Below are 60,948 nucleotides of genomic sequence, written 5' to 3'. Positions count from 1 at the left end.
TCCCATCATCCCTGACAACTGGTCTTGTTAGCTAGGGATGGTGGGAGCTGTAGTCCCAAAACATCTGGAGGGCCAAGTTTGGGGATGCCTGGCTTAACGCGAGGCCCTTTCTCATAGCTCTCTGGGTGTGGGAATATCCCTAATATCTTGGGTGTCTCCGTTACATATCCCGCATTCTCTTACAGAGTTGAGAGACCTGTATCTGTGCCCCATGGAGGACCATGACTCTATGAATCCTCACTGGCAGTGCTTTTTTGCAGAGGACACAGAGGTACGCATACCCCTAAACATTTTGTGAATCCGAGTCTGGCCTCATTAAGGGGCAGTATTCCAATATGACTAGGAAACTGAGAGTACCCCTAAACATTTTTCAAGGAAAAAAGCACTGCTTACTGGTATGAAGAACCGGGGCACGTCGAAGTCATGCTCTCCTTCCAGGTGAAATGATTAAGAAGCAGAGGCCCATCTAGTCCAGCATCCTGTTCTCCCAGAGGCCAAACAGATTCCTATGGGGAAACATAGAAGGACAAGAGAAACATAGAAGGACAAGAGCTCTCTCCTCTTCTGTGGTCGCCGAAAACTCATATTCAGACGCATTACCTCCTCTGACTGGGGAGACAGAACAGAGCCGTCATGGCTAGTAGCTCTTGACAGCCTTATCTTCCAATGAATATGTCCAATCATATTTAAAAGGGATCTAAATTGGTGGGGGTTTAGTTACCACTGGCTGTTATGGCGTCGGAGGGTTGGTTGTGGGGCCAGGGTTGAGCTCTGTGGCAGACCCACCCGCTTACTACCAATTAATAGTGCAGTGGACTCACCCCACTAACTTCAGGCTACCAGACGTCCCTGTATCCCAGGAACAGTCCCCAGATTTACAAATCTGTGGGAGCCATTAAGTCATGGCAAAGGCTTGTTCACAAATCAGTCCCCTGACGAAATCCTATCATTCCTATTGAAATTGAAAAGTGTCCCCGGATTCATTGAAAATTTTTTGGCAATCATACGCTTACTGCCCCCCATTAAATATAGCACACACTCTTCACTGTATGCCAATTGCACAAATTTCTACAATTAACCACAGTTTGTCCTGTGGGGGTCTAGTGTGAGGGAAAACGTAGTAGATTAGAGTCTCGGGCAGGACTTGCTTAAACACGCATGAAGTTTTATTAAACTGAAAAAAGTTTGTGAAATAAAGCGGGTCAGGAAATCCATTCTTTCAAGTAAAAGTTAACTTTTATAAAGATGCCACAGGCTTAAACATAATGCTCTAGGCACGGCTCTTCTTAAACTTTGGTTGCTAAAAATCAGTTGGTACACTTCAGTTAGATGTTTAGGTTCTAGAAGAGGTGGTAAAATGCTGGGTTCAGTTTCTGCTACTTAGTTATGACAGGTGGTTCAGTTTGTTGTTGTTGTTTAGTCGTTTAGTCGTGCCCAACTCTTCGTGACCCCATGGACCAGAGCACGCCAGGCACCTCTGTCCTCCACTACTTCCCGCAGTTTGGTCAAACTCATGCTGGTAACCTCGAAAACACTATCCAACCATCTCGTCCTCTGTCGCCCCCTTCTCCTTGTGCCCTCCATCTTTCCCAGCATCAGTGTCTTCTCCAGGGAGTCTTCTCTTCTCATGAGGTGGCCAAAGTACTGGAGCCTCAGCTTCACAATCTGTCCTTCCAGTGAGCACTCAGGGCTGATTTCCTTAAGAATGGATGCGTTTGATCTTCTTGCAGTCCATGGGACTCTCAAGAGTCTTCTCCAGCACCATAATTCAAAAGCATCAATTCTTCGGCGATCAGCCTTCTTTATGGTCCAGCTCTCACTTCCATACATCACTACTGGGAAAACCATGGCTTTAACTATACGGACCTTTGTTGGCAAGGTGACGTCTCTACTTCTCAAGATGCTGTCTAGGCCTGTCATTGCCCTTCTCCCAAGAAGCAGGCGTCTTTTAATTTCGTGGCTGCTGTCACCATCTGCAGTGATCATGGAGCCCAAGAAAGTAAAATCTCTCACTGCCTCCATTTCTTCCCCTTCTATTTGCCAGGAGGTGATGGGACCAGTGGCCATGATCTTCGTTTTTTTTATGTTGAGCTTCAGACCATATTTTGTGCTCTCCTCTTTCACCCTCATTAAAAGGTTCTTTAATTCCTCCTCACTTTCTGCCATCAAGGTTGTGTCATCTGCATATCTGAGGTTGTTGATATTTCTTCCGGCAATCTTAATTCCAGTTTGGGATTCATCCAGCCCAGCCTTTCGCATGATGTATTCTGCATATAAATTAAATAAGCAGGGAGACAAAATATAGCCTTGTCGTACTCCTTTCCCAATTTTGAACCAATCAGTTAAATACATTTAATACAGTTAAATACATTTAATACAGCACAGTGGTTCAGTTAAATACATTTAATACAGCACAGCTTCCTTTGCAGAGTGAGTGAGGGGCACTTTTCTTCAGTTACATACTCTCTTAATCATCTCATTCCTGAGGTATTCCAAATGGAATAATAGACCCAGGGGACTGGTTTAGGAGTCTTCTTTACCTAGAAGAGCTCGAGACCCATGGAGTCTGTATTCCCACAGCTTCTCCCTCTCCTGGCTCAGTCTCAGCCCTTCCAGAACATTCCTGTCTGTTTACATTTCCCAGACCCTCAACACTTTCTCCCTATATGTAAAGCTGTGAGGCTCTGTCCTCTTGCTAACATCCTCAGTGTGGATGTTCAACTCAAATATGAACCAGTTCTCCATCAAATCCTATCCTGAACCCTATCCCTCAACCTGAACCCACTCTAACATCTCCAATCAAATCCTGTCCATGTTCTCAAAACAGCCTTATCTAACTCTCTCCCTCAGAAATGGATCTTTTCTTTTCCCTCCCAAAGTGCTGCTCCTCCCCCCTCGGTGTCTAGTTGACTCTGTAGCCAATCAGCGAAAGGATCCAGCCCTCTGGTGGAATTTCTTGGGAACTGCACCACCAGACTCTAGTCCAGTGTTTCCCAACCACTGTTCCGCAGCACACTAGTGTGCCGCGAGGTGTTGCCTGGTGTGCCGCGGGAAAAATTAAAAAATTGAAAGATTATTTTTTTTAAGTCAAATTTTCGATTGGGGCACCGTCACTAGATGACCCCTGGGGTTCCCTCCCTCCCTCCCGCTCTGCGCCTCCCTCCTCCTCCTCCTCCTCCTCCAGGGAGGCCCTTCCTGGCTCTCGGCCAAGGCTTGGCGGCTGCCACTCACTCACTCACTCGCCCACGCGTCCCTCCATCCCTGCACCTGGCCTCTCCCCCTCTGTCCCCGGCGCGGGGGCTGCCGGGATCCGTAGTCCCCTCGCCCTTGGGCTTCGCGCCCGCGCGGGGTGCGCGAACTACGTTTCCCAGCGTGGCCTGGCGGGCCGGGCGTTTTGTTTGAAGCGCTCTTCTCCCGGCCATGGAATGAGCGCAGCGGCGGCGGCCGGGCGGGCAGGGGCTCTTCCGCGCAGACCCCGCGCAGCCTGCCTGCGCCCCCTGGAGATCAGGCGGCAGGATGGAGCCCGGGGTTTTTTTTTTTTTGCAATGCTGCATCCGCGCCGGAGGGGACGCATCGGACCGCGGGGAGACCCCTTGGCGGGCGTGCAAGGCAATGCATGCGTGCAGGCGTTGCATGGAGTGCAGTGCAATGCAATGGCAACGCGGCGCCCTGCATGCATGCATGCAACTTCCACCGGCGCTCCGGACTTGGCAGGTGAGGGGGGTCCCCAGTGGGCGGCAGAGAGAGCCGGGAGGGCGAAGGGGAGCCGGGGGGGAGCAGCGCTGCTCCCCGAGCCGAGCCCGGGGGGAAACTTCGGCGTCGTTGCGCCAGGTGTTGGAAGCGGAGGCTGGCGGGGGGCCCTCACCTGCAAAACCTGGTCGCCTCTCATATATTTCGTGCATTGCATTCATCGCCCGCTTTCTCCTCCAAGGAGCTCCCGGGGGCACGCGTGGTTCTCCCCGTGTTATCCTCGCAACAACAGCCCTGCGAGGTGGGTCAGGTGAGTGGCCCAAGGGAGCACCCAGGGATTGTCCTGGCCAGGTGGGGTGATTTGAACCCTGCTCTCTGCCCGGTCTTCGTCCTCATTTAGCCCCCACATGTGCATGACTGTGCATGACTGAGGTTTTCCCCTCTCGTCTTGGCTATGGTGTGAGTCTGTGCTGTTAATTAATGGGGTTCTGCCTTTGGAGAAGATGAGCCAGCCCTCAAGGAGGTGATTATGTAATTTGCTAGCAATTCATGTCCCTCCCAGCGTGACGCTGCGTGCTGACGTCACGGGGCTGTAATGGTGGTGTGCCTCGAGATTTTTTTCATGAAACAAGTGTGCCTTTGCCTAAAAAAGGTTGGGAAACACTGCTCTAGTCTGGCTCTGCTGGCCATCACACGCACTGTCCCTGTTGTGGTTGAGAAGGCCATGTGCAGGCCACAGTAGACTAGATGAAGAAGAAGAAGAGTTTGGATTTGATATCCCGCCTTTCACTCCCCTTCAGGAGTCTCAAAGCGGCTAACATTCTCCTTTCCCTTCCTCCCCCACAACAAACACTCTGTGAGGAGAGTGGAGCTGAGAGACTTCAGATAAGTGTGACTGGCACAAGGTCACCCAGCAGCTGCATGTGAAGGAGCGGAGACTCCAGATTACGAGACTACTGCTCTTAACCACTACACCACACTGGCCTCTTCCATATTGCTTTATCTAGCCCTCAACAAGGGATTCCACATGTCTTCAGGGTCCTGAAGAGCGCTGGAGGTGCCCACCTCAAAATAACTGAGATGGCGGGTTGGAGAAGCAAGACCCTTTGGGGGGCATTAATGCTGTGAGCCCCGCCATCGGAGCTCAGGTGGCTTAGATGTGTAAATAAACCATTTATTATCAAGATACCACAGTCTCAGCTGTCCCTCATTCTGAGGAAACCGAGCCCTCGGTAGGCGCATGGAACCCCTGGGAATACCGCACCACTTGGAGATTGGGTGTGTGTGCAATAAATGGGCACACCTTAAATTTGTGGTGTGAACAAACACAGCCCTAACTTCTCACTTGCAGAGGGTGAGTGAAAAAGATGGTGTGGACTGTTGCTCCAGCTTGAACAAAAGGTTGCTATTGAAAGGATTCATTTCTGCTGTTTCAGTTGATACCAGAGGAGAAGGAAGAGGAGCCTGCAAATCTCCCTGATGCAGGCCAGGCTCCAGTTTTACTTGAGCAGAGGCAGTTGCAGAAGGAAAACAAGGAGAACGAGGAGGGCAGGATTGTAGGCAAGTTCCGTCTTCCCCTACCCCTTTGTCCTCCCCGCCCACTTGACTAAAGCCCCTCCCTTTTGTATCTTACCTCCTTGCATATCCCCCCCCCCCGCAGTTCACCTGTGTCAGAAAGCTGTTCCTCATGCTGCAGGTGACATGGCCACCTACTGGTCACCATATGAACTGCAGAGAGTGATAATACCTTACATTCTTATTTATCTAGGGAGGCAAGAAAATCAGGAATTGTGCCCATGCATTCACAATAAGTGCTTTTGTTTCATAAGAAAATAAAACCCTGTCCCAGGTTATACAAGCACTTGTATCCTAATTGTTCTGCCAGAGCATGCAAACCAAGAAACACATCAAATTTCAGCAGTATACTGTTGTTTAATTCCAGTAAAGGGATGTGGGTGGCGCTGTGGGTTAAACCACAGAGCCTAGGACTTGCTGATCCAAAGGTTGTTTGGTCCCTGCTCCTGCCAACCTACCAGTTCGAAAGCACGTCAAAGTGCAAGTAAATAAATAGGTACTGCTGCGGCGGGAAGGTAAACGGCATTTTGTGTGCTGCTCTGGTTCACCAGAAGCAGCTTAACTCATGCTGGCCACATAACCCAGAAGCTGTACGTCGGCTCCCTCGGCCAATAAAGCCAAATGAGCGCCACAACCCCAGAGTTGGTTAGGACTGGACCTAATGGTCAGGGGTCCCTTTACCTTTACCTAATTCCAGTAAGCTACCGGTAATTCTTAAGCCATTAAATCCCCTTCAATCTCTTAAGCTCCTGCTTTAGAGGAAAGGAAAGATCTGCTGGGCAAGGTGTCTTTCAGCAGCATATTCTAACAGACATAGGGGGAAATAAATAAGTTGCACTATGGGAAATAGCCAAGTTCAATGAATGAAACCACACATTTAGTAGAGAGCCAACGGAAGTTTTCCTTCTCCTCTGGGGTCCCATCAAGACTTTCATAGAATCATAGAATCATAGAGTTGGAAGAGACCACAAGGGCCATCGAGTCCAACCCCCTGCCAAGCAGGAAACACCATCAGAGCACTCCTGACATATGGTTGTCAAGCCTCTGCTTAAAGACCTCCAAAGAAGGAGACTCCACCACACTCCTTGGCAGCAAATTCCACTGTCGAACAGCTCTTACTGTCAGGAAGTTCTTCCTAATGTTTAGGTGGAATCTTCTTTCTTGTAGTTTGGATCCATTGCTCTGTGTCCGCTTCTCTGGAGCAGCAGAAAACAACTTTTCTCCCTCCTCTATTTTCTCCCCTTTATTTCATCAGATGATATGCAGGTAACTGAGAAGGAAGGAGAACGTTGTGCGATGTTGTCAGCAGAGCCTGAGCACAAAGAGATGAACGAGAATGTTATGCAGAGAACTCAGGTGGAAGAGAGACCCTATCAATGCAGCCGATGTGGAAAAAGCTTCAAACACAAGTGGAACCTTTCTGAACACCAAAGATTTCACACAGGAGAGGCCCCCTATTTATGTATGTGGTGTGGGAAAAGCTTTAAGTACAAGACGTCCCTTGTTCTGCATGAAAGAAGTCACACGGGAGAGAAGCCCTATAAATGTGAGGAATGTGGAAAAAGCTTCAGTCGTAGATCAAACCTTACCTCGCACCAAGTAACCCACACCGAAGAGAAGCCTTATAAATGCTCAGAATGCGGGCATAGCTTCAGTCACAAGTCCAACTTGAACGTACACCAGAGAATCCACAAAGGGGAGAGGCCACACAAATGCTCAGAATGCGGCAAGAGTTACCTTACTCAACCCAAGCTTAGGGTGCATCAAAGAATCCACACGAAAGAGAAGCCTTATCAATGTGAGAAATGTGGAAGAAGCTTCAATCAAAAGAGCACTCTGAACGTACACCAGAGAACCCACACAGGGGAGAGGCCATACAAATGCTCAGAATGTGGCAAGAGTTACATTACCCGATCCAACCTCAGGCAGCATCAAAGAATCCACATGAAAGAGAAGCCTTACAAATGCTCAAAATGTGGGCAGAGCTTCGATCGTAGCATAGATCTCAACGCACACCAGAGAACCCATGAAGTGGAGAAAACATACAAATGCTCAAAATGTGACAAGGACTTTACTTCTCCGTTTGATCTCATTAAACATAACAGGATGCACATTGAAGAAGGACCTCACAAATGCTCAGAATGCGGAGAGAGCTTCAGGTGCAGCACCTCCCTTATGGCACATCAGAGAATTCATGGAGGAGAGGAGCCAGATTTTGGCCTCAGCCATGCTTCTGAAGCAAGTCTTGTTGAACATAATGTAACCCGCCCTGAAAAGAAATGTTTCGTATGTTCCATTTGTTCCAGAACATTTGGGTGCAGCGGAAGCCTTGGGTTACATCAACTGACGCATAAATAGGAGACATCGCAGAGCTTCTCAGGCTGAAGCAAGACCCCTTTTTAAATATCTAATTAATCAGCACAAGACAATTCCCACTAAGTAACCCACAAGTGTGCGGAAAGCTTTTATGATAGTGCACTCATTTCACGTCAGTTTAATTGGCACAAGACAGCAATGGAGAGGCAGAGAGATCTTGCAAATGCTTCTGTTTCTCCATTCTTCTACTTCAGTGTATTACTCCAATCACTGGTACTTACTTTTTAAATGCATGTTTTACTTGGCACTTGCTTCTATAAGTATTTTAATGTGTTTGTTCTATTCATCAATAAATTTTGTATGTTTTTTATTCCTTTTGCTTCTCTTTTTATTAATCTTGCCTCCTGTCAAGGTTGTAGTTTTAAATATGCTGCTGCAGCGTTTATTAAATTGTTAGTTTGGGGTTTTTGGTACGGCTTTTCTCATTGCACATGGCTGCACAACCTCTGGGCCAATCTGTATTCCCCAAGCCATGGCTGCCCAGCGATGGAGGAAGGCTAACCGGGAACCAGGGTGGGGCAAATCGCCGGTGACGCATGCGTAGCATCGCTATGTATGGCGCATGCGAGTGGCGCCACACATGTGCTGTACGCAGCGGTTTGCCGCCACTGGCACTCGAACACCGTATGAATGGTGGCAGGATCCTCCGCTTGCAGCTGTAGCGGTGGCGAAGGGATCCCACCGCCATCCGTATGGCGCTTGAGCGGCGCCTGTGGCAAACCGCTATGCACGGCACATGCGTGGCATTGCACACATGCCCTGTACGTAGAGACGCTGTGCATGCCCTGTACATGCCGTGTATGCCTCTTTACACAGAGGCCACCCTGATGTCCCGGGGGAAACCTTCAAACAGGACCTCAGCCCAAGAGGGTTCTGGTACAGTCAAACCTTGGTTGACAAACGCAATCTGTTCCGGAAGCCCATTCAGCTTCCGAAACGTTCAACAACCGAGGGGCAACTTCTGAGTGGTTGCAAGAGCTTCTAGCACACAAGCAGTAGTCGCACTGGACGTTGGGGTTCTGAAAAATGTTTGAAAACCAGAAACACTTCTGGGTTTTCGGCATTCGGCAGCCGAAACATACGATAACAGAGGCACTCGTTGAACTGTATTTGAAAGCATTACTGCCTCCAACCATGGGGCAGGGCATAGCTATCATGAATAGTAGCCATCAATAGTTTCATCTGTCATAAATGGGTGCGATCCTCTTGGAAAGCCATTGCATGACTGAGCACATGATCCTACCACTTACTCTAAGCTTCCTATTTGGAGAAGATGCCTAAGGGTTGTTGTCCTCCTGCTTCTTCCAGCCACTCTGGGAGAACAATGTGAAAATGCTCATCATCTATTTCCCACCCAAACTACACATTATGTTTTTGGTTTCTTTGCTGCATAAATAACAACCAAGCTGACATTAACAGTTAAGTACCACTATCTACATGTCCAATGAGATGGCAGAATGCTGCATCTTCCTAAGATGGAGGACAATAGCCCAGGCAACAACAAATTCAAAACAAAACAAGACAAAACAAAACAAAAACAAAACAAAACAAAACAAAAACAAAACAAAACAAAACAAGAAAGCAATAAGTCAAAGTGCACAGGGAAAAGAGGATCTCTATCTATCTATCATCTATCTATCATCTATCCATTGCTCTATCTCTCTATCTCTGCTGTCTGAGTTCTCTTTTCAGGTCATGCTTCCTCACTCCAACAGTTTGTTTTTCTGTGAACTCCAATTCCCAGCAGCCTTTGCACTTCCCACATAAACGATCAACACCTGGATCCATTTAGCTGAGCAAAAACCCAAGTTGGACAGTGAAGGGGCTTGAGATGAAGAAGGAAAGTCTGTGAATTCACCACTGCCTGTCTGAAGGGGTGAGCTGGAGCCTACCAAGAACTCAAGATAAGACATGCTGGAATTGGGTAGAAATTTCTGAACTGGGGGTCCCTGTTTTCCCCCTCACCCTTGTGGCATTTGAAATGCAGACTTGATCTCACAAGGGGCTGCTGCTCTGAGTCTCAAATGTAGAACTGCCTTAGTCCTAAAATGACCTGGGTGTGTCAAAGGAGGCTGGCATTCCTCTGGAGGAATGAGAAAGTGACAACAAGGGGGTCCCCAGTTTTGTGGGAGGAGGAATATGGTCAGCAAGGAAGAGAGCAAGAGAGGGAATTCTCCCCGTGGATGGGTAAACTGGGGTGGGGTCGAGAGGGTAGCCTCTTGGCTTTTGCATTAATTAAATATTTCACTAAGGGGCAGTGTCCATGTAGGAGCATGATTGCTTAAGGGAGAGTCCTTGGGGAGCTGCAACTCAGAGTCAATATCAGAAGGGAAAACAGGGACAGGGTGTGTATAAGGGCTTCTGCAGATGGAGGATGCTACATTTAAGGAGCAAAAGTGCTGCATTTCGTAGAACAAAGATCAACAAGGTCTTAGAGGGAAAGAATGCAGTTCAGTGGGAGAGTACCTGCTTTGCCTTGCAGATAGTTGCAGATTCAATCCAGTCCATGCAGACAGTCCTAAACTAAGTGGCAAACATTCCTATTCTCTTATGTAGGATCATGAAGGAAATATTATATTGTGAGCTATTTTCATAAAACAATAACATGTGGAATATCAGAAATCTAGGGTACATATGCAGCACTCAAAGTACCCTACCAAGAACTCAAGATAAGACATGCTGAGATTGGGCAGAAAATTCTGAACTGAGGGTCCCTGTTTCTCCCCCCCCCCCCCTCTTTCTTCTCCTTTGTGGCATTTGAAATGCAGACTTGATCTCACACCTCTGCAAGGGGCTGCTTCTCTGGGGCTCGGTTGCCGAAGGGGGAGTCCTTGAGGGGCTGCAACCCAGAGTCAATAACAGAAGGGGAAAGGGGGACATGATGTGTATTAGGGCTTCTGCAGGTGGAAGTTGCAATATTTCCTGGAGCAAAGATTGAAAGAGTCTTAGGGGGAAGGAACGCAGCTCAATGGTAGCGTGCCTGCCTTGCATTGCAGAAGGTGGCAAGTTCAGTCCCCAGTATCTCCATGTACGGCTTGGGACAGGCTTCCCATATGAAACCCTGGGAGCTGCTGCCCGTCAGTGTAGACAGTACTGAGCTAAGTGGCCAAAGTTACTATTCTCTTGTGTACATGAGGATCATGAAGGAAATGATTCATTTCTGAGCTGTTTTCCTAAACCAGTGAGTGTCCAGTGTGCATACAGGGATACTCCTGTGCTTCTAATTCTCTGTATTTCCTGTTTCTCAAGATGCTTTGTTTCTAACAATCTACTTTCCTAAACAGGCAAAGGGAAAGCGGCAGCCAGTAGACAAAACAGAAGACGCCTGGGCTAAGAGGAAGGTTGCAAGGAGCCCAGTTGGACCACAGACACGATGATGATGTTTGATACTTGTAAGGAGCCAGACCTGTGCATTGTCTATGGGGAACCCATCAGGCCAAAGCCCATCATCCATAAGAGAACGGAGGGTCAGAAGAAAGCCCACCCAGCCCACCCAGTCGAGGAGGAGGAGGAGCATGTACCCCTTTTTCCTGGAGGAAGTTGCAGGGCCTCCTGGGAAATCACGGTACAGACAATTCCTGGTGCTGCTAAGGAGCAGGATGTGTGCATTGTAGGTGAGGAAAACATCTGGCAGTACCCCAACACCTGCAAGAGAAAGGTATGTTTGCAGGAAACCCACTCAGTAGAGGGTCCAGTTGATAGCAAAGGAGACTCCAGTGTCCCAAGTAAAACTCTAGCCTGGACCGTTGTTGATGCCACAGCCAGGATGATGATGCTTGATACTTCTAGGGAGCCAGACCTGTGCATTGTCTATGGGGAACCCATCAGGCCAAAGCCCATCGTCCACAAGAGAACTGAGGGTCAGCAGGAAGCCCACCAAGTCGAGGTGGAAAAGGAGGTACCCCTTCTTCATGGAGGAGGTTGCAGATCCCCCTGGGAAATCATGGTGCTGACAGTTCCTGGCGCTGCTAAGGAGCAGGACGTGTGCATTGTGGGTGAGGAAAACATCTGGCAGAACCCCAACATCTGTGAGAGAAAAGCGTTTTTGCAGGAAACCCTCTCAGTGGAGAGTCCTATTCACAGCAAAGTAGACTCCAGGGTCCCCAGTGAACTTCCAGCCCAGACTGTTGGTGATGCTGCTAAGGGACAAGACATCTGCATTGTATATGAGCAAGGTGTCCTACAAAAGCCCACTGTCCATATCAGAATTGGGATTCCTGAGGAAACACAACCAGGGGAGGATGTAGTTAAGCCTGTTGCTGGCGGAGAAGATTGGAAAGGCCCCAATGAATCTACTTTCCAAGCCGTTCTTAATGCCACCAAGGAACAAGACTCCTGCGTTGGGTACGAGGAAATAGTTAGTCAGAAGGCCATTTTTCAAGGAAGAGCCCCCTGTGAAGCCACAGCTCAGAGAGGTATGGATACTGGTAAGTAATGGGAATCCCGGGTAATGCATATTGGGGAGGGAAGTCCCAGGCTGAATTCCTTCTGAACTCCAGGCCTTGACTGTCATAGAACCCACTCTATGTAGGTACTCTTTGGTGAGGAAACAATACTGCTCTTGAGTTTGTGTGTGTGTGTGTGTGTGTGTGTGTGTGTGTGTGTGTGTGGCTTCTGCAGAAATTTTAAACAAGAAATTATATACAGTGGTACCACAGGTTAAGTACTTAATTTGTTCCAGAGGTCCATTCTTAATCTGAAACTGTTCTTAACCTGAAGCACCACTTTAGCTAATGGGGCCTCCTGCTGCCGCTGCACCCCCGCACAGCAATTTCTGTTCTCATCCTGAAGCAAAGTTCTTAACCCGAGGTACTATTTCTGGGTTAGCGGAGTCTGTAATCTGAAGCGTATGCAACTCGAGGTATCACTGTATACATCTCTGATAGCAATTTAACTTTGAGCTCCAACAATTCGGTTTCAAATCTAGATTTTTTATTTTCGAAATCTAAATTTCTTTTATCTCCATTAAATATATCATTTACTTGATGATATTGCAACCAACCCCTAAGTACTTCTTCTATTTGATTATATGATTGAAGTTTTAATCCTTTATCGGTTTCCATCCATATCTCACCATAGGTGGCCCACCTTCCCTCAATATTTAATTTTTTAACAGTCAATGCCCCTACTGGAGATAGCCACCATGGTGTTTTTCGTTCTAACAGATTTTTATATTTGTCCCAAACTTCATAAATTGACTTTCTTATCACGTGATTTAGAAACCCTTTATAAACTTTACTTTGTCATACCAAAGATAAGAATGCCACCCAAGGACTTCCGGGTTGGTGCCTCCGGCAATGGCGGAGTTCCTCTGACCTTGGAGGAACTTGCCCTGTGGGAATTTAGGTCTGTACCGCCACAGTGAAGGTGGAGACCCGTAAAAATCACAGGCGGGAGAAGCCTGTGAACGTGGGATTCGGCAGGCACCTTTTGCGTCTCCCCTACTCACGGGGAAACCCGGTTTTGGGGATCCGGAGCGACGTGGGGTGAGCGGCGTGGTGCTTCAAATCGTCTGCTTCTTCCACGGAGCGAAGCCGCATAGCTGTTGCCGGAGAGCACTGACTTTTTCCTGTGGAGAATTGGACTCTAAAGTAATTACCCGTGAGTAGAGCTGAAGTGGGAGGATTGGATTTTTAAACATTTAATTTGGCATCGAAACGGGGAGGTTCAACACAGGAAGTCCGCCTCCCCTTTTGTAAATAAATTAAAGTGATGAGCCTTCAAGCTGAAGTCTTGGAAACCCGTTTGTAAAAAGACTAAAATCTCCATCGGCAAAGAACTAAACCCCCGCTTTGGAGACAGGAGAAGAGGGGGGGGGAGTGGTGGACTGAATATGCCTGTAGGAAAGAGTTAAGAGAGTTAAAATACCGCCGCTCGGTAGTACTTTTTGTCATTCCATAAATTGCCCTGGTCCTTTAATTACCAGAATCATTTGGAATAAAAACAGGATCTTGAGTTTTATATATATGTGAGGCTGCTGGGAGAGCGTTCCGGGCTATCTGCAGCCCCCACCCCTGATCTCCGAGCGTCCTTCGGAGAGCATAGCTCTGGAAAGGCATTCCCTTCTTCTCCAGGGTGCTCCAGCGACATAAACCAACTTGATTTATGCACGCTAATCTTCTGGCAATGCACAGCAAGAAGAATGAACCATCCGTAGATCTAAACTATGTATTTATTTACACTATATTACACAGTAACAGAATCATGACGCTCTCTCTCATTCAGCTCCAAAAGAAAACAGGCAAAAGTGAAAGTACATCACATAATACATATAGATAGGATTATATCCGGTTCTCATGCTTCCTTTCCGACAGACCGTGTGATTTCCACTCATCACAAAATGCAGCCTCGGAAGAGTGAAATTGCTAACAAAGGCTTGTGCAGAAATTTCTCAATTTAACTATGTACTTTTTGATGTTTCATTTGTTGCTCATAGTATTTTGCTGTATTTTCTACTCTTAAGAACTAGAAAAGTTTCTGTCAGGTGATGGTGTGGTTGCTCGAGAGCAAACAGGCAAGACTCCAACCTGTCTTTTCCAGGCTTTATTATCTGTACAACCTATCTTACAGTGCAGAGCGTCACAAGTCCATGTCTGCTCATTCGCTAGCAGAATCTGGGAGTGGGCGGTCCTTATACTTTACCCAGCATAACAGTCGTGTGACCCCCATCCTTCTCCTCTCTGTGTGTGCGCAAACCTACTGCACAACGTGGACACTGGCAAAGGGGTACTTGCCTCTGTAGAGTTTGGAACTTAACTGGTTAAGTTGTTCCCATGATGCCTCAACATTCTGACGTCAGCTTTCGAAGCTGGGAGGAGCTTGGGAGGAGTTCTGGCTGTTCCTCTCGGTCTCTGAGGGGAGAGGATGCAGTTTTTATCATGGCTGCGGTGAGCCCAGGAGTTCCCTGGGGAATGTCGGAATAAAGGACTGAAATGGACAAACCTGGACTCTGTGTGTGTTTGTCTGGAAGCAAGTGAAGCTACGTGAAAGTTTTCACCGCTGTGTTCAACTCTGCTAGAGCGTGACTGGACGACGGAGCTGAGTGGCGCAGCTGACGGAAGCGCGCCGGACCCGGCTGCCATAAAGAGCTAATTGGGGATCGTAAATCAATTAGCGGGGTCACGTCAAACCAATAAATCAAAGACACAGGTTATGGGTACTTAATTACCGCTCGTAAAACTGTCACTGGAGCTGCCGGAATGCGTTTGAAGTTGCGGTTCAGAGCAACGGAGCTGCGGCAGGAGATGCTGAGATTTTTGCCTGGTGTTAGGAGGCAAAGGAGTAGCTGCGGAGCTAAGAGAGCAGCTGACTGAAAGACACAAAGTGGCTGCCTGTGTTGCTGAGTGCTGGGACCAGCTGGAGCTCTGGAGCTGGGAGCTGGAAGCAGCAGGAAATCGTCTCTCCGGACGGGTTGCTGGATAAGCTGTGAGTAAGCTCGGGGACCCTTGGGAGAACGGAAGAGAATGGCAGACTGCCAGGTCTTGGAGGACTCTCCTGTGTGAGTGTCTGAGGGCCCTGCTCCTTCCTGCCACTCACCATCTGGCCCAGGGCGGGGCCTGAAGGACTCACAGGGACTGCTGCGTTCTGCTGCCCAGGAGGACTCTCCTGTGTGAGTGTCTGAGGGCCCTGCTCCTTCCTGCCACTCACCATCTGGCCCAGGGCGGGGCCTGAAGGACTCACAGGGACTGCTGCGTTCTGCTGCCCAGGAGGACTCTCCTGTGTGAGTGTCTGAGGGCCCTGCTCCTTCCTGCCACTCACCATCTGGCCCAGGGCGGGGCCTGAAGGACTCACAGGGACTGCTGCGTTCTGCTGCCCAGGAGGACTCTCCTGTGTGAGTGTCTGAGGGCCCTGCTCCTTCCTGCCACTCACCATCTGGCCCAGGGCGGGGCCTGAAGGACTCACAGGGACTGCTGCGTTCTGCTGCCCAGGAGGACTCTCCTGTGTGAGTGTCTGAGGGCCCTGCTCCTTCCTGCCACTTACCATCTGGCCCAGGGCGGGGCCTGAAGGACTCACAGGGACTGCTGCATTCTGCTGCCCAGGAGGACTCTCCTGTGTGAGTGTCTGAGGGCCCTGCTCCTTCCTGCCACTCACCATCTGGCCCAGGGCGGGGCCTGAAGGACTCACAGGGACTGCTGCGCTCTGCTGCCCAGGAGGACTCTCCTGTGTGAGTGTCTGAGGGCCCTGCTCCTTCCTGCCACTTACCATCTGGCCCAGGGCAGGGCCTGAAGGACTCACAGGGACTGCTGCGTTCTGCTGCCCAGGAGGACTCTCCTGTGTGAGTGTCTGAGGGCCCTGCTCCTTCCTGCCACTTACCATCTGGCCCAGGGCAGGGCCTGAAGGACTCACAGGGACTGCTGCGTTCTGCTGCCCAGGAGGACTCTCCTGTGTGAGTGTCTGAGGGCCCTGCTCCTTCCTGCCACTCACCATCTGGCCCAGGGCGGGGCCTGAAGGACTCACAGGGACTGCTGCGTTCTGCTGCCCAGGAGGACTCTCCTGTGTGAGTGTCTGAGGGCCCTGCTCCTTCCTGCCACTTACCATCTGGCCCAGGGCAGGGCCTGAAGGACTCACAGGGACTGCTGCGTTCTGCTGCCCAGGAGGACTCTCCTGTGTGAGTGTCTGAGGGCCCTGCTCCTTCCTGCCACTTACCATCTGGCCCAGGGCAGGGCCTGAAGGACTCACAGGGACTGCTGCGCTCTGCTGCCCAGGAGGACTCTCCTGTGTGAGTGTCTGAGGGCCCTGCTCCTTCCTGCCACTTACCATCTGGCCCAGGGCGGGGCCTGAAGGACTCACAGGGACTGCTGCGTTCTGCTGCCCAGGAGGACTCTCCTGTGTGAGTGTCTGAGGGCCCTGCTCCTTCCTGCCACTCACCATCTGGCCCAGGGCGGGGCCTGAAGGACTCACAGGGACTGCTGCGTTCTGCTGCCCAGGAGGACTCTCCTGTGTGAGTGTCTGAGGGCCCTGCTCCTTCCTGCCACTCACCATCTGGCCCAGGGCGGGGCCTGAAGGACTCACAGGGACTGCTGCGTTCTGCTGCCCAGGAGGACTCTCCTGTGTGAGTGTCTGAGGGCCCTGCTCCTTCCTGCCACTCACCATCTGGCCCAGGGCGGGGCCTGAGGCCTCATAAGGACTGCTGCGTTCTGCTGCCCAGGAGGACTCTCCTGTGTGAGTGTCTGAGGGCCCTGCTCCTTCCTGCCACTCACCATCTGGCCCAGGGCGGGGCCTGAAGGACTCACAGGGACTGCTGCGTTCTGCTGCCCAGGAGGACTCTCCTGTGTGAGTGTCTGAGGGCCCTGCTCCTTCCTGCCACTTACCATCTGGCCCAGGGCAGGGCCTGACAGGACTCACAGGGACGGTTGCTGTCACTGCTGCTGCGGCCCAGGGGGATCCGGTGGGGTGCAGAGTTCCTTTTAAAATGTTTTAAAATTTTCCGTTTCCTTTTCCTTTTATTTTTTTGTATATGTGGGGACGGGGATGGGGGTGGGATGGATGTTTAGTTGGGAATTTGTTTGATTTTAATGGATTTGTAATTTTTATAGTTTTTCATTTGTATTGCTTTTTGTTTTCTGAATTTTGTTTGTTTGTTTGTTTGTTTTTGTTTTTATTGTTTTAAGGTCTTATTTTGTTCTTAAGGGGAAGGGTCAGGGCTGCCGAGGAGTGGGTCCCAGCCAACAAAATGGCTGGGGTATGTTCCACAGAGGGGGATGCACTGGGACAACCGATCTCAGTGATCACGGGTAGGAGGAGGAGTTACGCTAAGACCAGACCATGTCATTACAGAGGAGGCAGGTTTAGTCGTTGTCTGAGGACTATCCCTGCCTCCGGGTCTGGTCCTGTCCGGACGGATACTAGAATCAGCAAGGGATACCCACATAGCCTGAAGGTGCTGCTGTGCAATGCCAGGTCAATGATTCATAAGACCACTGCCATCCATGACTTGATCATGGATGGAGGATTTGACCTGGCTTGTGTAACAGAGACTTGGTTGGATGAAGCAGATGGGCCTGTTCTTGCCGCTGCTTGTCCACCGGGTTTCTCTTACGCACAGCAACCCAGGCCTTGTGGGCGGGGAGGGGGGGTTGCAGTGATTTTTAGGAAGTCATTAGTTTGCACCAGGCGTCCTGTTAGGAAGACCCAGTTCTCTGAGTGCATGTTCTGGAAGTTGGGCAATAGGGGCAGTACAGGATTCCTTTTGGTGTACCGACCTCCCCGCTGCACCAAGGATTCCCTGCCCGAGCTGCTTCAGGTCGTGGCGGATGTTCTCCTGGAGACACCTAGTTTGGTTGTCCTAGGGGATTTTAATATCCATGCCGACACGACCTTACAAGGGGCCGCTCGGGACTTCGTGGAAAGCATGGCCTCCATGGGGCTGTCCCTGAATAACTTTGGCCCAACCCATAGCCGCGGACATGCCTTGGACCTGGTGTTTACCTCCATGGATGTTGGTGTTCTGACACTAAATAAAAGCGAAACAAAAGAAGTGCCATGGTCAGACCACTTCCTGGTGCAACTTGACTTCTCCGCGACCCTTCCCCTCTGCAGGGAGGTGGGACCGATTCGGATGGTCCGCCCCCGCCACTTAATGGATCCAAATGGCTTCCAGAGAGTGGTAGGGGATGCTTTATCCCATGTTGATGGCCTTTCAGCTGATTCCCTGGTGGCCCGCTGGAATGTGGAGTTAACCAGGGCTATTGACTGTTTGGCTCCGAAGCGCCCTCTCCGATTGCATGGAGCCCGGACAGCCCCGTGGTTTTCCACGGATCTGAGGGCAATGAAACAATCGTTGAGACGGCTAGAGCGCCGGTGGCGGATGACCCATTCTGAAGCTGACCGGACACAGGTTAGAGCTCAGTGTCGAGCCTACCAAGTGGCGGTAGCGACGGCGAAGAAGGCCTTCTTCGCCGCCTCTATTGCATCTGCAGAAAACAGCAGCAGGAGACTTTTTCAGGTGGTCCGCAATTTAGCGGAACCACCTGCTACATCGGGGCCCAGTACGGGCCACATGATCTCCTGCAATGATTTTGCAAAGTTTTTTGCAGATAAAGTCGCTCAGATTCGGGAAGAGGTAGACGCCACCGTGGGAGCAGGGCCAGGGCGGGAGAGTGCTAGAGTCCTGTCTAGTCAAATTGCATGGGATCAATTCCAATCTGTTACCTCCGAGGATGTGGACAGGCTGCTTGGACGAGTGAAACCAACCACCTGTCTCCTGGATCCTTGCCCATCCTGGCTTATAAAAGCTAGCCGGGAAGGGCTGGGCGATGGGCTTCGTGGGGTGGTGAATGCTTCCCTCCGTGAGGGAACCTTCCCAGACCCGTTGAAAGAGGCGGTTATTAAACCGCTTCTTAAAAAACCATCTTTAGATGCGGCCACGATGGCCAACTATCGCCCAGTCTCAAATCTTCCATTCTTGGGCAAGGTGATTGAGCGAGTGGTTGCTGAACAACTCCAGGCACGCCTGGAAGAAGCGGACCATTTGGATCCCTTCCAATCGGGATTCAGGCCTCATCACGGGACTGAAACTGCCTTGGTCGCACTGGTTGATGATCTCCGGCGGGCTAGGGACAAAGGTGAGAGCTGTTTCCTAGTTCTGCTGGATCTCTCAGCGGCATTTGATACCATCGACCATAACATCCTTCTGGACTGTCTTGAGGGGCTGGGAGCTGGGGGTACTGTCATACAGTGGTTCCGCTCCTTCCTCCTGGGCCGTGTTCAGAAAGTGGTGGTGGGGGATGAGTGTTCAGACCCCTGGGCTCTCACTTGTGGGGTGCCTCAGGGTTCTGTCCTCTCCCCTATGCTTTTCAACATCTACATGCAGCCGCTGGGAGAGATCATCAGGGGGTTTGGGCTGGGTGTTCATCAGTATGCAGATGATACCCAGCTCTACCTTTCTTTCAAATCAGAACCAGTGAAGGCGGTGACGGTCCTGTGTGAGTGTCTGGAGGCGGTTGGAGGATGGATGGCGGCAAACAGATTGAGATTGAATCCTGACAAGACAGAAGTACTGTTTCTGGGGGACAGGAGGCGGGCAGGTGTGGAGGATTCCCTGGTCCTGAATGGGGTAACCGTGCCCCTGAAGGACCAGGTGCGCAGCCTGGGAGTCATTTTGGACTCACAGCTGTCCATGGAGGCACAGGTTAAATCCGTGTCCAGGGCAGCTGTGTACCAGCTCCATCTGGTACGTAGGCTGAGACCCTATCTGCCCGCGGACTGCTTCGCCAGAGTGGTGCATGCTCTGGTTATCTCCCGCTTGGACTACTGCAATGCGCTCTACGTGGGGCTACCTTTGAAGGTGACCCGGAAACTACAACTAATCCAGAATGCAGCAGCCAGACTGGTGACTGGGAACGGCCGCCGAGACCATATAACACCGGTCTTGAAAGACCTACATTGGCTCCCAGTACGTTTCCGAGCACAATTCAAAGTGTTGGTGCTTACCTTTAAAGCCCTAAACGGCCTCGGTCCAGTATACCTGAAGGAGCGTCTCCACCTCCATCGTTCTACCCGGACACTGAGGTCCAGCACCGAGGGCCTTCTGGCGGTTCCCTCACTGCGAGAAGCCAAGTTACAGGGAACCAGGCAGAGGGCCTTCTCGGTAGTGGCGCCCTCCCTGTGGAACGCCCTCCCACCAGATGTCAAAGAGAACAACAACTACCAGACTTTTAGAAGACATCTGAAGGCAGCCCTGTTTAGGGAAGCTTTTAATGTTTGATGTATCACAGTATTTTAATATTCTTTTGGAAGCCGCCCAGAGTGGCTGGGGAAACCCAGCCAGATGGGCGGGGTATAAATAATAAATTATTATTATTATTATTAAAAGCTCACTTTAAGAAGTTGAGCAAGGGCTGCCTGGGAATGTGCTGCATGTGCTGGGAAGCTTCAGCAGGAGGCCAGAGCCCTGGAGAAGGAATGAGCAGCCTAGAGATGGCTGGTGGAGCCCCTGTTCCTGATGCTTTAGCCTCAAGGAGCGCTGGTGAGCAAGTGGGGGGGGCGAAGAGATCCAAAGGCTTGTCCACTGTGCGTGCTGGAGTGGAATGTCAACAAAGCAGGTTCCCAGAAAGCCGCAGTGGGTGCCAGGCCAGAGGGGGCGGAGCTGGCAAGGAGTGTTTTTCCGATAGAAGGCCAGCTGGGAGGAGCCCCGGGCAGTGTTTTTCCACTGGAGTTCGTCGTTGCCACGTGTGTAATGCAACGGGACGCTTGCGTCGAGATTGCCCCCACCGGAGCAGAGAGGCAAAGCAGGATGTTGCCAAATTTGCCAAGGTCAGTGTGGTGTAGTGGTTAAGAGCGGTAGTCACGTAATCTGGGGAACCGGGTTCGCGTCTCCGCTCCTCCACATGCAGCTGCTGGGTGACCTTGGGCCAGTCACACTTCTTTGAAGTCTCTCAGCCCCACTCACCTCACAGAGTGTTTGTTGTGGGGGAGGAAGGGAAAGGAGATTGTTAGCCGCTTTGAGACTCCTGAAGGGGAGTGAAAGGCGGGATATCAAATCCAAACTCTTCTTCTTCTTCTTCTTCAACCAGCTGAGTTTCCATGGGAAGCAGTCTCAGAGAGGAGGCCAGCGTGGGAACGCAAGGGAAAGACGTGGCTCAGACGCTGGGGAGGGTTGTTTTCTTATCACTGCTTCTATGGCAACTGTGAAGAACAACTCCAGCCAGGACACGGTGACACGCTGGGTGTTGGATACTACTGTTGGTCAGCACCTGCTAAGCGAGCCTGCTGGCAAAATGCGGAACTGCAGGGCTGTTTCAACTGGAACAACTGTTATGTTCGCAGACGGAACACGAAAATCAGTCTGTGGTGTGGCTAACATGTTTTTTTTCTCCTTTACAGGAGGAGCTAGAGGTCTACATTGTGCCGGGACTGAATTGTTGTTTGTTATCTGTATCAGCTCTAATGAAGCAGGGATACAATGTTTGCTTTGAAAATGACACCTGTTCCATTTTCAGAGGGGGGAAACAACTGGTCAATATGAAAAGGGAGAACAATTTCTTTGTTCTGGAGTCACCTCTGGAAGGTGGTGGGAGTGCCGGAAAAGCACAGGCGCAGTGTGCTAAGGTTCCCAAAGATGTGCAAAAGTTGCACAGGTGCACAAAAGGGTGTAAACTCCGGAAATGTGGGAGGTCCCTATGGTGCAGGGCATGCAAAGGTGTAAAGGTACATGTTTTTCCCGGGTTTGGGAGGGTAGCCAAAGAAGCCTTTGAGCTTGTTCACACAGATCTGTCAGGACCCATGAGGTGTGAGAGTCTGGGTGGGGCCAGGTTTGTGCTGACGCTGACAGATGACCACAGCCAGGTTGGCTGGTGTCTCTCTCTCAAATCACAGGGGGAGGCAGCGCAACTGATCAAGGATTGGGTTGCGGAGGTGGAACTAAGGTTTTCCACCAAGGTGCAAGGGTTCAAGAGCGACCGAGGGTCACAGTTTACTGGGTCTGCTCTGGAGGAGTTTTTCAAGAAAAAGGAAATACGTCACCAGGTGACGGGTGCAAAGTCTTCTCAAGGGAGAAGGGAGGCAGAGGCTGAACCCAGTGATGGGGATCAGGTCCAGGATCAGGGTTCAGAACCCGGTGATGGGGACCAAGTCCAGGGTCAGGGTTCAGGGCAGGTTTGGGCATCTCCAAAGGTTGTGAAAGGAGTGTCCAGGTGTGAGGCTTCATCTCCGGTTAACGTAATGGAGAAAGCTCACAGACGGGTTGTCAAGTCAGAGGGGGAAGAGTCTGACGGAGAAGACACAACTGCTGGTCCAAATGGGTCAGTAGGGTATCAGGTCACAGGTGCGTGGAAAAGTGTCGCACAGTGTGATTCTGGGAGTGTTGAAGGGGTTCAACAGGTGCCTGGGAAAGATGCCGGGAAGTGGCACAAGGCAAAGGGAAAGGTGTTGAACTCAAAAAGGTCTTGTCAGAATGGTTCGGCAAGAGGGGGTGTAGAGTTTGGAACTTAACTGGTTAAGTTGTTCCCATGATGCCTCAACATTCTGACGTCAGCTTTCGAAGCTGGGAGGAGCTTGGGAGGAGTTCTGGCTGTTCCTCTCGGTCTCTGAGGGGAGAGGATGCAGTTTTTATCATGGCTGCGGTGAGCCCAGGAGCTCCCTGGGGAATGTCGGAATAAAGGACTGAAATGGACAAACCTGGACTCTGTGTGTGTTTGTCTGGAAGCAAGTGAAGCTACGTGAAAGTTTTCACCGCTGTGTTCAACTCTGCTAGAGCGTGACTGGACGACGGAGCTGAGTGGCGCAGCTGACGGAAGCGCGCCGGACCCGGCTGCCATAAAGAGCTAATTGGGGATCGTAAATCAATTAGCGGGGTCACGTCTAACCAATAAATCAAAGACACAGCCTCCCCTCCCCTTTGCTCAGGCTCGGTGTTGAGGCTCTCCCTAGCATCTTCTGATCCCTGCGCCCTGCGCCCCTTCCCCACTGGAAGCAGGGCTTCCCTCCTCGCAGAGGAAGAACTGCTTCGCAAGATCTTCAGAGGCTCCCTGTAACACAACTGCTCTTCCACCACTCGCCTCTGAGCTGATGGCAGTTCCCTGACAGTTTCAATGCATCAAGAATCAGAAATCTTGCTCTAACCAGGATGAACAACATACCTATGCTCCCTAAAGCCAATCTAAACTTGCAATTGGAGACTGATGAAACTTTGGCTCTGTCACAGAACTCACTCTATTTAGGTTCTGCTTGCTGGGGAAACAGCAGGATTCTTTGCTGGGGAAACTGTACTGTTCTTGGGTTGTACACAGTGTGTGTGTGTGTGTGTGTGTGTGTGTGTGTGTGTGTATACACACCGTATTTTTCGCTCTATAAGATGTACCAGATCATAAGACGCACCTAGTTTTTGGAAGAGGAAAACAAGAGGAAAAATTCTGAATCCCAGAAGCCAGGAAAGCAAGTGGGATCACTGTGCAGCCCTGGCTTATGGGGTAGCCACGCACAACCTCTGCCTGAGAGAGGCTGTGTGCGGCTAAGCCAGCGGGATTGCAGCGCTTTTCCTCCTTGGGGAAAAGCCCCCAAGAGCCGCACACACGCTCCACACGGCTCTTTAAGGGGAGTACTGAGCAGAGCCTCCCACCTGCATTCGCGCACACACTTCCCCTTACTTTTTAGGAGGGGAAAAGGGTGTCTTAAATACGGTAAGCCTTGTAGACATATTTTTAAATTTAGCTGGGTACTTTTTGATTTTTTGTTATTTCTTCACAACTACTTTCCCTATGTTCGTAGTCTGCTGCTTTGGCTGCATTGTCTACTCTTGAGCACTAGAAAAGTTTCAAAGCACCAAGAATTAGAAATCTTGATCTGACCTTATGATGGACAAAGAATATAGCTATGCTTCCTAAAGGCAATGTAAGCTTCCACCTGCAGACTGAGAAAATATTTGCTCTAAAGATTAGAAACTTGCTGGTGAATCTGACGCAATGGCAAAACTAGACTCAGGATATTGAGCAGAGTGGAAAGAAAGGTCACCCATGATGGCAACTCATTGCCCGCTTTGGCAGCAATGGCCCCAAAAGTGTAACAAAATACGAAATATATTAGATTGAATCACTCTGTTTCCATCTCTCTGTGACATCCATGTTTTCCTTCTCTCTTATCCAGCAGGTGTTGTGCAATGGAGAGAGAACAGAAGGAAATCTTCAAAAAAAGCACAGGATGAGATGGTGGAGCAGAACCTCCTGAGTCACGATGGACCAAGGAGGGAAAAGAGAAGCCACAGAAAACGGAAGACAGACAAATCCATCGTTCCTCAAAGTAGCTTCTTCACTGAGCAAGGAGAACAACCAGAAAACAGAGATGCTTTGAGAACATCCACAAAGGAGAAAACAATTCAAATGGCAGAATCTGAAGAAATAAGCAGTGGGAGCAGAAACAATGGAAACTGCCCCACATGCCCTACAGAGGCGAAGCGATTTACTTGTTTGGAGTGTGGAAGGAGCTTCTGCAGGAAATGGAACCTTAAAGTACATAAAAGAACCCACACAGGGGTGAAGCCCTACAAATGTTCTGTGTGTGGGAAACGTTTCGCACGCAGCTCATACCTTAATGCACATCAAAGAACTCACACAGGGGAGAAGCCCTACAAATGTTCTCGGTGTGGGAAACGTTTCGCACACAGCTCATACCTTACAGAACATAAGAGAACTCACACAGGGGAGAAACCTTTCAAATGTTCAGTCTGTAATAAATGTTTTGCTAAGACGTCAAACCTTACGAGACATCAGAGCATTCACAAAGGGCAGAGACCCCATGAATGCTCAATATGTGGAAAGAGCTTCACCAGTAAATCAAACCTCAAGAGGCATCAAAAGCACCACACAAGGGAGACGCCCAACCAGGGTTCAAATCTCAGTCAGAGTTTAGATGATGAATCAAGACCTTATGTAGGTGAGAACACACAGCGGATTTAAACCATGTAACTTCAACTATGCTAAGAAGGTCGCATCCACACAATACTTTTAAAGCTTCCCCCCAAGGAATCCTGGGAACTTCAGTTCTTAAGGGAGCTGGCAATTGTAGGTCTATGAAGTACAAACTACTGTTTCCAGAATTCTTTTAACAAACCATAGAAAAGCTATAAATGTGCTTTAAAGGGGTGGTGCAAATGTGACCTCAGCCTCGGTTTCCATCTTTTGGGCATCGCAGGGGCCACCCAGAGGCCTGTCCCCACCTGAACCTCCCAATACACACACATAATACATGCTTTGGGCAGGTTCTTGGGTCTTTTAAGTGACTAAAACTCATTGCCTCAACTGGCTTCTTGTTTATTGTTTGTGTGGATTCCATGTGATAGTTGAAAAGTTTTTTTACATATAATAAAGTGCCTTCATTTTAATAAGTTATGCTATGAAAATTGCTCTTGGGAGAATCTAGAGAAAACTCAGCTCTTTCCTTGGCCAGAGCAAAGTCAACCAGCACCTTTCTCTCTTGACCCTGGGAATTTCTCCCCAATAAATTCATCCGGCTGAAGTAACCATGTTGGGGATAATTTACGTGATTCTTTAGGCTTTTGAAACCAAAGAGAAGGATTGACCCAAGGAAGGAAGGGAAGTTTGAAAGGCTTCAGAGGCTTCCCTGTTGGAAATGTAGCATTGGCACAGTAGCTGCTTCTGCTTTTTAGATTTGTTTTGAGACTACCAATCCTGAATAATAAAGTTGTATAAATATTACAGTTTGTACTCTTCTGTTTTCTCTGGCTCCTCACAACAAAAATGGATGCAGCTTCCCAATTTAGGTTGCAGTTTCCAGCACACCTAGCACACATTCACAACATAATTATTATTATTATTATTAATAATAATAATAATAATAATAATAATAATAATAATAATAATTTATTCTTTATACCCCACCCATATTGCTGGGTTTCCCGTGCAGTGAAAGCAATGTGATACTGCTTTAAATAGTCATGGCTTCCCCCAAGGAATTCTGGGAGCTGAAGGCTGTTAAGAGTGCTGAGATGGGTTAGGGAAGACCTGCTATTCTCCTCAGAGAGCTACAGTTTCCAGCATTACTGGGGGAGAGAAACTGATGGTTAAACCACTTTGCCCTAGATGCTCAAAGAACCCTAAAAGATTGGTGAATTGCAGAAGCCAAGTTGGATTTTATTTAGTAAGACTCGGTCCTCTGAATATATGAAGACTTTATCCACCATAAATCATTGGCCACACCTGTAACTGAAACTGTGACAGACAGAATGAGAAAGCTTCCCCATAGTTATATTTCCCTTTGAGAAATAGCTTAACCTGTTGAAATCCTGCCTGCTACACAGCTGTTAAAGGCACAAGAATCAGAATAAGTACACTCAAAGGAAGGGAGAAGCAGTTTTTGAGGCCTCGGGAGATTCCTATTGCCTGGTATCTAAACCACTCACAAATCACTCACAGCTTTGCATTCACTCATTGGCTGAATGGCTGTTGCCTAAAAATAAGGAAGGAAGACACCAGAAGAGCCTCCTTGGGAAGAGCGCTCCAGGAGTGAGGAGGCACCTCAGGAAAGGCCTGTTCTCAGGTTCCCGTAAATGGGACTGTTGTCAATAGCCCCCATTTTTGCAACACCCTCTTACAGCCCAATTGATAAAACAAGGACCAGTGTGTGGCCGGCCACATGCCTCAGGCGGTGACATGTGGGGACAGACCCACGGTCATCATGACATCCACAGCCAGTCACCTTGGTGCTGATGGTTGGAAAATGCCCTGGGGGTGCCTGCAAGCCCCCCGAACTCTGAGCGTCCTCCGGTACGCTCAGCTCTGGAAAAGGCATCTCTCTTCTCTCCAATGTGCTTCTAGCGACATGCATCATAATGATATATGCACACTAAGCTTTTGGCAAAATACGGCAAGAAGCGTGAGACATCATAGAGCTAATCTACTATTTATTTACACACTAGGTACAGACAAAAGCATAATGACGTCCGTTCTCTCCAGCTCTGAAAGAACAAACAGAAAGAAATAAAAGCGAAAGTACAGTATAATAGGACCCACAGCAGAAGAGATAAGACTGTCTCCCTTTTCCACCATCGTCCCAAACAGGCATGTGATTTACAGCAATCTCATCTGCAGTATCGGAGGAGTGAAATTGCTCACATTGATGTCCCCCAAAACCAGCAGTTCTCTCAACCATCATCAATTCCCCAGGTTGGGGAACTCTGAGTGTCCTCCAGTACACCCAACTCTGGAAAAGGCATCTCCCTTGCCTGGCGAGTTCCCGCCTCCCACCAGTGGTAAATGACGACATAAGACACCATAATTAAGGTTAATGGGCTAAAATTGGCCACAACTTTATATGTTACAGGTAAGAGCGGTATTGCCTTAGGCATTGGTCCTATCCGTCTATCTGGCTTCAGTCTGATGGCTTGAAGACTGGCAAGGGTTAACACCAGCAGGGGGTGTGCCATCTGGGCATAACCCGGTCTCCCTCACCTCCCCCTACCCTTAACCACTCTGATGGGGGACTCTGCTATTCTTCCCAGCTCCTCTCCTTCCAGACACATCTCCACTCCCTCAATAATAACAGAGAACAACCAAACACACACAAATGTAAAACAGTTAAAACCATTGGAGCAGCAGGCCTGTCTCCAGCTGCCTGAGCCCAAATAACCCTCCCAAAACCTAGACATTTCCTTTAAAAAGAAAAAGTCTGCCCAGGTGGGCATGTTGCGTCCCCAAAGAGGACATGTCCAGGTTTCCCCAGACATATGGCAACCCTACAGTGCATAAAATTCATTGCTACAAAAGGTTTGATGCACAATAGTACCATCATGTTCAGGACCCCTCAACTTCTGAACACCAGATTCTGGGTCTTCTACGTCCAGTAATTGGTCTTCCTAGAGCTATCCGATTGGCCACTGTAGAAAATAGAATGCTAGACTAGCTTGTGGTCAGGGTCAAAATCTTTTTTTAAGAAAACCACAAAAGTTGATGTTATTATATTGACAGTAAGTGAAACTGGGCCACAATTTAAACAAAAATAAAAAACAAGAAAGCTATAACTCAAAGTGCAGGAGGGGAAAAGAGGGCATTTCTGTCTTTCTCTCTCTGCTGTTGAATTTCTATTTTCAGATCACACTTCCGCCCTGCTACAGTTTGTTTTTCTCTGAACTCCAATTCCCAGCAGCCTTTGCACTTCCCACATAAACGATCAACACCTGGCTTCATTTATCTGAGCAAACACCCAAGTGGGACAGTGAAGGGGCTTGAGATGAAGAAGGAAAGTCTGTGAATTCACCAATGTCTACCAGAACAGGTGAGCTGGAGCCTACCAAGAACTCAAGATAAGACATGCTGGGATTGGGTAGAAAATTCTGAACTTGGGGTCCCTGCTTCCCCCCTCTTTCATCCTCTTTGTGGCATTTGAAATGCAGACTTGATCTCCCAAGGGGCTCCTGCTCTGGGCCTCAAATGTCGACCTGCCTTAGTCCTAAGGGGACCTTGGTGAGTCAAAGGATGACAGCCCTTTGGAAGAATGAGAAAGTGAAAACAAGGGATTTCTCATTGTGCAGGAGGAGGAATGTGGAAGCAAGAAAGGGTGCAAGAGAGAGATTTCTTCCCCTGGGAGGTTAAGATGGGGTGGGGCTTGGGAAGGGCGTCTCTTGCCTTCGTGTTTTGCATTAATGAAATATTTCCCTAAGGGGGGACTTGTTTTTTGTTAATTCATTTACAATTAAAAACCTTCCAATTGGTGACAAATCAAATCTTGCCAAATCATAATACAAACACTACAGCCAATTATACAGTGCAACTTCAAAAAATTTCAGAAGGGGGCCTCCTATGTTCTGGATCTCGAGAGAAAATGTCTTTTATTTTCTGCTTTCTTCTCTCTTGTTGTTTTCCAATTCCATATTTCCGATCTTAACCAACCTTATCTCACAATCACTGGTGTATGACTCTCAATCTTGTTTAACAAAGTCCATATATCTGTTAACATGCAAGAGGCAAATTTTATTCCATGTTGTTCTCTTTCAGTTGTTTTTAAAACACAGTCCTTCCAATGGCCCCTTCTTCCGCTCCACTGCTTTTAGCTCCAAAGACTCTGGGCTCTCTTCCAAGACTCCTTCAACTGATAAACTTTATGGCACGGCGATCTTTCTGATCTCTTACCGAGCCGATGTTTCAGTAAAAAACAATGCCATGGAGCATACTTCACAATCAGTATTTATGTAGAGACTGTTTTCAGTTCCTCTAAAATCCAAGCCAGCTTTCCACAGGCCTTAGGAAAGCCAGCAGAAATCCAGTACTCACCGTCACTTTCTACTTAATCCATATATGAGAATAATCCATTCAGACAAATCCAATTTTGTGTGGAATACCCCCCTTTTTTAGTCCATCAAATATCTTGAGCGCACACACCCACCCCACCATAGGGGAGGCCGTTTATTTTTCTTCCTGTGCAACAGCAGTCTCCATTTTTTCCCCCTCAGCCTGAGCCGCTTTCATATCTGATCTTGTTTTGCCAGTTCTAATTGGGGCTCTCTGCCGGGGACTACGCAGCCATGTATCCAAATAATTTTTACAGTTCCTCCTGCAATTCCTTTAGATATTTGATTCTTTCTTGGTGCGGTTCGCCATATAATGAAATAGCAAATATAAAGAATGTACAAAAACGGCTGCCGCTCACCTCATAAATCAAAGCACAAAGATGAGAGTCCTTTTCAAGTCCAAACCTTGGCATCCAGTGATTGGTTAGTTTAGCAGATCTTTTCCATATCTTTCTTTCCAGAACACACCTGTTTCTTAGTCCGAATTCAATAATTTTTAAAAACAGGGATCTCCTGGCTCATGCCGACTGGCTCTGGAGAGTTCCCAGTTCACGCACTGCGCACCCAGCGGCCCTATCCCCCGCATTCTGAAGCGAGTGGCAGATAACAGACGATCTGTGGGTCATGGCCGGTCCCCCCTTATGCTGGGGTGTCAGCAGAGATAATTACTGCCATATCAACCCTTATAACCTGCACAGTTGAGGTCCGATGTTATAAGGAAAGCAGCCATTTCCCAGGGCCAGGAAACCAGAATTCCAAGAGGGTGTCTTGTTTAAGGCAGAGCTGCAACCCAGAATCCACAAAGGAAAGGAAAAGAGGGACAAGATGTGTATTAGGGCTTCTGCAGGTGGATGTTGCGACATGTCCTGGAGCAAAGATCAAAGGAGTCTTAGGAGGAAGGAAGCTGCTCAATGGCAGAGTGCCTGCCTTGCATTGCCGAAGGTGGCAAGTTCAATCCCCAGTATCTCCATGTAGGGCTTCGGAGAGGCTTCCTGTATGAAACACTGGAGAGCTGCTGCCAGTCAGGGTAGACAGTATTGAGCTAAGTGGCCAAAGTTACTATTCTCTTGTGTTCGTGACGAACATTAAGGAAAAGATTCATTTGGGAGCTATTTTCCTAAAACAGATGGAGTGTCTAGTTTGCATATGGGGCACACAATGTATACTTTAAAGGCTGAGCTGAACAGGATACTTCTTAGGTTTCTAATTCTTTGCATCTCCTGTTTCTCAAACAATCTACTTTCCTAAATAGGCAAAGGGAAACTGGCAGCCAGTAAATGAAGCAGAAGATGCCCGTGCCTATGAAGAAGGTTGCAAGGAGCCCAATTAGACCATAGCCAGGATGATGATGTTTGATACTTGCAAGGAGCCAGACCTGTGCATTGTCTATGGGGAACCCATCAGGCAAAAGCCCATCATCCACAAGAGAACGGGGGGTCAGCAGGAAGCCCACCCAGTTGATGAGGAGGATGAACCCCTTTTTCATGGAGGAAGTTCCGGAGCCTCCTGGAAAATCACAGTACAGACAATTCCTGGTGCTGCTAAGGAGCAGGATGTGTGCATTGTGGGTGAGGAGAACATCTGGCACTACCCCAACACCTGCGAGAGAAATATGTGTTTGCAGAAAATCAGCTCAGGGGAGGGTCCAGTTTACAGCAAAGGAGACTCCAGTGTCCCCAGTAAAACTCCAGCCCAGGCTGTTGTTGATGCCACAGCCAAGATGATGATGCTTGATATTTCTAGAGAGCCAGACCTGTGCATTGTCTATGGGGAACCCATCCAGCCAAAGCCCATCATTCATAAGAGAACTGAGGGTCAGCAGGAAGCCCACCCAGTTGAGGAGGAGGATGTACCCCTTCTTCGTGGAGGAAGTTGCAGATCCCCCTGGGAAATCATGTTGGAGACAGTTCCTGGTGCTGCTAAGGAGCAGGATGTGTGCATTGTAGGTGAGAAAAACATCTGGCACAACCCCAACAACTGCGTGAGAAAGGAGTATTTGCAGGACACCCACTTATTGGAGAGTCCCATTCACAAAAAACTAGACTCCAGTGTCCCCTGTGAACCTCCATTCCAGACTGTTGTTGATGCTGCTAAAGGACAAGACATCTGCATTGTGTATGACCAAGGTGTCCTACAAAAGAACACAGTCCATATCAGAATTGGGTATCCTGAGGAAACACACCCAGGGGAGCATATAGTTAAGCCTATTGCTGGCGGAGGAGATTGGAAAGGCCCCAAGGAATCCACCTTCCAGCCTGCTGTTGATGCCACCAAGGAACAAGACTCCTGCATTGTGCATGAGGAAATGGTTAGACAGAAGCCCATTTTTCAAGGAACAGCCCCCAGTGAAGCCACAGCTCAAAGAGATATGGATGCTGGTAAGTAATGGGACTCCCGGGTAATGCATATTGGGGAGGGAAGCCCCAGGCAGAATTGCTTCTTAGCTCCAGGTCTTAATGACAAGCACACAAGGCTATTTTTGAGGTCATCCCATGCTACACCAACTTACAATAGACCCACTAAAAGTAATGGACATAGAACCCACTCTATGTAGGTTCTGTTTGCTGGGGAAACTGTACTGCTCTTGAGTTGTATATATTTATATATAAGCCTTGTGGAGAAATTTTTCAATTTCGCTTTGTACTTTTTGTTGTTTTGTTTGTTCACAACTACTTTCCCGATGTTCGTAGTCTGCTGCTTTTGCTGTATTGTCTGCTCTTAAGCATTAGAAAAGTTTCAATACATCAAGAATTAGAAATCTTGATCTAACCTTTTGACGGACAAACAATATAGCTATGCTTCCTAAAGCCAACGTAAGCTTCCACCTGCAGACTGAGAAAATATATCCCCTCGAGAGTAAAATCTCTACAGGTAGAAATTTGCTGGTGAATCTGAGGAAACGGCAAAACCTGACTAAGGATATTGAGCGGAGTGGAAAGAAAGGTCACCCATGATGGCAACTTACTGCCCGCTTAGACAGCAATGGCCCAAAAGTGAATCAAAAAGACAAAACATATTACATCGAATGTCTCAGTTTCCATCTCTCTCTCTGACATCCATGTTTTCCTTCCCTCTTATCCAGCAGGTGTTTTGCAGTGGAGACAGAACAAAAGGAAAACTTTGAAAAAAGCACAGGATAAGATGGTGGAGCAGAACCTCCTGAGTCACGATGGACCAAGGAGGCAAAAGAGAAGCCACAGAAAACGGAAGACAGGCAAATCCATCATTTCTCAAAGTGGCTTCTTCACTGAGCAAGGAGAACAACCAGAAAACAGAGATTCTTTGAGAACATCCAAAAAGGAGAAAACAATTCAAATGGCAGAATCTGGAGAAATAAGCAGTGGGAGCAGAAACAATGGAAACAGCCCCACATGCCCTACAGAGGTGAAGCAGTATGGAAAGAGCTTCAGGAATCAGAAGCAGTTTGCTGCCCCTCAGAAGATTCACACAGGACAGAAATCACATAAATGTGCAGACTGTGGAAAGAGCTTCTGCAGGAAATGGAGCCTTAAAGTACATAAAAGAACCCACACAGGGGAGAAGCCTTTTAAATGTTCAAAGTGTGAGAAGAGCTTCAATTACAGCTCAAACCTTACAGTACATAAGAGAACTCACACAGGGGAGAAACCTTTCAAATGTTCAGAGTGTGAGAAAAGCTTCACTGTGAGCTCAAACCTTACTAACCATAAAAGAACTCACACAAGGGAGAAGCCTTACAAGTGTTTGGAGTGTGATAAATGTTTCGCACACAGCTCACACCTTACAGTACATAAAAGAAGGCACACAGGAGAGAAACCCTACAGATGCCCTGTGTGTAGAAAAAGCTTCCGTGAGAGCGGAGGTCTTTCCAGACATACAAGGTCTTCGCATACAGGGGAGAAACTGTACAAGTGTGAACAATGTGGAAAGAGCTTCACCTATAAATCAGACCTCAAGAGGCATCAAAAGCACCACACAAAGGAGACGCCCAACCAGGGTTCAAATCTCAATGAGAGTTTAGATGATGAATTGAGACCTCATGAAGGTGAGAACGCACAGCGGATGGAAACCATGTAACTTCTTCAACTATGCTAAGAAGGTCGCATCCATACAATACTTTTAAAGCTTCCCCCCAAGGAATCCTGGGAACTTCAGTTCTTAAGGGTGCTTGCAATTGTAGGTCTATGAAGTACAAACTACTTTTCCCATCATTCTTTGGATGGAGCCATGGCAACAGTTATAAATGTATGGCGTGAATGTGACCTCAGTCTCGGCATCCATCGTTTTGGCATCACAGGAGCCACCCAGAAGCTGCATTCCCCAAACCTTCAAATACACACACATAATCCATGCTTCGAGAGGGTTCTTGGGTCCTTTTAGTGACAACAACGCATTGCCTCAGGTTTTGTTGTCCATTTGTGCTGTGGATTTCTTGTGACTTTTTTCTTTTAAAAAAATAGCTTAATCCACACGAAAGAGAAGCATTTTAAATGCTCAAAATGTGAGCAGGGCTTCCAGTTCAGCACACAGCTCAACGCACATCAGAGAACCCATGAAGTGGAGAAAATATACAAATGCTCATAATGCCACAAGGACTTTACTTCTCCGTTTGATCTCATTAAGCATAACAGGATGCACATTGAAGAAGGACCTCACAAATGCTCAGAATGCGGAGAGAGCTTCAGGTGCAGCACCTCCCTTAGGGAACATCAGAGAATTCATGGAGGAGAGGAGCCAGATTTTGGCCTGAGCCATGCTTCTGAACCAAGTCTTGTTGAACATAATGTAACGCGCCCTGAAAAGAAATGTTTTGTATCTTCCAAGTGTTCCAGCGAAAGCCTTGGTTACATCAACTGAAGCATAAATAGGAGACGTCGCAGAGCTTCCTAGGCTGCAGCAAGACTCTTTTTAAAATATCCAATTAATCAGCACAAGACAACTCCCACTGAATAACCCACAAGTGTGGGGAAAGCCTGAGCCATGCTTCTAAACCAAGTCTTGTTGAACATAACTTGACCCGCCCTACAAAGAAATGTTCTGTATGTTCCATTTGTTCCAGAACATTTGGGTGCAGCGCAAGCCTTGGGTTACATCAACTGAAGCATAAATAGGAGACATCGCAGAGCTTCTCAGGCTGAAGCAAGACCCCTTTTTAAATATCTAATTAATCAGCACAAGACAACTCCCACTCATTAACCCTCAAGTGTGGGGAAAGCTTTTATGATAGTGCACTCATTTCACGTCAGTTTAATCGGCACAAGACAGCAATGGAGAGGCAGAGAGATCTTGCAAATGCTTCTGTTTCTCCATTCTTCTACTTCAGTGTATTTTTCCTGTCATTGGTACTTCTTTTTAAATGCATCTTTTATTTGGGACTTGCTTCTATAAGTATTTTAATGTGTTTGTTGTATTCACGAATAAATTTTGTATGTTTTTTATTCCTTTTGCTTCTCTTTTTATTACTCTTGCCTCCTGTCAAGGTTGCAATTTTAAATATGCTGCTGCAGCATTTATTAAATTGTTAGTTTGGTGTTTTTGGTACGACTTTTCTCATAGCACATGGCTGCACAACCTCTGGGCCAATCTGTATTCCCCAAGCCATGGCTGCCCAGCGATGGAGGAAGGCTAACCGGGAACCAGGGTGGGGCAAATCGCCGGTGACGCATGCGCAGCATCGCTACGTACATTGCATACGTGGCGTCGCTACATAGGGTGCATGTGCAGCACACATGCGCTGTACATAGTGGTTTGCCTCCGCCGGCGCTCGAGCGCCATACGGATGGTGGTGGGATCCTCTACTTGCAGCTGTAGCAGTCCGTACGGCTTTTCTCATAGCACATGGCTGCACAACCTCTGGCCTGTGGGCCAATCTGTATTCCCCAAGCCATGGCTGCCCAGCAATGAAGGAAGGCTAGCCAGCAGTGACGCATGCGTGGCATCGCTATGTATGGCACATGCAAGTGGTGCAACACATGTGCTGTACGCAGCGGTTTGCTGCCACTGGCGCTCGAATGCCATATGAATTTTGGCAGGATCCTCTGCTTGCAGCTGTAGCGATGGTGAAGGGATAACACCACCATCCGTATGGCACTTGAGCGGTGCGTGGCATTGCGCACATGCCCTGTACGTAGAGACCCCGTGTATGCCCTGTATGCAGTGATGCTGCACATGTGCCATACATAGCGGTTTGCCCCCAGCACCACTTGACCACCGTAAGGACACCGGCGGGATCCTCTACACACAGCTGCAGCGGTGTGATGGCGGATTGCACCACCACAGCCAAAGGCGGCCGGGCAAGCACCCTGCGGAGTGCCTTCTGGTCGCCCCCCTCAGACATGGCACCTGGAGTGGCGCGCGCCCACCCCACCCTCCTCCTCCGCCACTGTGCCTGCCTAACCATAAACTAGCAGCTAGTGAGCAGGAAGAAAGTGTTTAGTTAATTCATAGGTAGCTCATGGGAGGTAGCTCAAAATCATCAGCACAGGAATGAAACTAAGAGAGGGGACAATGCAACCCTAGCAGTGCTCACTGTTGGCGCATGATGCATGCCATGTGCCTTGGACACACACCCCTCCTCCGCCTGTTGGCATGCAGCATCAGCATGGCACAAGTAAATAAATGCATTGGGACCACAACCTATGTTCCTCGTTGCAGAACTGGCAAGGACCCCAAATGTGCACACACTCCCACAGAGAGATGCCAAAGGACAGCCTAGGGAAAGTTCCCTGTGAGAGACGTACAGCTAAAGGGGCAGCACAGGCATAAGAGCCTCCTGGATCAGGTCAAAGGCCCATCTAGTCCAGCATCCTCTTTACACAGAGGCCACCCTGATGTCCCGGGGAAAACCTTCAAGCAGGACCTCAGCCCAAGAGGGTTCTGGTACAGTCAAACCTTGGTTGACGAACGCAATCCGTTCTGGAAGCCCATTCAGCTTCTGAAACATTCAACAACCGAGGGGCAACTTCTGAGTGGTTGCAAGAGCTTCTTGCACACAAGCAGAAGTCACACCAGACTGGACTTCCGGGTTAGCGCCATCGACCAATGGCGGATTCCCTCTGAGCTCCGGAGGGAATCGGCTCCGCAGGATCGGGTCTTGCCGCTGCGGCGACGCGGGGACCCTTAAAAATCACAGGCGGTGATGCCTGTGAGCGTGGTGACTCGGCGGGCACCATTTGCGCCCCCCGACCCGCGAAGGAGCCTTTTTAAAGGCTTCGGAATGGGGGACGGGGTGAGCGGCGCGGTGCTGAGAGTCGACTGCTTCTCCTGCGGAGTGAAGCCGCACTGCCATGGTCGGAGAGCGCTGACGACTTCTTGAGAGCAATTGGACTTTAAAGTAACAACCCGTGAGTAGTACGGAAATTGGAATTGTAAAGAAAATTTTTATGAATTAGGCACAACCGGGAAGGTGTAAACAGGAAGTCTGCCTCCCCCCCCCCTTGTAAATAATTTAAAGCAAGGACCTGCTAACTAAGGTCGAGAGAACTCCTTTTTTTTTCTTTTTTGGTAAAAGATTTAATTTCACGGTTTGGCAGCATAAGAAATCTTACTGGAGGATAAAGAGCTAACTTAGGGAGCTGAAGTGCCACCCCCCCGGACCCGGGAGTGCTCCGAGAGAGCCTGTTGATGAGGTACTGAAGAGCTTGACAGCTGTCAAATTAGCTGTCAAGACGGAAAAAGAGAACTTTGTTTCTGTTGCTTCTGCTGGTTATATTTGTTACAATTTTGTTACAAGTTGTTGAAAACAAGGAAGAGCCGATATAAACTAACTTGATTTTTGGATTTGAACTGGAAGGAATATTAAGGAACCAAAATCCCTCTAGAGGGGGTTGTGGGACATTACAAGAATGGCTGGAGAAGGGAAAATCCAGGCTGAACTGGACAGAGTATTTGTTCTCTTGGGAAAGTTACAAGGCCAAATTGATGTTTTGGCTACAAATGTTACAACTCTGGACTTAACTGTAAACAACATCATGGAATTTGATAAGGATTTGAATCAGGAAGCCTATTCAATTGGACAAAAAGAGAAACTTGAGTTTGAGAATTTGGAGAAGGAGATATATGTTGTTCCTGAAGAAAAGGAAGGAGGAGCTGTAATTTTGCAGATGACAAAGGAGAGTTTGAGGCCTGACATGATGGCAACAAAGGAAAATAAAAGCTTGATGTGGAAAATCTGGCCTGAATTGGAGATTGAAAAATGGAGAGATCTCCTTATGTGGAGATCTGAAGACCTAAGGATTACAAATTTGCTTAAGGTGGAAGTTGGAGCTTTGGGGACATTTGGACTTGAAAGGAGTAAGAAACAAGATTTGGGCTCCACTTTCAAGTATGGAGGTCTGGCTGGAAGAAACATGGATCCTGTGGGGCCAGAGCTTCTCCGAGATTTGGTGTTCAATATTAAGGACTATCAAAAAAACCGGCAGAGAGGAATTGAGAGAGAATTAAGAGCCTCGGATGTGAGATCTCCAGGCTGATAGTAGATTAAGACTGATGGATATTTGTTGGGGACTGAAACCGGGAAAGGGGGGGGTGGAGTCTGGGAATCCAAAGGGTACATAACTATAATTTGTTCTGTTTTTATTTTGTTTTGTTATTTGTATGAAAATTGGGAAATTCGTGGAAGGGAATTTGGGTCGACTTTAGAAAAAAATGTTTTAAGAATGAGGATTGATGTATAAGTATTGATGTTTAAGTTTAAGTTTGGATAAGGTAAAATTGGTTTTTTAAAATGAACTAAATTAAATGAAAATAAGGTTAGCAAAAACAAATTCAGGAAATGGATGAAAGAGAAAAAGCAAAATAATAATATGTTAAGTATTGATGTATAAGTTTGGATAAGGTAGAATTGGATAAGGATTTGCTGAACTAATAATTTGAATTGGAATACAAGAAGGGGAGGTAAGAGGTCAGGGAAATATGTTATTGAAAAATAATTATTGTGAACTTTATGTGTTTTTAAACTCTTTTTCTTTTTCCTTTTTGATTCTTTTTTTATTGTATTAATCTGAAAACTTTAATAAATATCTTTTTTTTAAAAAAAAAAACAGAAGTCACACCAGACGTTGGGGTTCTGAAAAATGTTCGAAAACCAGAACACTTACTTCCGGGTTTTCAGCATTCGGAAACCGAAACATACAATAACAGAGGCACTCACTGAACTGTATTTGAAAGCATTACTGCCTCCAACCATGGGGCAGGGCATAGTAGCCATCAATAGTTTCATCTGTCATAAATGGGTGCAATCCTCTTGGAAAGCCATTGCGTGACTAAGCACAGTTACTCTAGGCTTCCTATTTGGAGAGGATGCCTAAGGGTTGTTCTCCTGCTTCTTCCAGCCACTCTGGGAGTACAATGTGAAAATGCTCATCATCTATTTCCCACCCAAACTACACATTATGTTTTTGGTTTCTTTGCTGCATAAACAAACAACCAAGCTAACATTATCAGGGTCAAAATCTTTGTTTAAGAAAACCACAAAAGTTGATGTTATTATATTGACAGTATGTGAAACCGGGCCACAATTTAAACAAAAACAAAAAAGCAAGAAAGCTATAACTCAAAGTGCAGGAGGGGAAAAGAGGGCATTTCTGTCTGTCTCTATGCTGTTTAATTTCTCTTTTCAGATCACGCTTCCTCCCTGCTGCAGTTTGCTTTTCTGTGAACTCCAGTTCCCAGCAAACTTTGCACTTCCCACATAAACGATTAACACCCGGCCCCATTTCTCTGAGCAAACACCCAAGAGGGACAGTGAACGGGCTTGAGATAAAGAAGGAAATTTTGTTAATTCACCACTGCCTGTCTGAAGGGGTGAGCTGGCCAGTTAAGTAGCGCCATCTCCATGTCCAATTAGATGGCTGAATGCTGCATCATCCTAAGATGGAGGACAATAGCCCAAGCAACAACAAATTCAAAACAAAACAAAACAAGAAAACAATAAATCAAAGTGCACAGGGGAAAAAGGATCTCTATCTATCTATCTATCTATCTATCATCATCTATCCATTGCTCTATCTATCTATCTCTGCTGTCTGAGTTCTCTTTTCAGGTCATGCTTCCTCACTCCAACAGTTTGTTTTTCTGTGAACTCCAATTCCCAGCAGCCTTTGCACTTCCCACATAAACGATCAACACCTGGCCCCATTTATCTGAGCAAACACCCAAGTAGGACAGTGAGGGGCTTGAGACGAAGAAGGAAAGTCTGTGAATTCACCACTGCCTCTCTGAAGGGGTGAGCTTTGAAAAATTAAAAAATAGGGTGCAGGATTGGTTTCTTTATGCTCAAGTTCAAGAGATATTTAAGTCGGATAAAAAATTAGGATTCCAGGTGGAAAAATCGAAATTGGAGACTGAACTGTTAGAACCTAAGACTAAGGTACTTTCGAGAATGTACAACTTGTTGCTTAAATGGAACACTCAAGATAAGACAGTCAAATCAGCCATGATAAAATGGGCTCAGGACATTGGGTACAACATTATGTTTGAAGACTGGGAAAGGTTATGGACCACTGGAATGAAATTCACGGCATGTAATGCTTTGAAGGAAAACATTATGAAAATGATATATAGGTGGTACATGACCCCAGTCAAGCTCGCAAAAATATATCACCTGTCTGATAATAAATGTTGGAAATGTAAGGGGGCTGAAGGGACCTTTTTTCACCTTTGGTGGACTTGCCCAAAAGTGAAGGCCTTCTGGGAAATGATCTATAATGAGCTAAAAAAGGTGTTTAAGTACACCTTTCCTAAGAAACCAGAGGCCTTCCTCCTGGGCATTGTTGGCCAAAAGGTGTTAAAGAAAGACAGAACCTTCTTTATGTATGCAACTACAGCAGCAAGAATACTCATCGCAAAATACTGGAAGTTACAAGATCTACCCACACTGGAAGAATGGCAGATGCAATTGATGAACTATATGGAACTGGCTGAAATGACTGGCAGAATTCGAGATTTGGGAGAAGAAATAATGGAAGAGGACTGGAAAAAATTTAAGGACTATTTACAAAAACATTATAAGTTGAATGAATGCTAAGAATTTGCATGATTTGGAAATGTTAGCTTTAGCAACCAGATTCAGTGATTAGGAAAGTAAGTTATAAGCAAGAAAAGATTGAAATTTAAACTAAATTATATTTATTTCAGAGTACAAGTTATTGACAAAAAGTACTTTAAATTTTGCAGTATGATATCTGAAAGGTACAATATGATATGAAATAAGGGAATAATTTGCTGATATGTGTACTGTGAGGAACGCACGGTGAGGGAGACGTGGGGAAGTCCAGTTGGTTATGGAAAAATGTTTTCTGAAAGTTGGTTTTTTTATCTGTTTTTCTTTTTCTTGTTGTTTTTCTTTCTTTTTGTTGTTGTTGTTGTTGTTTAGTCGTTTAGTCGTGTCCGACTCTTCGTGACCCCATGGACCAGAGCACGCCAGGCACCTCTGTCCTCCACTACTTCCCGCAGTTTGGTCAAACTCATGCTGGTAACCTCGAAAACACTATCCAACCATCTCGTCCTCTGTCGCCCCCTTCTCCTTGTGCCCTCCATCTTTCCCAGCATCAGTGTCTTCTCCAGGGAGTCTTCTCTTCTCATGAGGTGGCCAAAGTACTGGAGCCTCAGCTTCACGATCTGTCCTTCCAGTGAGCACTCAGGGCTGATTTCCTTAAGAATGGATGCGTTTGATCTTCTTGCAGTCCATGGGACTCTCAAGAGTCTTCTCCAGCACCATAATTCAAAAGCATCAATTCTTCGGCGATCAGCCTTCTTGATGGTCCAGCTCTCACTTCCATACATCACTACTGGGAAAACCATGGCTTTAACTATACGGACCTTTGTTGGCAAGGTGACGTCTCTACTTCTCAAGATGCTGTCTAGGCCTGTCATTGCCCTTCTCCCAAGAAGGAGGCGTCTTTTAATTTCGTGGCTGCTGTCACCATCTGCAGTGATCATGGAGCCCAAGAAAGTAAAATCTCTCACTGCCTCCATTTCTTCCCCTTCTATTTGCCAGGAGGTGATGGGACCAGTGGCCATGATCTTCGTTTTTTTGATGTTGAGCTTCAGACCATATTTTGCGCTCTCCTCTTTCACCCTCATTAAAAGGTTCTTTAATTCCTCCTCACTTTCTGCCATCAAGGTTGTGTCATCTGCATATCTGAGGTTGTTGATATTTCTTCCGGCAATCTTAATTCCAGCTTGGGATTCATCCAGCCCAGCCTTTCGCATGATGTATTCTGCATATAAATTAAATAAGCAGGGAGACAAAATACAGCCTTGTCGTACTCCTTTCCCAATTTTGAACCAATCAGTTGTTCCATATCCAGTTCTAACTGTAGCTTCTTGTCCCACATAGAGATTTCTCAGGAGACAGATGAGGTGATCAGGCACTCCCATTTCTTTAAGAACTTGCCATAGTTTGCTGTGGTCGACACAGTCAAAGGCTTTTGCATAGTCAATGAAGCAGAAGTAGATGTCTTTCTGGAACTCTCTAGCTTTCTCCATAATCCAGCGCATGTTTGCAATTTGGTCTCTGGTTCCTCTGCCTCTTCTAAATCCAGCTTGCACTTCTGGGAGTTCTCGATCCACATACTGCTTAAGCCTTCCTTGTAGAATTTTAAGCATAACCTTGCTAGCGTGTGAAATGAGTGCAATTGTGCGGTAGTTGGAGCATTCTTTGGCACTACCCTTCTTTGGGACTGGGATGTAGACTGATCTTCTCCAATCTTCTGGCCACTGCTGAGTTTTCCAAATTTGCTGGCATATTGAGTGTAGCACCTTAACAGCATCATCTTTTAAAATTTTAAATAGTTCAGCTGGAATACCATCACTTCCACTGGCCTTGTTATTTGCAGTGCTTTCTAAGGCCCATTTGACTTCACTCTCCAGGATGTCTGGCTCAAGGTCAGCAACCACACTACCTGGGGTGTACGAGACATCCATATCTTTCTGGTATAATTCTTCTGTGTATTCTTGCCACCTCTTCTTGATGTCTTCTGCTTCTGTTAGGTCCTTACCACTTTTGTCCTTTATTATGGTAATCTTTGTATGAAATGTTCCTTTCATATCTCCAATTTTCTTGAACAGATCTCTGGTTCTTCCCATTCTGTTGTTTTCCTCTATTTGTTTGCATTGTTCGTTTAAGAAGGCCTTCTTGTCTCTCCTTGCTATTCTTTGGAAATCTGCATTCAATTTCCTGTATCTTTCACTATCTCCCTCGCATTTTGCTTGCCTTCTCTCCTCCGCTATTTGTAAGGCCTCGTTGGACAGCCACTTTGCTTTCTTGCATTTCCTTTTCATTGGGATGGTTTTCGTTGCTGCCTCCTGTACAATGTTACGAGCCTCCATCCATAGTTCTTCAGGCACTCTGTCCACCAAATCTAAATCCTTAAACCTGTTCCTCACTTCCACTGTGTATTCATAAGGGATTTGACTTAGATTGTATCTTACCGGCCCAGTGGTTTTTCCTACTTTCTTCAGTTTAAGCTTGAATTTTGCTATAAGAAGCTGATGATCTGAGCCACAGTCAGCTCCAGGTCTTGTTTTTGCTGACTGTATAGAGCTTCTCCATCTTTGGCTGCAGAGAATATAATCAATCTGATTTCGATGCTGCCCATCTGGTGATGTCCATGTGTAGAGTCGTCTCTTGTGTTGTTGGAAAAGCGTGTTTGTGATGACCAGCTTGTTCTCTTGACAGAACTCTATTAGCCTTTGCCCTGCTTCGTTTTGATCTCCAAGGCCAAACTTGCCAGTTGTTCCTTTTAACTCTTGCCTCCCTACTTTAGCATTCCAATCCCCTATAATGAGAAGAACATCCTTCTTTGGTGTCACTTCTATAAGGTGTTGTAAGTCTTCATAGAATTGGTCAATTTCAGTTTCTTCAGCACCAGTAGTTGGTGCATAAACTTGGATTACTGTGATGTTAAAAGGTCTGCCTTGGATTCGTATCGAGATCATTCTATCATTTTTGAGATTGCATCCCAGTACAGCTTTCGCCACTCTTTTGTTGACTATGAGGGCCACTCCATTTCTTTTACGGGTTTCTTGCCCACAGTAGTAGATGTGATGGTCATCCGAACTGAATTCGCCCATTCCCGTCCATTTTAGTTCACTGATGCCCAGGATGTCAATATTTATTCTTGCCATCTCATTTTTGACCACCTCCAACTTACCCAGGTTCATGGTTCTTACATTCCAGGTTCCTATGCAATATTTTTCTTTACAGCATTGGACTTTCCTTTCGCTTCCAGGCATATCCGCAACTGAGCGTCCTTTCGGCTTTGGCCCAGCCGCTTCATCAGCTCTGGATCTACTTGTACTTGCCCTCCGCTCTTCCCCAGTAGCATGTTGGACGCCTTCCGACCTGAGGGGCTCATCTTCCAGCGTCATAACTTTTATATGCCTGTTGTCTTTGTCCATGGAGTTTTCTTGGCAAGGATACTGGAGTGGCTTGCCGGTTCCTCCTCCAGGTGGATCACGTTTGGTCGAAACTCTCCACTATGACCTGTTCATCTTGTGTGCCCTGCTCGGCGTAGTTCATAGCTTCTCTGAGTTCTTCAAGCCCCTTCGCCACGGCAAGGCAGTGATCCATGAAGGGGTTCTTTCTTTTTAATATGCCCTATATGTTTCCAGACCTTGTAACTGAAAATCCAATAAAAATCTTTTTAAAAAAAAAATGAAGGGGTGAGCTGGAGCCTACCAAGAACTCAAGATAAGACATGCTGGGATTTGGGTAGGAAATTCTGAACTGGGGGTCCCTGTTTTCCCCCTCACCTTTGTGGCATTTAAATGCAGACTTGATCTCCCAAGGGGCTGCTGCTCTGAGTCTCAAATGCAGACCTGCCTTAGTCCAAAGAGGACCTGGGTGAGTCAAAGGAGGCTGGCATTCCTCTGGAGGAATGAGAAAGTGACAACAAGGGGGTCCCCAGTTTTGTGGGAGGAGGAATGTGGTCAGCAAGGGAGAGTGCAAGAGAGGGAATTCTTCCCATGGATGAGTAAACTGGGGTGGGGTCGAGAGGGTAGCCTCTTGGCTTTTGCATTAATTAAATATTTCACTAAGGGGCAGTGTCCATGTAGGAGCATGATTGCTTAAGGGAGAGTCCTTGGGGAGCTGCAACCCAGAGTTAATATCAGAAGGGGAAAGACGGACAGGGTGTGTATAAGGGCTTCTGCAGATGGAGGATGCTACATTTAAGGAGCAAAAATGCTGCATTTCATAGAACAAAGATCAACAAGGTCTTAGAGGGAAAGAATGCAGTTCAGTGGGAGAGTACCTGCTTTGCCTTGCAGATAGTTGCAGATCCAATCCAGTCCATGCAGACAGTCCTAAACTAAGTGGCCAACATTCCTATTCTCTTGTGTAGGATCATGAAGGAAATATTATATTGTGAGCTATTTTCATAAAACAATAACATGCGGAATATCAGAAATCTAGGGTACATATGCAGCACACAAAGTACCCTACCAAGAACTCAAGATAAGACGTGCTGAGATTGGGCAGAAAATTCTGAACTGGGGGTCCCTGTTTCCCCCCTCACCTTTGTGGCATTTGAAATGCAGACTTGATCTCACACCTCTGCAAGGGGCTGCTTCTCTGGGCCTCGGTTGAGAGTCCTTGCGGGGCTACAACCCAGAGTCAATAACAGAAGGGGAAAGAGGGACAGACAGGATGTGTTTTGGGGCTTCTGCAGGTGAGGGATGCTACATTTCAGGAGCAAATATCAACAGAGTCTTAGGCGGAAGGAATGAAGATCAGCGATAGGCGGGGATCATGAAGAAAAGGTTGGCGTGTTTGTGTGTTGATCATGTGCAATATCCAGACTATTTATATTCCAAATAGCTTTACTTTCAGAAACATAACTGAGAAGATCATATATCTACAATCTCATGTTTATTCACTTTGTCCCTTTTAGAAAGCACAGATTTCTCCCTATTAACGATTAGGGATCTTCCTTTGTCTGTTTCACTTCAGACTTCAGATAACACGGACACAACACTCCCCTCGGCAGCATCCCTAGAGAGACCTGGGTGAGTCAAAGGATGACAGCCCTTTGGAAGAATGAGAAAGTGAAAACAAGGGATTTCTCACTGTGCAGGAGGAGGAATGTGGGTAGCAAGGTGAAGGGTGCAAGAGAGAGATTTCTTCCCCTGGGAGGTTAAGATGGGGTGGGGTCCGGAAGGCAGCCTCTTGCCATTTGTGTTTTGTGTTATTCACATTTTTCACTAAGAAGGGGGAGCTTGCTTAAGACAGAGCTGCAGCCTGGAGTCCACAACAAAAAGGAAAAGAGGGATAGGATGTGTATTAGGGCTTCTGCAGGTGGAGGTTGCAACATTTCCTGGAGCAAAGATTGAAAGAGTCTTAGGGGGAAGGAACGCAGCTCAATGGTAGCGTGCCTGCCTTGCATTGCAGAAGGTGGCAAGTTCAGTCCCCAGTATCTCCATGGACGGCTTGGGAGAGGCTTCCCATATGAAACCCTGGGAGCTGCTGCCCATCAGTGTAGACAGTACTGAGCTAACTGGCCAAAGTTACTATTCTCTTGTGTACATGAGGATCATGAAGGAAAAGATTCATTTCTCAGCTGTTTTCCTAAACCAGTGAGTGTCCAGTGTGCATACGGGGATACTCCTGTGCTTCTAATTCTCTGTATTTCCTGTTTCTCAAGATGCTTTGTTTCTAACAATCTACTTTCCTAAACAGGCAAAGGGAAAGCGGCAGCCAGTAGACAAAACAGAAGACGCCTGTGGCTAAGAGGAAGGTTGCAAGGAGCCCAGTTGGACCACAGGCACGATGATGATGTTTGATACTTGCAAGGAGCCAGACCTGTGCATTGTCTATGGGGAACCCATTAGGCCAAAGCCCATCATCCATAAGAGAACGGAGGGTCAGAAGAAAGCCCACCCAGCCCACCCAGTCGAGGTGGAAGAGGATGTACCCCTTCTTCATGGAGGAAGTTGCAGATCCCCCTGGGAAATCACGGTACAGACAATTCCTGGTGCTGCTAAGGAGCAGGATGTGTGCATTGTAGGTGAGGAAAACATCTGGCAGTACTCCAACACCTGCAAGAGAAAGGTGTCTTTGCAGGAAACCCACTCAGTAGAGGGTCCAGTTGATAGCAAAGGAGACTCCAGTGTCCCAAGTAAAACTCCAGCCCGGACCGTTGTTGATGCCACAGCCAGGATGATGATGGTTGATACTTCTAGGGAGCCAGACCTGTGCATTGTCTATGGGGAACCCATCAGGCCAAAGCCCATCATCCACAAGAGAACTGAGGGTCCTCAGGAAGCCCACCAAGTCGAGGTGGAAAAGGAGGTACCCCTTCTTCATGGAGGAAGTTGCAGATCCCCCTGGGAAATCATGGTGCTGACAGTTCCTGGTACTACTAAGGAGCAGGATGTGTGCATTGTGGGTGAGGAAAACATCTGGCAGAACCCCAACATCTGTGAGAGAAAAGCGTGTTTGCAGAAAACCCTCTCAGTGGAGAGTCCCATTCACAGCAAACTAGACTCCAGGGTCCCCAGTGAACTTCCAGCCCAGACTGTTGTTGATGCTGCTAAGGGACAAGACATCTGCATTGTGTATGAGCAAGGTGTCCTACAAAAGCCCACCGTCCATATCAGAATTGGGTTTCCTGAGGAAACACAACCGGGGGAGGATGTAGTTAAGCCTGTTGCTGGCGGAGAAGATTGGAAAGGCCCCAATGAATCTACTTTCCAAGCCGTTCTTAATGCCACCAAGGAACAAGACTCCTGCGTTGGGTACAAGGAAATGGTTAGTCAGAAGGCCATTTTTCAAGGAAGAGCCCCCTGTGAAGCCACAGCTCAGAGAGATATGGATGCTGGTAAGTAATGGGACTCCCGGGTAATGCATATTGGGGAGGGAAGTCCCAGGCTGAATTCCTTCTGAGCTCCAGGCCTTGACTGTCATAGAACCCACTCTATGTAGGTACTCTTTGCTGGGGAAACAATACTGCTCTTGAGTTGAGTGTGTGTGTGTGTGTGTGTGTGGCTTGTGCAGAAATTTTTAAAAAGAAATTATATACAGTGGTACCACAGGTTAAGTACTTAATTTGTTCCAGAGGTCCATTCTTAATCTGAAACTGTTCTTAACCTGAAGCATCACTTTAGCTAATGGGGCCTCCTGCTGCCGCTGCACCGCCACACAGCAATTTCTGTTCTCATCCTGAAGCAAACTTCTTAACCCGAGGTACTATTTCTGGGTTAGCGGAGTCTGTAATCTGAAGCGTATGCAACTCGAGGTACCACTGTATACATCTCTGATAGCAATTTAACTTTGAGCTCCAACAATTCGGTTTGAAATCTAGATTTTTATTTTCGAAATCTAAATTTCTTTTATCTCCATTAAATATATCATTTACTTGATGATACTGCGACCAACCCCTAAGTACTTCTTCTATTTGATTAAATGATAGAAGTTTTAATCCTTTATCAGTTTCCATCCATATCTCACCATAGGTGGCCCACCTTCCCTCAATATTTAATTTTTTAACAGTCAGTGCCCCTACTGGAGATAGCCACCATGGTGTTTTTCGTTCTAACAGATTTTTATATTTCTCCCAAACTTCATAAATTGACTTTCTTATCACGTGATTTAGAAACCCTTTATAAACTTTACTTTGTCATACCAAAGATAAGAATGCCACCCAAATCTGTTATCATAACCTACCAAGTCTAGTAAATCCGTATTTTCCAATGTTATCCACTCTTTCAACCAACACAGGCAGGATGCCTCGTAATAGAGTTTCAAATCTGGCATTGAGAATCCACCTCTTTCTTTTTTTATCTATTAAAAGTTTAGATTTTATCCTTGGTTTTTTCCCTTGCCAGATGAACCTCGGTAGTATTTTTTGTCATTCCATAAATTGCCCTGGTCCTTTAATTACCAGAATCATTTGGAATAAAAACAGGATCTTGAGTTTTATATATATGTAAGGCTGCTGGGAGAGCGTTCCGGGCTATCTGCAGCCCCCCCCCCCCCGATCTCCGAGCGTCCTTCGGAGAGCATAGCTCTGGAAAGGCATTAACTTCTTCTCCACGGCGCTCCAGCGACATAAACCAACTTGATTTATGCACGCTAATCTTCTGGCAATGCACAGCAAGAAGAATTAACCATCCGTAGATCTAAACTATGTATTTATTTACACTATATTACACAGACACAGAATCATGATGCTCTCTCTCATTCAGCTCCAAAAGAGAACAGGCAAAAGTGAAAGTACATCACATAATACATATAGATAGGATTATATCCGGTTCTCATGCTTCCTTTCCGACAGACCGTGTGATTTCCACTAATCACAAAATGCAGCCTCAGAAGAGTGAAATTGCTAACAAAGGCTTCTGCAGAAATTTCTCAATTTAACTATGTACTTTTTGATGTTTCATTTGTTGCTCATAGTATTTTGCTGTATATTCTACTCTTAAGAACTAGAAATGTTTCTGTCAGGTGATGGTGTGGTTGCTCGAGAGCAAACAAGCAAGACTCCAACCTGTCTTTTCCAGGCTTTATTATCTGTACAACCTATCTTACAGTGCAGAGCGTCACAAGTCCATGTCTGCTCAGTCGCTAGCAGGATCTGGGAGTGGGTGGTCCTTATACCTTACCCAGCATAACAGTCGTGTGACCCCCATCCTTCTCCTCTCTGTGTGTGTGCAAACCTACTGCACACGTGGACACTGGCAAAGGGATACTTGCCTCCCCTCCCCTTTGCTCAGGCTCGGTGTTGAGGCTCTCCCTAGCATCTTCTGATCCCTGCGCCCTGCGCCCCTTCCCCACTGGAGGCAGGGCTTCCCTCCTCGCAGAGGAAGAACTGCTTCGCAAGATCTTCGGAGGCTCCCTGTAACACAACTGCTCTTCCACCACGCGCCTCTGAGCTGATGGCAGTTCCCTGACAGTTTCAATGCATCAAGAATCAGAAATCTTGCTCTAACCAGGATGAACAACATAGCTATGCTCCCTAAAGCCAATCTAAGCTTGCAACTGGAGACTGATGAAACTTTGGCTCTGTCATAGAACCCACTCTATTTAGGTTCTGCTTGCTGGGGAAACAGCAGGACTCTTTGCTGGGGAAACTGTACTGTTCTTGGGTTGTACACAGTGTGTGTGTGTGTGTGTGTGTGTGTGTGTGTGTGTGTGTATACACACCGTATTTTTCGCTCTATAAGTTGTACCAGACCATAAGACACACCTAGTTTTTGGAAGAGGAAAACAAGAGGCAAAAAATTCTGAATCCCAGAAGCCAGGAAAGCAAGTGGGATCACTGTGCAGCCCTGGCTTATGGGGTAGCCATGCACAAGCTCTGCCTGAGAGAGGCTCCGTGCGGCTAAGCAAGAAGCCAGGACAGCCAGCGGGATCACAGCTCTTTTCCTCCTCGGGGAAAAGCCCCCAAGAGCCGCACACACGCTCCACGTGGCTTTTTAAGGGGAGCGCTGAGCAGAGCCTCCCACCTGCATTAGCTCCATAAGACGCACACACACTTCCCCTTACTTTTTAGGAGGGGAAAAGTGCGTCTTATAGAGCGAAAAATACGGTAAGCCTTGTAGACATATTTTTAAATTTAGCTGGGTACTTTTTGATTTTTTGTTATTTCTTCACAACTACTTTCCCTATGTTCGTAGTCTGCTATTTTGGCTGTATTGTCTGCTCTTGAGCACTAGAAAAGTTTCAAAGCACCAAGAATTAGAAATCTTGATCTAACCTCATGATGGGCAAAGAATATAGCTATGCTTCCTAAAGCCAATGTAAGCTTCCACCTGCAGACTGAGAAAATATTTGCTCTAAAGATTAGGAACTTGCTGGTGAATCTGACGCAATGGCAAAACCAGACTCAGGATATTGAGCAGAGTGGAAAGAAAGGTCACCCATGATGGCAACTCATTGCCCGCTTTGGCAGCAATGGCCCCAAAAGTATAACAAAAAGACAAAACTTATTACATAGAATGTCTCAGTTTCCATCTCTCTCTATGACATCCATGTTTTCCTTCTCTCTTATCCAGCAGGTGTTGTGCAATGGAGACAGAACAGAAGGAAATCTTCAAAAAAAGCACAGGATGAGATGGTGGAGCAGAACCTCCTGAGTCACGATGGACCAAGGAGGGAAAAGAGAAGCCACAGAAAACGGAAGACAGACAAATCCATCGTTCCTCAAAGTAGCTTCTTCACTGAGCAAGGAGAACAACCAGAAAACAGAGATGCTTTGAGAACATCCAAAAAGGAGAAAACAATGCAAATGGCAGAATCTGGAGAAATAAGCAGTGGGAGCAGAAACAATGGAAACAGCCCCACATGCCCTACAGAGGCGAAGCGATTTACTTGTTTGGAGTGTGGAAGGAGCTTCTGCAGCAAATGGAACCTTAAAGTACATAAAAGAACCCACACAGGGGAGAAGCCCTACAAATGTTCTGTGTGTGGGAAACGTTTCGCACACAGCTCATACCTTAGTGCACATCAAAGAACTCACACAGCGGAGAAATCTTTCAAATGTTCAAAGTGTGGGAAACATTTCGCACACAACTCATACCTTACAGAACATATAAGAACTCACACAGGGGAGAAACCTTTCAAATGTTCAGTCTGTAATAAATGTTTTGCTAAGATGTCAAACCTTACGAGACATCAGAGCATTCACAAAGGGCAGAGACCCCATGAATGCTCAATATGTGGAAAGAGGTTCACCCGTAAATCAAACCTCAAGAGGCATCAAAAGCACCACACAAGGGAGACGCCCAACCAGGGTTCAAATCTCAGTCAGAGTTTACATGATGAATCGAGACCTTATGTAGGTGAGAACACACAGCGGATTTAAACCATGTAACTTCAACTATGCTAAGAAGGTCGCATCCACACAATACTTTTAAAGCTTCCCCCCAAGGAATCCTGGGAACTTCAGTTCTTAAGGGAGCTGGCAATTGTAGGTCTATGAAGTACAAACTACTGTTTCCAGAATTCTTTTAACAAACCATAGAAATGCTATAAATGTGTTTTAAAGGGGTGGTGCAAATGTGACCTCAGCCTCGGTTTCCATCTTTTGGGGGTCGCAGGAGCCACCCAGAGGCTTGTCCCCACCTGAACTTCCCAATACACACACATAATACATGCTTTGGGCAGGTTCTTGGGTCTTTTAAGTGACTAAAACTCATTGCCTCAACTGGCTTGTTGTTTATTGTTTATGTGGATTCCATGTGATTGTTGAAAAGTTTTTTTACATATAATAAAATGCCTTCATTTTAATAAGTTATGCCATGAAAATTGCTCTTGGGAGAATCTAGAGAAAACTCAGCTCTTTCCTTGGCCAGAGCAAAGTCAACCAGCACCTTTCTCTCTTCACACTGGGAATTTCTCCCCAATGAATTCATCCGGCTGAAGTAACCATGTTGGGGATAATTTACGTGATTCTTTAGGCTTTTGAAACCAAAGAGAAGGATTGACCCAAGGAAGGAAGGGAAGTTTGAAAGGCTTCAGAGGCTTCCCTGTTGGAAATTTAAAATTGGCACAGTAGCTGCTTCTGCTTTTTAGATTTGTTTTGAGACTACCAATCCTGAATAATAAAGTTGTATAAATATTACAGTTTGTACTCTTCTGTTTTCTCTGGCTCCTCACAACAAAAATGGATGCAGCTTTCCAATTTAGGTTGCAGTTTCCAGCACACTTAGCACACATTCACAACATAATAATTATAAATAATAATATTAATATTAATAATAATTTATTCTTTATACCCCGCCCATATTGCTGGGTTTCCCATGCAGTGAAAGCAATGTGATACTGCTTTAAACAGTCATGGCTTCCCCCAAGGAATTCTGGGAGCTAAAGGTTAAGAGTGCAGAGATGGGTTAGGGGAGACCTGCTATTCTCCTCACAGAGCTACAGTTTCCAACATTACTAGGGGAGAGGAACTGATGGTTAAACCACTTTGCCCTAGATGCCCAAAGAACCCTAAAAGACTGGTGAATTGCAGAAGCCAAACTGGATTTTATTCAGGAAGACTCGGTCCTGTGTATATATGAAGACTTTATCCACCATAAATCATTGGCCACACCTGTAACTGAAACTGTGACAGACAGAATGAGAAAGCTTCCCCATAGTTATATTTCCCTTTGAGAAATAGTTTAACCTGTTGAAATTCTGCCTGCTACACAGCTGTTAAAGGCCCAAGAATCAGAATAAGTACACTCAAAGGAAGGGAGAAGCAGTTTTTGAGGCCTCGGGGGATTCCTATTGCCTGGTATCTAAACCACTCACAAACCACTCACAGCTTTGCATTCACTCATTGGCTGAATGGCTGGTGCCTAAAAATAAGGAAGGAAGACACCAGAAGAGCCTCCTTGGGAAGAGCGCTCCAGGAGTGAGGAGGCACCTCAGGAAAGGCCTGTTCTCAGGTTCCTTAAATGGGACTGTTGTCAATAGCCCCCATTTTTGCAACACCCTCTTACAGCCCAATTGATAAAACAAGGACCAGAGTGTGGCCGGCCACATGCCTCGGGCGGTGACATGTGGGGACAGACCCACGGTCATCATGACATCCACAGCCAGTCGCCTTGGTGCTGATGGTTGGAAAATGCCCTGGGGGTGCCTGCAAGCCCCCCGAACTCTGAGCGTCCTCCGGTACGCTCAGCTCTGGAAAAGGCATCTCTCTTCTCTCCAATGTGCTTCTAGCGACATGCATCATAATGATATATGCACACTAAGCTTTTGGCAAAACACGGCAAGAAGCGTGAGACGTCGTAGAGCTAATCTACTATTTATTTACACACTAGGTACAGACAAAAGCATAATGACGTCCGTTCTCTCCAGCTCTGAGAGAACAAACAGAAAGAAATAAAAGCGAAAGTACAGTATAATAGGACCCACAGCAGAAGAGATAAGACTGTCTCCCTTTTCCACCATCGTCCCAAACAGGCATGTGATTTACAGCAATCTCATCTGCAGTATCGGAGGAATGAAATTGCTCACATTGATGTCCCCCAAAACCAGCAGTTCTCTCAACCATCATCAATTCCCCAGATTGGGTGTCCTCCGGTACACCCAACTCTGGAAAAGGCATCTCCCTTGCGTGGCGAGTTCCCGCCTCCCACCAGTGGTAAATAACGACATAAGACACCATAATTAAGGTTAATGGGCTAAAATTGACCACAACTTTATATGTTAGAGGTAAGAGCGGTATTTGTCCTATCCGTCTATCTGGCTTCAGCCTGATGGCTTGAAGACTGGCAAGGGTTAACACCAGCAGGGGGAGCCCTACTGATGCACATCAACTAGGCACTCCCCCGGGGTCACTGCTTGGGGGCGTGCTTTAGGCCCTGACCTCCATAGGCTTCGGACAAGGCAACGCCCCCCAGAATCCTTTACCGAACTACCCTTCAATATTTGGGGGATGGCACTCCCCCCATCTCATCTACATAACAATATCCCTACCAATGCCTAACTGCCAAGACCAGAGAAGTTGTGGCGATTTGCTACGAGGTAGGCAAAAAACCAAATGGCCGGTGCCAATTTGCTAAGTGGGAAAAATTCCTACCAGGCCCCTTAACGGCGACCAACCAAAGTCCATAGCAAGTTTAGAAGGAAACCTTGAAGGGTGGACGGGTGGGAAACTGGTCAGCTGAGCGATCCGAAAGAGGGCGATCCCCAGGCTGCGCTTGCCTTAAATGGGGCAAGCCACACACCCCGAGCCAGCCAATTGGCTGGCACAGAGGATGACGCGGCCCGAGGATTCCCCAGTTCACGCGGGGCTGCAAGCCAGCCACCGCGCACATGTTGGGGGGGTGAGCCTGCAACACCACCTCCTCCCAAGGTCGGAAGTGGCTTTGCGTGGCGAGTTCCCGCCTCCTGTCAGTGGTAAATAGCAACACAAGACACCATAATTAAGGGTAATGGGCTAAAAGTGGTCACAACTTTATTGGTTACGGGTAAGAGTGGTACAGGGACGCGGGTGGCGCTGTGGGTAAAAGCCTCAGCGCCTAGGGCTTGCCGATCGAAAGGTCGGTGGTTCGAATCCCCGCGGCGGGGTGCGCTCCCGGCGCTCGGTCCCAGCTCCTGCCAACCTAGCAGTTCGAAAGCACCCCCGGGTGCAAGTAGATAAATATGGACCACTTACTGGCGGGAAGGTAAACGGCGTTTCCGTGTTGCGCTGGCTCGCCAGATGCAGCTTTGTCACGCTGGCCACGTGACCCGGAAGTGTCTCCAGACATCGCTGGCCCCCGGCCTCTTGAGTGAGATGGGCGCACAACCCCAGAGTCTGTCAAGACTGGCCCGTATGGGCAGGGGTACCTTTACCTTTACTTAAGAGCGGTATTGGCTTAGGCACTGGTCCTATCCATCTATCCGTCTATCCGGCTTCAGCCTGATGGCTTGAGGACTGGCAAGGGTTAACACCAGCAGGCGGTGTGCCATCTGGGCATAACCCGGTCTCCCTCACCTCCCCCTACCCTGAACCACTATGGTGGGGGACTCTGCTATTCTTCCCAGCTCCTCTCCTTCCAGACACATCTCCACTCCCTCAATAATAACAGAGAACAACCAAACACACACAAATGTAAAACAGTTAAAACCATTGGAGCAGCAGGCCTGTCTCCAGCTGCCTGAGCCCAAATAACCCTCCCCAAACCTAGACATTTCCTTTAAAAAGAAAAAGTCTGCCCAAGTGGGCATGTTGCGCCCCCAAAGAGGACATGTCCAGGTTTTCCCAATTTATGGCAACCCTACAGTGCATAAAATTCATTGCTACAAAAGGTTTGATGCACAATAGTACCATCATGTTCAGGACCCCTCAACTTTTGAACACCAGATTCTGGGTCTTCTACGTCCAGTAACTGGTCTTGCTAGAGCTATCCGATTGGCCACTGTAGAAAATAGAATGCTGGACTAGCTTATGGTCAAGCTAACATTACCAGGGTCAAAAAAATTTTTAAGAAAGCCACAAAAGTTGATGTTATTATATTGACAGTATGTGAAACCAGGCCACAATTCAAACAAGAACAAAAAACAAGAAAGCTACAACTCAAAGCGCAGGAGGGGAAAAGAGGGCATTTCTGTCTTTCTCTCTCTGCTGTTTAATTTCTCTTTTCAGATCACACTTCCGCCCTGCCACAGTTTGTTTTTCTGTGAACTCCAATTCCCAGCAGCCATTGCACTTCCCACATAAACGATTAACACCTGGCCCCATTTAGCTGAGCATACCCCCAAGTGGGACAGTGAAGGGGCTTGAGATGAAGAAGGAAAGTCTGTGAATTCACCAATGTCTACCAGAACAGGTGAGCTGGAGCCTACCAAGAACTCAAGATAAGACATTCTGGGATTGGGTAGAAAATTCTGAACTGGGGGTCCCTGTTTCCCCCCTCTTTCATCCTCTTTGTGGCATTTGAAATGCAGACTTGATCTCCCAAGGGGCTCCTGCTCTGGGCCTCAAGTGTAGACCTGCCTTAGTCCCAAGGGGACCTGGGTGAGTCAAAGGATGGCAGCCCTTTGGAAGAATGAGAAAGTGAAAACAAGGGATTTCTTATTGTGCAGGAGGAGGAATGTGGGTAGCAAGGAAGGGTGCAAGAGAGAGATTTCTGCCCCTGGGAGGTTAAGATGGGGTGGGGCTAGGGAAGGGCGTCTCTTGCCTTCGTGTTTTGCATTAATGAAATATTTCCCTAAGGGGGGGCTTGTTTTTTGTTAATTCATTTACAATTAAAAACCTTCCAACTGGTGACAAATCCTCCTATGTTCTGGATCTCGAGAGAAAATGTCTTTTATTTTCTGCTTTCTTCTCTCTTGTTGTTTTCCAATTCCATATTTCCGATCTTAACCATCCTTATCTCACAATCACTGGTGTATGACTCTCAATCTTGTTTAACAAAGTCCATATATCTGTTAACATGCAAGAGGCAAATTTTATTCCATGTTGTTCTCTTTCAGTTGTTTTTAAAGCACAGTCCTCCCAATGGCCCCTTCTTTCGCTCCACTGCTTTTAGCTCCAAAGACTCTGGGCTCTCTTCCAAGACTCCTTCAACTGATAAAATTTATGGCGTGGTGATCTTTCTGATCTCTTAACGAGCCGATGTTTCAGTAAAAAACAATGCCATTGAGCATACTTCACAATCAGTATTTATGCAGAGACTGTTTCCAGTACCTCTAAAATCCATGCCAGCTTTCCACAGGACTTAGGAAAGCCAGCAGAAATCCAGGAGTCACCGTCACTTTCTACTTAATCCATATATGAGAATAATCCATTCAGACAAATCCAATTTTGTGTGAAATGCCCCCCTTTTTTTAGTCCATCAAATATCTCGAGCGCACACACACACCCCACCATAGGGGAGGCCGTTTATTTTTCTTCCTGTGCAACAGCAGTCTCCATTTTTTTCCCATCAGCCTGAGCCGCTTTCATATCTGATCTTGTTTTGCCAGTTCTAATTGGGGCTCTCTCCCGGGGACTGGGCAGCCATGTATCCAACTAATTTTTACACGTCCTCCTGCAATTCCTTTAGATATTTGATTCTTTCTTGGCGTGGTTCGCCATATCATGAAATAGCAAATATAAAGAATGTACAAAAACGGCTGCCGCTCACCTCATAAATCAAAGCACAAAGATGAGAGTCCTTTTAAAGTCCAAACCTTGGCATCCAGTGATTGGTTAGTTTAGCAGATCTTTTCTATCTCTTTCTTTCCAGAACACGCCTGTTTCTTAGGCCAAATTCAATAATTTTTAAAAACAGGGATCTCCTGGCTCATGCCAAATGGCTCTGGAGAGTTGCCAGTTCACGCAGTGCGCACCCAGCGGCCCTACCCCCGCATTCTGAAGCGAGTGGCAGATAACGGACGATCTGTGGGTCATGGCCTGTCCCCCCTTACGCTGGGGTGTCAGCAGAGATAATTACTGCCATATCAACCCTTATAACCTGCAAAGTTGAGGTCCGATGTTATAAGGAAAGCACCCATTTCCCAGGGCCAGGAAACCAGAATTCCAAGAGGGTGGCTTGTTTAAGGCAGAGCTGCAACCCAGAATCCACAAAGGAAAGGAAAAGAGGGACAAGATGTGTATTAGGGCTTCTGCAGGTGGAGGTTGCGACATGTCCTGGAGCAAAGATCAAAAGAGTCTTAGGAGGAAGGAAGCTGCTCAATGGTAGAGTGCCTGCCTTGCATTGCAGAAGGTGGCAAGTTCAATCCCCAGTATCTCCATGTAGGGCTTCGGAGAGGCTTCCTGTATGAAACACTGGAGAGCTGCTGCCAGTCAGTGTAGACAGTATTGAGCTAAGTGGCCAAAGTTATTATTCTCTTGTGTTTGTGATGAACATGAAGGAAAAGATTCGTTTGGGAGCTATTTTCCTAAAACAGATGGAGTGTCTAGTGTGCATATGGGGCACACAATGTATACTTTAAAGGCTGAGCTGAACAGGATACTTCTTAGGTTTCTAATTCTTTGCATCTCCTGTTTCTCAAGATGCCTTATTTCAAACAATCTACTTTCCTAAATAGGCAAAGGGAAACTGGCAGCCAGTAAATGAAGCAGAAGACGCCCGTGCCTATGAAGAAGGTTGCAAGGAGCCCAATTAGACCATAGGCAGGATGATGATGTTTGATACTTGCAAGGAGCCAGACCTGTGCATTGTCTATGGGGAACCCATCAGGCCAAAGCCCATCATCCATAAGAGAACGGAGGGTCAGAAGAAAGCCCACCCAGCCCACCCAGTCGAGGAGGAGGAGGAGCATGTACCCCTTTTTCCTGGAGGAAGTTGCAGATCCCCCTGGGAAATCACAGTACAGACAATTCCTGGTGCTGCTAAGGAGCAGGATGTGTGCATTGTAGGTGAGGAAAACATCTGGCAGTACCCCAACACCTGCAAGAGAAATATGTGTTTGCAGAAAATCAGCTCAGGGGAGGGTCCAGTTTACAGCAAAGGAGACTCCAGTGTCCCAAGTAAAACTCCAGCCCAGAATGTTGTTGATGCCACAGCCAGGATGATGATGCTTGATATTTCTAGAGAGCCAGACCTGTGCATTGTCTATGGGGAACCCATCAGGCCAAAGCCCATCATCCACAAGAGAACTGAGGGTCATCAGGAAGTCCACCAAGTCGAGGTGGAAAAGGAGGTACCCCTTCTTCATGGAGGAGGTTGCAGATCCCCCTGGGAAATCATGGTACTGGCAGTTCCTGGCACTACTAAGGAGCAGGACGTGTGCATTGTGGGTGAGGAAAACATCTGGCACAACCCCAACATCTGTGAGAGAAAAGCGTATTTGCAGAAAACCCTCTCAGTGGAGAGTCCCATTCACAGCAAACTATACTCCAGGGTCCCCAGTGAACTTCCAGCCCAGACTGTTGGTGATGCTGCTAAGGGAGAAGACATCTGCATTGTGTATGAGCAAGGTGTCCTACAAAAGCCCACCGTCCATATCAGAATTGGGTTTCCTGAGGAAACACAGCCAGAGGAGGATGTAGTTAAGCCTGTTGCTGGTGAAGAATATTGGAAAGGCCCCAATGAATCTACTTTCCAAGCCGTTCTTAATGCCACCAAGGAACAAGACTCCTGCGTTGGGTACGAGGAAATGGTTAGTCAGAAGGCCATTTTTCAAGGAAGAGCCCCCTGTGAAGCCACAGCTCAGAGAGGTATGGATGCTGGTAAGTAATGGGACTCCTGGGTAATGCATATTGGGGAGGGAGGTCCCAGGCAGAATTGCTTCTTAGCTCCAGGTCTTAATGACAAGAATACAAGGCTATTTTTGAGGTCATCCCATGCTACACCAACTTACAGTAGACCCACTAAAAGTAATGGAGGGACATAGAACCCAATCTTCTGAAGAAATTGTTTTGTTTGTTGTTTACAACTACTTTCCCTATGTTCCTAGTCTGCTACTTTGGCTGTATTGTCTGCTCTTGAGCATTAGAAAAGTTTCAATGCACCAAGAATTAGAAATCTTGATCTAACCTAATGATGGACAAATAATATAGTTATGCTTCCTAAAGCCAATTTAAGCTTCTACCTGGAGACTGAGATAATATTTGCTCTAAAGAATAGGATCTCTACAGGTAGGAACTTGCTGGTGAATCTGACAGAAAGGAAAACCAGACTAAGGCTACTGAGCAGAGTAGAAAGAAAGGTCACTCATGATGGCAACTCATTGCCCGCATAGACAGCAATTTCCCAAAAAGTGTAACAAAATCACAAAACATATTAGAGTGAATCTTTCTGTTTCCATCCCTCTCTGACATCCATGAATTCCTTCTCTCTTATCCAGCAGGCCTTGTGCAGTGGAGACAGAAGAGAAGGAAATCTTTGGGGAAAGCACAGGATGAGATGGTGGAGCAGTACCTCCTGAGTCACAAAGGACCAAGGAGGGAAAAGAGAAGCCACACAGAACAGAAGACAGCTGAATCCATCGTTCCTCATAGTAGCCTCTTCACTGTGGAAGGAGACCAACCAGAAAACAGAGACTCTTTGAGAGCGTCCACAGAGGAGAAAACAATTCAAATGGCAGAATCTGGAGAAATAAGCAGTGGGAGCAGAAACAATGGAAACAGCCCCACATGCCCTACAGAGATGAAGCAGTATGGAAAGAGCTTCAGGAATCAGAAGCAGTTTGCTGCCCATCAGAAGATTCACACAGAACAGAAATCACATAAATGTGCAGACTGTGGAAAGAGCTTCCGCATGAAATGGACCCTTACCATACATAAAAGAACCCACACAGGGGAGAAGCCTTTCAAATGTTTGGAGTGTGAGAAAAGCTTCCCTGACAGCTCAAGCCTTACAGTACATAAAAGAACTCACACAAAGGAGAAGCCTTACAAATGTTTGCAGTGCGATAAAAGCTTCACTGACAGCTCAAACCTTAGAGTACATAAAAGAACCCACACAGGGGAGAAGCCCTACAAATGTTCTGTGTGTGGAAAACATTTCGCACATATCTCAAACCTTAAAGTACATGAAAGAACTCACACAGGGGAGAAACCTTTCAAATGTTCAGAGTGTGAGAAAAGCTTCACTGACAGCTCAAGCCTTACTAAACATAAAAGAACTCACTCAGGGCAGAAACCTTTCTAATGTTCAGTCTGTAATAAATGTTTTGCTAAGATGTCAAACCTTACTGGACATCAGAGGATTCACAAAGGGCAGAAACCCCGTGAATGCTCAGTGTGTGGTAAGTGTGTCAGTCAGAAATCAAACCTTACTAAATATCTAAAACTTCACAGGAGGAAGACACCTTTTAAGTAATCACTGGGTAGAAAAAGCTTTAGTAAGAGCTCAAATCTTCTTAGTCAACAGATAATTCACAAAAAAAGGTATAAATGTTCAGCTTGCAGGAAAAACTATACTAAGTGGTCATATCTTACCAAACATAAAGAATACCACAGAAAGCAGAGAAACCTTATTAATGCTCAGGGTACAGAAAATGTTTCAGCAGCAGGTCAGTCCTTACTAGACATAAGAGAATCATACACAGATGGAACAAAGTCTATGCATGTTCCAAGTGCAGTCAATGTTTCAGTTCAAGAGGGCTTCTTATTACACATCAAAGAACCCACACAGCACAGAAACCTTTTCAATGCTCAGAGTGTAAAAAAGCCTTCAGTCAGGAGGCAAATCTCCTTAAACATCAAAGAACTCAC

General features: G+C 47.0%; 1 protein-coding gene across 1 annotated transcript; it reads left to right on the top strand.

Moving 5' to 3' along the window:
- The first annotated feature begins 397 nt into the window (after positions 1 to 397).
- Positions 398 to 33,433, top strand: LOC144326776 (uncharacterized). Its single transcript, XM_077923586.1, has 5 exons — positions 398 to 438; positions 3,185 to 3,219; positions 6,629 to 7,475; positions 24,533 to 24,960; positions 32,760 to 33,433. The coding sequence occupies exons 1-5, from the start codon at positions 398 to 400 to the stop codon at positions 33,431 to 33,433; spliced, it is 2,025 nt and encodes a 674-aa protein (XP_077779712.1).
- Positions 33,434 to 60,948: the final 27,515 nt, after the last annotated feature.

Source organism: Podarcis muralis, chromosome 2 (assembly GCF_964188315.1).
Source record: "Podarcis muralis chromosome 2, rPodMur119.hap1.1, whole genome shotgun sequence".
NCBI classification, from domain to species: Eukaryota; Metazoa; Chordata; class Lepidosauria; order Squamata; family Lacertidae; genus Podarcis; species Podarcis muralis.
This window is presented reverse-complemented; position numbering and strand designations above follow the sequence as displayed.

Excerpts from the sequence above, each read along its gene's own strand:
- LOC144326776 (XM_077923586.1), top strand. The coding sequence starts at position 398 with ATGAAGAACCGGGGCACGTCGAAGTCATGCTCTCCTTCCAG. Across the intron at positions 3,220-6,628 it reads CTCTCGGCCAAGGCTTGGCG|AGAGACCCTATCAATGCAGC; the intron begins GCTGCCACTCAC and ends CTCAGGTGGAAG. Across the intron at positions 24,961-32,759 it reads AAGGGAGACGCCCAACCAGG|AGGTGAAGCAGTATGGAAAG; the intron begins GTTCAAATCTCA and ends CATGCCCTACAG.